Source organism: Phyllobates terribilis, unplaced genomic scaffold, assembly GCF_046119375.1.
Source record: "Phyllobates terribilis strain yellow unplaced genomic scaffold, ASM4611937v1 Scaffold_7__3_contigs__length_470593459, whole genome shotgun sequence".
NCBI lineage: Eukaryota > Metazoa > Chordata > Amphibia > Anura > Dendrobatidae > Phyllobates > Phyllobates terribilis.
Window position 1 is genome coordinate 159,116,624 of NW_027362767.1, and position 72,089 is coordinate 159,188,712.

A 72,089-nucleotide genomic window follows, 5' to 3' on the forward strand; every position below is an offset into this window, starting at 1 on the left:
AGCACAGGAAGAGAAGGAGGGGGCCTCCTGTCTGTGGGAGTTTTTTTTTTTTTAACTAAACTTTGTTAACATCCTCACAATATGCACAACATATGAAACAGCACAGTAGTTGTTGCAATACACATACAGATTAATATGTATTATTCCAACACAGACAATCCCTGCATGTTCATTGGCTCTGTAAAGAGCACCAAACATGCAGGGAGGGGACCCGAGTTCCCGCCCAAGTAACCCCAGAAATACTCGCCACAGGCCGAGCATGTCGAGCACCGTGATGCTTGGGTGAGCACGCTTGCTAATCACTAGTAATTTCTAGATGATGTATTCCCTGTAGAAAGGTTGCTTTGGGATATAGTTTTGATGACTTATCCCTGGAATAGGTCATTCATTTTCAGATTGGCAGGTACACAAATAAACTGTCTCAAATAAAGGAACATATGAATAATATCCTAATAATTTAGGCATTTACAGTATTAAGTGAAGCGATGGCCCCTTTGTGAGCACATTCATCTGCTTGCTCATCTTTTGCTTTTGGTGAGTAAGGATCCAATTCCCTTCAGAAGTAGAAACCTCACCAAAAATGTTAAGCTTAAGCAGTCACCACTGGACATACATGTGAATAGTGTTACAAGTTCACTATCATCTAAATAAGGGGACCACCCAACTGTTGGGTATGTATATTCCTTATTGCTGTAATGGTACTCTGTCCAAGAAAGCCTGTCAGCTCTTAGTAGGGTTTTCACAGATAGGCTTTGCATATGCCACTATGTTTAGCATGTACCAGGGGAACCCTGGCTTTCACCCTTTAGTCCCTATACACGGACAAGGTTCTTATGCAAGGTCCCCTGAGTTACATCCACGGAATGGCTTCTGGCCGGTCCAGCCAATGTAATGCCTGTTCGTATCCAGGAGGTCAAAATAAGGGACAAAATCAGAAGTCAGATCGGTGGTAAGGAGCATGCCGAGATCAGTGACGAGAAACAAACAGGTTGAATTAGAGCAGGGTATCAGGAGTACGAGCCAGGATAAGTATAACTTATAATTGGCAGCAATAGAGAGACTGATAAAGGTTAAATAGGAAAGCCCCCCTCCCACAGCTCCCAGGCTTACTCATAGCTCCTAATTACATCTGATAACCAGCAAAACACCGGTGAACTGGAGGAGTAAGAGCAAATCCCAGCTATCCAAAAGATTAATTGACACATACTGTAGCCACTAAGTGATATCCGCAGTACTAGTGCAGAGCCACCTAGCAACAACAGCAGATGTAAATGGTCAATATGTAATATACAAAACAGGGAATAAAGTGACTGTGGATATTCTTAGATATCAGATGAACAAAATAACCAACGCAAAAAGCATAATAAAAATAAAAGCCTTTATTTGTCATTGTAAATCATGGTCAGCGTAGCTTTCGGCTCCCAACTTGTAGGATCTTCAAGTTGATATCTACTATACAGCAAAGCTGAAAGCTAAAGGAAGAAGCAGGGTCCGCGACTGATTTTCTTTAATAACCTGGAGTGGAAGAGAAAAGGCCTTAATATCAATTCTACCATAATATCACAACTAATCAATCGTTGTAGCAAATATCCTACTGTTCCTCATTGGTTCCTCCATCAACATGTTGCTCTTTACTGCCATGGAGGTTGGTAATATAAACCTGGCAGTATCAGCTTTTCTGAAGACAAGACCTTTACCAATCTACCAAACCTAAACTAAGAAAAATGAAAGAAAAATTCTCTCAAACTATTACTGAAAAATGAAATAAGCAACTGGGGTTCATCTATCAACACTGGCAGTTATGTCAATAGGTACAAAAATACTGATGAGTGGGGACATTTTGCTAAAGTTTTCAAATAGCTTAATTTGGGCAACGTTTACAAAGTTGTGCATGCAGTTGAGGTGGTCATGTAGAGACGACCTAAATCTCTTGAAATCATCTATTACGGCATAGGAAACATCATAGAGGATAGGGATATTGTCATCTTGAGACCCCTTCTGTGTGAGAGAACAAAGAGTAGTCACCCATCTGAATGTCCACTATGTAGCAATACATTTTCCATCTGGCTTTCCTTGATTTGGACAGCCAAAAGGAAAATAGAAAACAAATCCCATACCTACAAAGACTACCTGCCCTGTTTTTATGAGCTCTACATTTAAATATGTGAGTGATTTTCCTCCCTAAATATCTTCCTGGCTTAAGCTGTTCTTGGCCATGAGATAAAAAGAGCTGAGAGCGACCAATTATGACTGTTTATCACGAATTCAGTCCATGAATAGTTATGTGGTTAAATTACCATTGAAACTTGCAACTAAACATGAGCAAATCTATTCTTAAAAAAAAATAATTTGTTTAGAATTTCCCAAAATTAGTGGACTCTAGAGAATCCAAATTTTGGGGGATTCGATTCACTTGAATAAGGCAAAAGGGAAGCGATTCTGCCACCATTTGTTTGATTTTCATGGGCTAGGAAGTGGTTAAAAACAGTAAAATATCATATTCACCTTGTCCTTCAACTCTCCGTGCCATCACAGCTCCCATCCCCCCCTAACAGCACCATCTTCTGTCTTGTCTTCACTCTTTGTCGGGGCTTCTGGCACCAACTAAGCCTTGATGCACATTATGACATTACAACATGATTATTTGGGGTAACGTGACAGTATAAGGTGATAAATGTCATAATATGGCCTCCATATTTGCTGGTTGGCTCCAGAAGCATTGGCAAATAGAAGAATAATGTCGGAGCTGGTGCCCTAGGGGCAAGTAAAAAAACAATAGGGAGTTGTGGTGGCATGGACATTTGAGAGATGAGGTGTGCATGATATTTTATAAGGTTTTTTTTACCCCTTCCTGGGCCATATATTTTTATTTTTTGGGGTGGAGAGACCTCAGAGAATAATAAACAGCTTTTAGAACAGCAATTGATGAAGATCTAATTTCCCAACAGAATTAGAGTGAGTTTGACGAATTCGAATTTCAGCAGATACACACATCAATATCGGTCATCATTACACGCGAGCATCAAGTATGTCTAAAGGAAACAAGACTTTACCATCACCGTAAATGGAGATTCTTTACTGTAACAGTAGTGAGACTATGGAACCTTCTGAAATATCATGATGTGACAGAGATCTGATACACGGTCAACTTATGTCTACTGGAGAGGACTCGCAGATCACACTTCTGTTTTTTAACAGAGATCCAAAGCCTAAATTTCTTTCTTACCTGGGGTTTGACTCTTTCTTCTCATTGACAAAGCACCACTTTTAGTACGCACATAATCATGACGACTGTGGGAACCCGATTGGCCCGATTAGCCTGATTAACCAGGCTATAGTCTGTTTCTACAATAAAACATCAAGAGTTTCTTAAAAACTTAGCTTTCAAATCTGGGAAGACAACCAAAATGGCAAGACAACCTTAAAGAGCACCTATAGTCTCAGAAAGGATCTAGCACAGTCCCGTCTTAGGAAGCTTTAGTAGTTTCTTACTGTCTCTTAGATGTGGGGCAATCAACTAAGTTGGGTATAATCTAAAGATGTTGGGTCCTACTCCTTCCTTTTCCTGGTTTCTGTAAATTATACTTGACAACTCTTCCCAAAGGTCTTGGAGGCTCTTGAAAATATTGAATTTCACCCCTTTCAATATAGCAGGCGTGATATCCCATAAAATTCCCAATGCAGTAAATCATATAATTAATTACCTTTCTGACATAAAATCCATGGCTTGATTGATCTAGATATTCTGTTTGCAGGGTTCTCAGCAACACAGGTATAGGTGCTATTTGGATTAATATCATACAACTTCAGTGTGGGATTTCTGATATTTGTGTTCCTTTCGCTCTGATAACTCCAGAAGATTGTCACATCTGAGTTGTTCACACTGCAGGTAAAAATGCAGGACTTATTTTCACTCACTTTAATTTTAATTTCTACGTCCTCGTTCAATAATTTAGCTGTAAAAGATAAAAGGTTTATAGAATTAACAGTTCTTCTTCGTCTCACATTCATTAACATTTTTCTCTCCCTGCATTGATTTCTCCCTAAATTTCTCCTTCCTTCTTCACAGTACTCTTATTTTATCCCTCACTATCCTTTTCTCCTTACATAAGCTTACTTCTCTCCATCTTTCATTAATTCCTTCCTTCCTTTCTCCCTCTCTACCCTTCCTTTCTTGCTTCCCTCCTTCCTTTCTCTTTCTACCTTCACTTCCCTACTGCCCATATTAGTACTGTAATAATACAGACATTTTTTGGAGCGTGCCAAATATTCCACTCCATTTAAAATCAGCCATCTGTTTTGTTGAACCTATTCACACTTAGTCGCTGACCAATACTATACTACAAGGCCATAGCTTAAAACCGTGGTCGTCACACGTGATTGCATATTACTGTGATAATCATACAGACATTTTGTGGAGCGGGCCAAATATTCCACTCCATTTAAAATGGTAAAGGGACGTGGAAAGGGATGGGGAAGTGGACGTGATGGTGATGGTGCACGCAGAGGCCGAAGCCATGGGCAAGATGAAACTGTGCCTGCTGAGGGAGCACAACAAACACCCACATCATGTCGAATTACCTTCCTGTCCCAATTACTAGGGGGCCGCGGTACACCACTCTTGAAGCCAGAGCAGTGTGAAAGGTTCTTGTTTGGATAGCGGATAATGCTTCCAGACACTTTGCCACTACTACCACCACCCTGTCTTCCACACGGTCAAGTCTCAGTAGCTGTGAGTTTTACCACATATTCCTCACCCTGATCCTAATTCCTCCCACCATGCCGAGTGCCTGAAGACAAGTGATCCCACACTTGGAGACTCCGAAGAGCTGTTCACTTTTCCATCTATAGACTCGGGCCTCTCGCCCGGCTAGCTTCAAGCGGGGCAAGAGGAGATCGCATGTAGCGATGCCCAAATATTTGAGAAGCCATGGTCACACGAAGGCAGCGGTGGGAAAGTGCAATTACTGTCGAAAGAGATGGATGGTGATGAGACACAATTGCCAGAAAGTCAGGAGGAGGACCAGGGTGCGGAAGTGGAAGATGAGGTGGTGGATGATATAGTAACTGACCCAACCTGGCAGGGGGACATGCAGAGCAAAGACAGCAGCACACAGGGGGAGGGAGGCATAGCACCACAACAGGCAGGAAGAAGCAGTGTGGTGGCTGCAGACACAAAGCGGGAAAGCGTTCCCCGTAACACCAACACAACGGAAGTTGCCAGCACAACTGTTCGGTCTTCCTGATTCTGGTTGTTTTTTAAAAACTCTGCAGATAACCCCAAAAAGTCCATTTGTACCACCTGCCAGGCTAGCATCAGCGGGGGGAGCAAAACTAGCAGCCTAACCACCACCAGCATGTTCAGGCACATGGCAGCAAAGCACCCGACTAAGTGGGCTGAACCCCTGGTTCCAGCAACAGTGTCTGCGATGTACACTACTGCTTGTTCCACTGTTGTGCGTGCACACCAATCCCCTGTCCATGGTGCATGCAGAGATGCCTCATGCCCTGCACCTGTGGTTGCACTTTCTCAACTAACACCATCAGCAACCACGTCCACGTCCTTGTCCAAGTCCATGTTCAGTTGTCCCTACCCCAGTCCTTTGAACGCAAGCGCAAATATGCAGCTAACGATTTTAGAAAGTCAGCTATAGCTTTGGCTGCCCTTGACGTGCTTCAGCAGCATTTGCAGCTTCCAGCTCACCAACTAGTGTGTGATGTCCCCACGCATTGGAACTCTACATTGCAGATTTTGGGAAGGATTTGAGAGCAGAAGAGGGCAGTTGTTGACTACCAGCATCAACACGGCCGTCGGTATTCCGGTCAGACTCCACACATAAGATCTCAGGAGTGGACATGGATTTCCATCATCTGTGCCATCCTTCAAAACTTTGAGGCTCCACCAAGATGGTGAGCGGCGATGACGCCATAATTAGCATCATCATCCAGCTTCTCTGTCTTCTGAAACGCTCTCTGCTCACAATTAAAGAGGATGCATCGCAGGTTGAGCATGATGAGATGGAGCAAGGAACCATACAGGGTGATTCCATACAGCCGAGCCTCATCTCATCCCAACGTGGATTTGGTGAAGAACAGGAGATAGTTTCCTGCACTATAGACGATACTACCTGCACAACTGTCATACCGTCTGTTCAGCGTGGATGGCCTGAGGACAGGGAGGAGGAGGAAGAGGAAGAGGGGGATAGCATGGTCAGTCGTCCTCTTGGTGAGGACATGGAAGTCTTGCCTGTTAGCAGTCTGGCACACATGGCTGAGTTTACGTTACGCTGCCTTTCCCATGACCCTCGCATTGTCCAAATTTTGAGTGATAGTCATAACTGGTTGGTGACACTTCTAGACCCACGCTACAAGAAGAACTTTCTATCTCTTATTCCTGCGGCGGACAGGCCTAATAAAATGGGGCACTACCAGAAGGCCCTTGTTGCAGAATTATTAAAAAAAATTCCCATCTGAAAACGCTGGCGGCAGAGGTCACAGTTCGTTGGACAACCAAGGAGTACAAGCGAGAGAGACACAAATACAATCCAGCAGAGGCAGGGGAACACTGTCAAAATTTGGGACAGTTTTCTCAGACCCTCCCATTGCACAGGCCCTAATACGCGGTGTACTCTCACAAGGAGGGAAACGTTTGGGAAGATGCTGAAGGAGTACCTTTCCAACCGTACCAACGTCCTCCGTGATTCCTCTGTGCATTAAAATTAATGGGTATCCAATCTGGATACGTGGAATGAACTGGCTCTCTATGCCTTGGAGGTCCTAGCCTGCCCTGCCGCTAGCGTTTTGTCAAAGCGTGTTTTTAGTGCCGCTGCTGGAATTATAACTGATAAGCGCATCTGCCTGTCAACTGAAAATGCTGACAGGCTGACTCTTATAAAAATGAACAAGGGCTGGATTGGGCCAGACTTCTCAACACCATCGAATGATAGCCGCTACTCAGATAGCAGATACTCAAATCCAGTGTCTTTTTTTGAGAGGTCTATTCCCATGCACCTGTCTTCACACCCAGACATGGGTATATGCTTCCTGATTTTGTCTATTTGCTCTTGTCCTCCTCCTTCTCCTCATCTGTCAGCCTATCAGCAGCGCACACACGGAGCGAACTGCTGTTTTTCACACAAGCAAGGGCATGTGTCATTGGCAGTGTATGTCACATGTCCTTGCCCTATAAGGCCACCATTTTCTCACTGCTGCAGCTGCGTGTTAGACGGCACCGCTGTTGCTGTGTGCGCTATACCTTGTTAATTTCAAGCCAATTTTCGCACAAATCTACAGATAGCTTGGGAGTAGGGAATAGTTGTGATTGCAGTCCTTTTAAGGACTAGGTTACAGCATTTCCTACGACTTTTATCAGGCAGGTCTGTGCTCTTAAATAGATAGATTGTGGGAGTAAAGACTAATTGTAATTGGAGTCCTTTTCAGGACTAGGTTACATCAGTTCCTATCAGTTTTTGCCAGGCAGGTCTGTGCCAGTGCTGTGCAAGTTTTTTTCACAGCATTTGGCTGAATCTAGCAAAGCTAATCCTTTTTGGCCTATTGCAGAGTGTGTTAGTCAGTGGAGTAGCCTATCTGTGTTGCAAGATATACCACCTGTGTATAGAATACCAATTTTTTTTACTGCACCTAGTGAAGTAAAATCTTTTGGGCATAGCATCATTCTATTAGTCCATCTATACTGACCTCCATCAGGTTGAAAATTGAATATAATTTTTTTCTGCATCTAGCTCTGAAAAAATATTTGTGCTTCTAGCAGTGTGTGGGACTTGTTCTATTAGTCCATCTATACTTACCTCCATCAGGTTGCAAACTGAATATAATTTTTTTCTGCATCTAGCTCTGAAAAAATATTTGGCCTTCTAGCAGTGTGTGGGACTTTCTCTATTAGTCCATCTATACTGACCTCCATCAGGTTGTAAATTAAAAATAATTTTTATCTGCATCTAGCTCTGAAAAAATATTTGGGCTTCTAGCTGTGTGTGGGACTTGTTCTATTAGTCCATCTATACTGACCTCCATCAGGTTGCAAACTGAATATATTTTTTTTCTGCATCTAGCTCTGAAAAAATATTTGGCCTTCTAGCAGTGTGTGGGACTTTCTCTATTAGTCCATCTATACTGACCTCCATCAGGTTGCAAATTAAAAATAATTTTTATCTGCATCTAGCTCTGAAAAAATATTTGGCCTTCTAGCAGTGTGTGGGACTTTCTCTATTAGTCCATCTATACTGACCTCCATCAGGTTGCAAATTAAAAATCATTTTTATCTGCATCTACCTCTGAAAAAATATTTGGGCTTCTAGCTGTGTGTGGGACTTGTTCTATTAGTCCATCTATACTGACCTCCATCAGGTTGCAAACTGAATATAATTTTTTTCTGCATCTAGCTCTGAAAAAATATTTGGCCTTCTAGTAGTGTGTGGGACTTTCTCTATTAGTCCATCTATACTGACCTCCATCAGGTTGCAAATTAAAAATAATTTTTATCTGCATCTAGCTTTGAAAAAATATTTGGCCTTCTAGCAGTGTGTGGGACTTTTTCTATTAGTCCATCTATACTGACCTCCATCAGGTTGCAAACTGAATATATTTTTTATCTGCATCTACCTCTGAAAAAATATTTGGGCTTCTAGCTGTGTGTGGGACTTGTTCTATTAGTCCATCTATACTGACCTCCATCAGGTTGCAAATCGAATATAATTTTTTTCTGCATCTAACCCAGCCAATAGTTTTGGCCTAATACCACAGTTTGGCCACTCAGCTCTGCTCGGTTCCCATCCATTGTTTTTTTGTGCAAACAACTCCAGAGTTGTGAATTAGTTAACCACCAAAATGAGTGGAAAAAGGCCTGCTGCTGGTGGAAAGGGGAATTGGCGTGTTGGGAAGGGGAAAAAAGGTTGTGTCCGTGGGGTAGGTGTTAAAGCAACAGTAACATCTGCAGAAGAAAGACCATCTTCCAGCCAAACTAAAATGTCTACTTCATTTAGCGGACAATGTGATAAGATCCCTTTCTTACGGCCATGTCAATCGCTACAAATTCCAGATGAGGCACAAAAACAGCAGGTGCTTCAACGGATATCAAGTGCTCCTTTAAGTGGGCTCTCCTCCACATCAACTTCAACATCACAAATACTCCAGTCCTCAAAGGTGTCACCCCAATCGCACTTGCTTCCTCACAGCTCCCAAATCTCCAGCTGCCCGTCTGAGTATGAGGTAGAACAGATGGTTGAGTCTGCATAGCTGTTTACTCATACTATAGCCTGGGAATCAGAGGTCAACTCCAGCGCTTCTGTGAATCCAGACGAGGAAATGATCTGCACTGATGCCCAGAATCTTTATGAGTCGGATCCAGGACCAGACGCAGAATGTTCTGACCATAATGTAGACCCTCATTCCCAAACTGTAACTCCTGTTGGTGGAGACAATGAGGAAGACGATGATGAGACTCAAATACCTGATTGGAGCGACAACTTTAGTTTTTTATCAGGGCAGGAACAGGTTGGCTCTGAGGACGACGGGTGTGATAACGCACAGGGTGATGATGATGAGGTTGGAGATCCCACTTACTGTCAACCCACAGTCAGCCAAGAGATGAGGTCAGCAGAGGAGGTGGAGGAAGATGCTAGTGACGACGAGGTCAGGTTGCGCCTTACTGGACAGAGACGTAGTACTGGAAGCACGTCAACAACTGCATCCTCAAACACAACTCTGCCTCTCACCACAAGTCGTGGTGGCTCTTCAGGCCGCATGGGTGCTAAGCCTTGCATAGCCTGGGCATTTTTTCAGATCGATAAAGATGACCCAACTCGTGTTATCTGTAACATTTGTCAGCAAAAGCTAAGTAGAGGCCAAAAAATACATAGTTTGAGTACTTCATGCATGAACCGGCACATGGACATGAAGCATAAGTTGCAGTGGGAAGCTCAGTGTGCTACAATGCGGCCTAGCCGGCCGGGCCAACCACCGTCTGCCATATCTTGTGCATCCGCGGCCTCTTCATCCTCTGTGACTGGGGGGACAGCAGTCACACCTGTTTTGGGGCGCAGACCTGCCACCTCTTTACCCGCAACAGCCAGCGTGATTGGCAGGTCATCATTTTCTTTGGAGGTGGTAACACCAGCTGGTGTTGAGCGCTGTCCGACATCGATAGCACCACCTTTGGATCAAGGCAACCTAACATGTCCGCCTGCATCTTCCTCACAGACCGGCAGTTTGCCGGGGACACCCTTACCAACCCCGTCTAAGCACAATAGCCAGCCCTCGGTCCCTCAGATGTGGACAAGTAAAAGACCATTTCCTCCTAGCCATGAGAAAGCTAAGAGGTTGAATTTCACCATCTGCAAGCTCTTGGCTACAGAAATGCTGCCTTTCCGCCTGGTGGACACAGAGGATTTTCGAGACCTTATGTCCGTCGCAGTGCCCCAGTACCAGATGCCCAGTCGGCACTACTTGTCAAAGAAAGGTGTGCCTGCGCTCCACCAGCATGTCGCACACAACATCACCGCTTCTTTGAGAAACTCTGTGTGTGACAGGGTGCATTTCACCACAGACACTTGGACGAGTAGGCATGGACAGGGGCGTTACATGTCGCTGACTGGGCACTGGGTAACTATGGTGACAGCAGGACAAGGGGCTGCTGTCCAAGTCTTGCCGTCCCCACGAGTTGTGCGTCAATCCTCTTTATGTCAAAGTTCCTCCACTGCTTCTGCCTCCTCAACCTCCTCTCGGTCTTCCACCTGCACCCAAAGCCTGTCTGGTCATGCCACAAGCTTTCTAACTGCGCAGAAGGGATCCTGCACACCTCCTTACTATGCTGGCAGTAGGGCTCAACGTCATCAGGCGGTTTTTACTTTGAAATGTCTGGGAAATGTGAGTCACACAGCTGAGGAGTTGTGGTCAGCTCTGGAGAACCAATTTCATGAATGGTTGTCTCCACTGGACCTGAAACCAGGGAAGGCCGTGTGCGACAATGCTGCAAACCTGGGTGCGGCCCTTCGCCGGGGCAATGTCACACACGTGCCTTGTATGGCTCACGTGTTGAACCTGGTTGTCCAGCAATTTTTAGCCCACTATCCCAGACTAGATGGCCTTCTGCAGAGGGCACGGTCGCTGTGTGCTCACTTCCGCCGTTCGCATCCCGCAGCTCAGCGACTTACATCTCTACAGAAGTCGTTGGGCCTGCCACTTCACCGGCTAAAATGCGATGTGCCTACCCGGTGGAATTCAACTCTGCACATGTTGCAGCGACTGTGGCAGCACCGACAAGCCCTGGTGCAATACGTTCTGACGTATAGCCTGGGCCAACGAGATCCAGAGGTGGGGCAAATCACGCTGGAGGAGTGGTCTCAGATCAGGGACCTATGCACCCTTCTGCACAGTTTTGAAATGGCGACGAAGATGTTTAGTGCTGACGATGCCATTATCAGCATGACTATTCCGGTGATTTACATGCTGGAGCACATGTTAAACAGAATTCGGAGTCACGTGGTGGCACAAGAGGAGGTGGAGGAAGTAGAGGAGGAGGAGTTGTATGCGGAAGGGCTAACATCTGCAAGGTCCAGACGGTCGGCAGCACCAAGGCGGCAGGCATGTGAGGGTGGGAGAGATGGTTTTACCAGGGCGCATGGTAGCAGCCAAACTAGTGAGGAAGGTGCAGGAGCCCAGGAAGAAGTGGAGGACGAACTGATGGAAGACTCATCAGATGAGGGAGACCTTGATCACATTTCTGTTGTGCGAGGTTGGGGGGAGAGGACAGAGGAAGGAAGCATGATTGTTACCTCGCCACCAACACAACAGGGACTTGGTGCTCCTGGATGCGCAACACACATGAGTGCCTTCTTGCTGCAGTACCTGCAACACGACCCTCGAATTGTGAGAATTAGAAATAATCCTGACTACTGGGTTGCCACACTGTTAGATCCCCGGTACAAAAGTAAATTTGCAGAAATTATTCCTGCCATAGAAAGGGATGCACGCATGCAGGAGTATCAGCAGAGACTGTTGCAGAATCTTACATGTGCTTTTCCACAAAACACCAGTGGTGCACGTAGTGAATCTCACAGTTCCAACTTGCCAACCGTGGGACCGTCAAGTGTTCAGCACTCAAACCGTAACAGAACCACAGTATCTGCTGGTAACATCAATTTTGCGGAATCATTTCACCACTTTTTTAGCCCATCCTTTGCAAGGCCACAGGAGACAAGAAGTCTGACACATAGTCAACGCCTAGAGACGATGGTACAGGAGTATCTCCAAGTAAACATTGAAGCCATGAGTGTGTCACTGGACCCTTGCTCTTTTTGGGCTTCCAATCTGGATAATTGGCCGGAGCTAGCCACTTACCCCTTGGAGACCTTGTCATGCACCGCAGCCAGCGTTCTGTCTGAACGTGTGTTCAGCGCTGCTGGTGGTGTGCTGACAGATAAGCGCACGCGGCTCTCCACTGATAATGTAGACAGACTCACGTTCATAAAGATGAACAAATCATGGATCCGAAACGACTTTTCTACCCCTGTGTCATCCTGGGGAGAGTAAAAGCTTGATGATTGGTTAAAATCACCCTACCAACCGTTTTAAGCTTTCAAATTACTAATCATGTTTATCTGTATCTTGGCTGGAAAATAATTTGGGCTTTGTAGCAGTGTGCAGCACTGATTCTATTAGGCCATCTATAATAAGCTCCACCAGATTTAAAATTACTAATCATGTTTATCTGTATCTTGGCTGGAAAATAATTTGGGCTTTGTAGCAGTGTGCAGCACTGATCCTATTAGGCCATCTATACTAAGCTCCACCAGATTTAAAATTAATAATAATTTTTAGCTGCATCTAGCCCGGAAAATAATTTTGGGACTCCGAGATGCGCAAGACACATAAGTGCCTTCTTGCTGCACTACCTGCAACATGACCCTCATATTGTCAGAATTCGAAGTAATCATGACTACTGGGTTGCCACACTCTTAGATCCCCCAAACTTTTCGATCAACCTTTTCATTTTAATAAAGACCAAAAAAATTGTCATTTTTGAAATTATAAGCATTAGCAGGTTATTAGAAACTAAAATCAAACAGTTTTCAACTCAAAACTTTATTCTAGGTGATGTTACATTTTCACATAGGAACCCTTGTTCGAAAGGAGCCTCTGAACTCTCTAGTCCATTAAATTTGTCAGGTTTTGGATGGTTTCTGCTTCAATTGTTTTGCATGAGGACAGAATACCCTCCCAGAGCTGTTGCTTAGATGTGAACTGCCTCCCGCCATCATAGACACTCCTTTTGATGATGCTCCAGAGGTTCTGAATGGGGTAGAGGTCAGGGGAGCATGGGGGTCACACCATAAGTTTGTCCCCTTTTATGCCCATATCAGCCAGAGATGCAGATGTTTTATGTGTGTGGCACCCCAGGGGTCTGGTTTCCACAGTAATAGCAATATTACGTCTGAGAGCAGGTGGGAGGTCTCTTGGTCAGGAATCCTATGCATGCCACACCTCCTGCCCAGTCCTGGGAGGGGAAGAACTTCCCCTATATAAAACTGGGGCTGAGGCAGGGTTAGAGAGTTGAGAAAGAGCAGAGAACACAGACAGAGACACAGTCTGGTCTGTAGTGGAGCAGCTATAGGAAAGAAAGATCAGGAGCTCAGTGGGAGCAGTGCTACAAGGAATCAGGGGCTGGCAGCTGTAGAGCTCGCCCTGATTGAAGAATTATCACCGGACCCGGAGTCCGAGGCTGCGGGGGCGAATCCTTACCCAGCAGCAGAAACCGACCGGCAGGGGATTTCAGGTCCTCTGGCCAAGAAACCCGAAGGCACGGTCACACGCGTGGGACCAGCACCGCCGTCGTGGAGCGGAAGCTACCAGAAGGCCCCGAGTCACCGGCCATACGGGTGAGCACCACACGGTACACTCAGGGACGTGGGCTACTTTTACCCGCCTCTAGCAAGGTAGCCAGAAGAGTACAATTAGTTGGGGAGGCCTACAACTCCGCCTGGCCAGGGGAAATCCCATCTGCTCAAAGACTGACCAGGCCCCGATCGCTAGCCAGTACTCCGGGAGGGTCTATCTTGATTACCAGTAAAGACCCTGAACTACACCGCATCGTCTCTGAGTGGTTCCTGCTACCCCCATCATCCACGTCGGCTGCCCTGAGGCCATACCCCTCCCGTTGGGGGTTATACCATCTACGCTGCACAATCGTACCACCGGCCTCAGCGGTCTGCCCTGCAGCGGCAGCTCCATAGCTGCATTCAACGGGTGGCGTAGTCGTCCAACATCTACTGCTAATACTCAGCCACACAGTTTGACTCCCTGGGCACGGACCGGGTCACCGCCACGAGACTACTACCCCCAACAGGCCCGGCTCCGGGTAGTCCCCGCGTGCGCAACGCTACACCAAGTAGGCCCAGGGGCGCGTCAACTTTGGCGTAGTCGGCAGGATTACGTGCCCGCAACCACCGGGTACTGCGTGCCTGAAAAAGAGACTTTTAAACTTACCTGTGGTGAAGATTCCCGCCATCCGGCGCCATCTTCTGCCTTCTTCCCGCCATCCGTGAAGTTTTCCCGCCATCCGGCGCCATCTTCTGCCTTCTTCCCGCCATCCGTGGAGTTTTCCCGCCGTTGGACGCCATCTTGAAGACGCCGCGCGGGAAGAAGAGGGGAGTGGACTCCGAAAGCGCGCAAGAACTGAAGCCCCGCCTCAAGTCCGGACGTTGCGTAAGGTCCTGGAAGGAGCCCAGCAGACGCCGACGTCATAGGAGTGCGACGGAAGGTCCTCGACCCTGACGATCCACTGCGGAGCCGCGGCCTACGGAAGAGGATCATCGCAAGGTAGGCCACGGTCCACTAGGGGGGAGGAAGATGTCGGATACGGAAGAGAGCTTCACTGCCGCAGCCACCGCCAGCGCCACCGCTGCTGCGGTCATGCCTTTCACTATGCCCTATATCCCGGGGGCAGCCTGGCTACCCCAGTACTCAGGGGAGTCACATACCCTGAATGACTTTAGAGAAAAGCTGGATAGCCTCTTCCAGGTGTACCCCCTCACAGAAGAGCAAAAAGTGAGCATCCTGGTGGCCCAACTAACCGGGGCAGCCCAAAGGGAGGTAAAGTCCTGGCCACCTGGGAGGAGGACTGTCGCAGGGATATTAACCCGGCTGAAGGACACCTTTGATACCCGCACCTCAGCCGAGATTAAGCTTAGATTCTACGGGTGCAAACAGCGAGCACATGAGAATATAAGGGACTATGCACTAAACCTACAAGAGGCCCTGAGAGCCATTAAGCAGACAGACCCTGACAGCGTGGGAAACGAGGACAGGCTGTTGACCGAACAATTTATAGAGGGACTATATTGCAATGCCCACCGAACCCAGTTGCGGGCAATGGCCTTACAGGATCCTCATCTGGACTTTGCACAGTTCAAGGACAGAGCCATCCGGGTGCTCCGAGAACCGGCACCGGGTGGCGTTGTGACCCACAGGCGCCCTACTACCGCTTACCACCAGGAGGCGGCGCCCTTGTCGGCAGGGCCTGTGGGAGCTGATGCGCAGGCTTTGAACAATGACCTGGCTCCAGACCTGCACCATCAGGTCCAAGAGCTAGCTAAAAGCGTTGCTGCGCTAACCCGAACTGTGCAGTCTTTACAGGTTTCTGCTCCAGGGAAGATCCAGCTGGCATCCGGACCGGAGGACATCCCGTGGCGTCGACCAAGGAGGACCCCACCGGCCAGAGGAAGACCCAGCGACCGATACAACGAGGACGGACAACCCATCTGCCGCCGCTGCAATCAACCCGGACATATGGCAAGGTACTGTCCTTTAAACTGGCACAACCTGGGGTAGAGGGCCAACCCCCAGGAATAAGATCACCAGGCCCATCGAACTGGCGTGACAAATATGTGGGAGGACGTCCAGTCTTGCCTGTGGTACTGGATGGCATTCCTATGAGTGCCCTACTTGACACCGGGTCACAGGTCACCACCATCCCGTACGTGCTCTTCAAGCAGTACTGGAATGACTCGGATATAACCCGCTACCCAGACGACGACTTGAGTATCATCGCCAGCAATGGTCAGCCCGTGCCACAGATCGGATTTAAAGAGGTGACCATTAAAATCTGTAGAGTCGAACTGGCAGCACAGGGACTGATCATTGTAGACATTGACAAGCGCGAGAGTCACCCAAAGATAACTCTAGGAACTAATGTGATTGAAAATTGTCTTGCAGAAGTGATTTTCATTTTACAGCAGGTTGCCAAGAACGCCAGCTCCGGCCAGCAGCAAGTGCTCCAAAAAGAGATCCGGGCACTGATGCGACGGCAACAGGTGGAACTCTCCGGTGGTGAGATTGGAAGCGTGAGAATGTGTGACCCTTTCCCTATTGCCATGCCCCCAAAAAGTGAAATGATGATTTGGTGCCGGGCAGCTATTGGTCTAAGAGGTAGAGACTACCAAGCAATGGTAGAACCCGTCTACTCAGACAGTAGGCCCACCATTTTGACAGCACGGGGGGTGGTTGATGTACGCCATGGGAGGGTGCCCGTTCGCATAATAAACATCGGGAAAAGGGAAGTGTACCTGCCCCGGTATGCTACGCTAGCCAAATTGTATACCATCAATCAAAATTCTGTACAGTCCGTGGAACCCTTGCCTCCATCTCATCCAGAGGAAGGTAACGGCTCTAAGAAACCAATGGAGGACTGGTGTCAGCAACTACATCTGGGTACTGACTCCACTCCCTCACACCAGAAACAAGGAGTCTATCGGGTGGTTCAAGAGTACGAGAGAGTGTTTAGTAAACACCCGTTAGACTTCGGGCGAGTAAAGGGGGTAGAACACCACATCCCCACGGGAGACCATCCTCCCATAAAGGAGAGATACCGACCCGTACCCCCTGCACACTACCAACACGCCAAGGGGATGCTTAGAGACATGAAGGAGGCTGGGGTAATCAGGGATAGCTGTAGCCCCTGGGCAGCTCCACTAGTCTTGGTTAAAAAGAAAGACAACACCATGAGAATGTGTGTAGATTACCGGAAAATCAACCGTATCACACACAAAGATGCGTACCCCTTACCAAGGATAGAGGAGTCTTTGGCTGCTTTAAAATCTGCTAACTTCTTCTCCACTTTGGATCTCACTAGCGGGTACTGGCAGGTTCCTGTAGCAGAGGCGGACCGGGAGAAGACCGCATTCACCACCCCGATGGGACTTAGCGAGTTTACCTGCATGCCGTTCGGACTCTGCAACGCACCAGGAACCTTCCAGCGATTGATGGAATGCTGTCTGGGACACCGAAACTTTGAGACGGTCCTGTTATACCTGGACGATGTCATCGTCTATTCCAAGACCTACGAGGACCACCTGAAACACCTGGCGGAAGTGTTCGAAGCTCTGGCAAGTTACGGCCTAAAGGTGAAACCCTCCAAGTGTCACCTCCTGAAGCCAAAGGTGCAGTACCTGGGACACGTGGTGAGTGCTTATGGAGTGGCTCCCGACCCTGATAAGATCACCGCAATTAAGGAATGGCCAAGCCCCTCCAGCGTAAAGGAAGTGAGGCAGTTCCTCGGGTTGGTAGGCTACTACCGAAGGTTCATTCCCGGTTTCACCAAAAAGGCAGCTCCTATGCAGGACCTCCTGATAGGCCAGTCCAGGAAGGCCAAGAACCAGAAGCCACCCTTCAGATGGGAGAAGCTGGAAGAAGAGTCCTTCCGCCAGCTGAAGATGGCCCTCACGGGGGATGAAATCCTGGCGTACCCGGATTACAGCCAGCCCTTTATCCTCTACACCGACGCAAGTAACATCGGGCTAGGAGCCGTACTGTCCCAGATCCAGCAGGGGAAAGAACGGGTAATTGCTTACGCCAGCCGAAAACTGCGACCCACCGAAAGAAACCCTGAGAATTACAGCTCATTCAAGCTAGAGTTCCTGGCAGTGGTGTGGGCAGTCACCGAACGCTTTAGGCACTACCTCGCCTCTTCCCGGTTCACCGTGTACACGGATAACAACCTGTTGACACATCTGGACACTGCAAGACTCGGTGCCCTGGAGCAGAGATGGATGGCCCGCCTGTCCAACTATGAGTTCACGATCAAATACCGGGCAGGACGCTCCAATACCAACGCGGATGCCTTGTCCAGAATGCCAAACCTACCGGACGTAGGGGAAGATCCAGAGGAACTGGAAGAAGTTGAACTCCCCGCGTTCCACCGTCATGGGACTATCCAGTATTCCCACCGTGTAAGGGGTAAGCAATCTGCTACGTTCAACCCCTTACCTCATTACAACTGGGCGGAGACGCAAGACAGTGACCCTGCTGTTCGACTGGTAAAGGAGATGCTGACTCGGCCAGATGCACGCCTTGACCCAGACGCTCCGGAGGAAGCCAAGCAACTGTGGGCTGGGAAGAGTCGACTGTTCCTTTACAAGGGGAAGTTGTGCCGCAGAATGGTTAACTCCCGGACGCATGAACTAATCTGGCAAGTAGTGGTGCCAAGAAGAGACGCAGCTATGGTGATGGAGGCATACCACGACGGAGCTGGGCACTTCGGATGGAAGAAGCTGGAGTTCCTGCTGCGCGGGCGGTTCCATTGGGTAGGCATGAGAGGAACCATCGAGAGGTGGTGCAGAGACTGTGGCCCATGCAACCTAAGAAGGAGGGACCGTGCCAGCCAGAAGACTCCCCTGCAGTCCATCATCACCAGACAGCCGTTGGAACTGGTAGCCTTGGATCATGTAAAACTGACCCCAAGCAGAAGTGGCTACGTCTACGCGTTAACCATCGTGGATCACTACTCCCGGTTCTTGGTTGTCGTCCCCGTCAAGGACTTAACGGCTCAAACAGCAGCTAGAGCCTTCCAGCAGCACTTCTGCCGTCCGCACGGATACCCGGAGCAGGTGCTGACGGACCAGGGGCCTGCCTTTGAAGCGGAAGTCTTCCAGGAGTTCTGCACCCTGTATGGCTGCCGGAAGATAAGAACAACACCCTATCACCCGCAAACTAATGGACTTTGTGAGAAAATGAACCAGGTGGTGATAGATCTTCTGAAAACATTGCCCCTGGAAGAACGTAGTCTGTGGCCTGAAAAGCTGCCCGACCTGGTGGACCTATACAACCACATCCCTGTAGGTTCCACCAACTGTACCCCGGCTTACCTAATGAGGGCAAGACCTGGTAAGCTTCCTGTTGATCTGGAGATGGGAGTCCTGACACCTGAGGACACTTCACCAGAAGCAGACTGGGACACAGAGAGGCAGCAGCAGTACCGGAAAGTACAGGAGAGCGTGGAGCGAAGTCTCTGTCAAGCTAGGGAAAGACAAGAGAAAACTTACAACCAGTATGCTCCCGCTGTTCCCCTGGTGCCCGGAGAGCAGGTCTTGAAGAGGAAAAGACGGCTCCACAAGTTGGACGACCAGTGGGAGAAGGACCCGTACACCATACTGCCCTCAAGCCACGACAACCCAAAGATCTGTACAATCAGTAAAGACGGAGGGGAAACCACAGCCATTGTATCTCGGGATCACCTGAAGAAGTGTCCCGAACAGCTACGGAACCCTGAAGAGGAACAAGAAGACCCTCGACCCGTAGAGGAAAGGGAAGATATGGTTAGTACTGTGCTCGGAGACTTCCCTCGGTCTTGGACTCAAGTCAATGGTGCTGTTGTGGTACCCGTCCTCACGTTCCTCCAACCAGCATCCCAAGTGCCTACGGAGACACAGGTAGAGCTGGAAGAACAGCCGGTCCAGGAGGCAGAAGACCCCACACAAGCAGACCAGGAGAATCAACCCTCTGCTTATAGTGAGCCTGCCATACCCCTAGTGAGCCAAAGAGTCCGTAGACGACTGCCCAGTTTACCCTTGACAGCTCCTATACCCTGTAGCTCAGGACCAATCAACCAGCTCCGTAGGTCCACTAGGGTCACTAGAGGCCAGTTGCCCATACGGTGGAGGATCTAAATGTTCAAGCTATTTTATTAATGTTTACCTGTTTATTGTTGCTTGTGTATAATTATGTGTTTCTAGTTATTTGTAGGAGTCTTTGGTGGATTTACCGGGAATCCTTTGTGCATATAGTTGGAGCGTAACCCAGGACGGACTAAAAGACTGATAAGGACTCGGGGCAGGACAGACCCCTACCTGGTTACGTCTCCCTGTTTTGGTGAAATGGATACCTTTGTTTTCCCCAAAAGTTACACCCGGTTGCGGACACGCCGTGACCACCTTATGTGTTGTCTCTACCAGAACGTTATTGTTTATACCTTGTTATGTTTACAAAAGTATGTTTAGTCCCAGAGTACTGAAATTCACTAGGGGGGAATGTGGCACCCCAGGGGTCTGGTTTCCACAGTAATAGCAATATTACGTCTGAGAGCAGGTGGGAGGTCTCTTGGTCAGGAATCCTATGCATGCCACACCTCCTGCCCAGTCCTGGGAGGGGAAGAACTTCCCCTATATAAAACTGGGGCTGAGGCAGGGTTAGAGAGTTGAGAAAGAGCAGAGAACACAGACAGAGACACAGTCTGGTCTGTAGTGGAGCAGCTATAGGAAAGAAAGATCAGGAGCTCAGTGGGAGCAGTGCTACAAGGAATCAGGGGCTGGCAGCTGTAGAGCTCGCCCTGATTGAAGAATTATCACCGGACCCGGAGTCCGAGGCTGCGGGGGCGAATCCTTACCCAGCAGCAGAAACCGACCGGCAGGGGATTTCAGGTCCTCTGGCCAAGAAACCCGAAGGCACGGTCACACGCGTGGGACCAGCACCGCCGTCGTGGAGCGGAAGCTACCAGAAGGCCCCAAGTCACCGGCCATACGGGTGAGCACCACACGGTACACTCAGGGACGTGGGCTACTTTTACCCGCCTCTAGCAAGGTAGCCAGAAGAGTACAATTAGTTGGGGAGGCCTACAACTCCGCCTGGCCAGGGGAAATCCCATCTGCTCAAAGACTGACCAGGCCCCGATCGCTAGCCAGTACTCCGGGAGGGTCTATCTTGATTACCAGTAAAGACCCTGAACTACACCGCATCGTCTCTGAGTGGTTCCTGCTACCCCCATCATCCACGTCGTCTGCCCTGAGGCCATACCCCTCCCATTGGGGGTTATACCATCTACGCTGCACAATCGTACCACCGGCCTCAGCGGTCTGCCCTGCAGCGGCAGCTCCATAGCTGCATTCAACGGGTGTCGTAGTCGTCCAACATCTACTGCTAATACTCAGCCACACAGTTTGACTCCCTGGGCACGGACCGGGTCACCGCCACGAGACTACTACCCCCAACAGGCCCGGCTCCGGGTAGTCCCCGCGTGCGCAACGCTACACCAAGTAGGCCCAGGGGCGCGTCATGTGCAGCATGAGATGGTGCATTATCATGCAAAAAAATTATCTTGCTGTGAAATACACGGTTCTTCTTCTTGAACCATGGCAGGAAGTGCTGTTTGAGAAAATCCACATACATTATGGAGTTCATCTTTAGCGCCTTCAGGGATCCTAAAGGGGCCGACAATCTCTCTCCCCATGATTCCAGCCCAAAACATTACTCCACCTCCTCCTTGTTGGCGCTGTAGCCGTGTTTGCGTGGGGTGTCCATCAACCAGCCATCCTCCACTCCATCCATCTGGACCATCGAGCGCTGCACGGCACTCATCCGTGAACAAAACAGTTTTGAAATCAGTCTTCATGTAATGTTTAGCCCACTGGAGCCGTTTCTGCTTGTGTGAAGTGGATAGAGGAGGTCGACAGTAGAGATGAGCGTTGTTCTACTCGAACTGTTCGCCAATCTCAAATTCGAGCTGTTTTGGCCGGTGCTCGAGCCGTTCGGCGAACACGAACAATTTGAGAAAAATTCGGCTGTTCGAGGTTATGTTCGACAACTGTTCGTGCACCAAAATCATAACTGGATTTTTTCTCAGTAATGATGAAAATTAATGTTAATACGCAGTTTGAGTGTACAGCGGGGTGGGGGGAGGGGCAGGGGATGGATCTCTGCAGGAACAATGAAGATCTCCATTTTTTTTTTCTCTTTCCCGCATTTACAGTGGGGAGGTGCAATCTGTCAGCCTATCAGCAGCGCACACACGGAGCAAAGTGCTTTTTTTCACACAAGCAAGGGCATGTGTCATTGGCAGTGTATGTCACATGTCCTTGCCCTATAAGACCAAGCCATTTTCCCAGTCGCCACCATTTTCTCACTGCTGCAGCTGCGTGTTAGATGGCACCGCTGTTGCTGTGTGCGCTATACCTTGTTAATTTCAAGCCAATTTTCGCACAAATCTACAGATAGCTTGGGAGTAGGGAATAGTTGTGATTGCAGTCCTTTTAAGGACTAGGTTACAGCATTTCCTACGACTTTTATCAGGCAGGTCTGTGCTCTTAAATAGATAGGTTGTGGGAGTAAAGACTAATTGTAATTGGAGTCCTTTTCAGGACTAGGTTACATCAGTTCCTATCAGTTTTTGCCAGGCAGGTCTGTGCCAGTGCTGTGCAAGTTTTTTTCACAGCATTTGGCTGAATCTAGCAAAGCTAATCCTTTTTGGCCTATTGCAGAGTGTGTTAGTCAGTGGAGTAGCCTATCTGTGTGGCAAGATATACCACCTGTGTATAGAATACCAATTTTTTTACTGCACCTAGTGAAGTAAAATCTTTTGGGCATAGCATCATTCTATTAGTCCATCTATACTGACCTCCATCAGGTTGCAAATTGAATATAATTTTTTTCTGCATCTAGCTCTGAAAAAATATTGGGCTTCTAGCTGTGTGTGGGACTTGTTGTATTAGTCCATCTATACTGACCTCCATCAGGTTGCAAACTGAATATATTTTTTTCTGCATCTACCTCTGAAAAAATATTGGGCTTCTAGCTGTGTGTGGGACTTGTTCTATTAATCCATCTATACAGACCTCCATCAGGTTGCAAACTGAATATATATTTTTTTGCATCTACCTCTGAAAAAATATTGGGCTTCTAGCTGTGTGTGGGACTTGTTGTATTAGTCCATCTATACTGACCTCCATCAGGTTGCAAACTGAATATATTTTTTTCTGCATCTACCTCTGAAAAAATATTGGGCTTCTAGCTGTGTGTGGGACTTGTTGTATTAGTCCATCTATACAGACCTCCATCAGGTTGCAAACTGAATATATTTTTTTCTGCATCTACCTCTGAAAAAATATTGGGCTTCTAGCTGTGTGTGGGACTTGTTGTATTAGTCCATCTATACTGACCTCCATCAGGTTGCAAACTGAATATATTTTTTTCTGCATCTACCTCTGAAAAAATGTTGGGCTTCTAGCTGTGTGTGGGACTTGTTCTATTAATCCATCTATACAGACCTCCATCAGGTTGCAAACTGAATATATTTTTTTCTGCATCTACCTCTGAAAAAATATTGGGCTTCTAGCTGTGTGTGGGACTTGTTCTATTAATCCATCTATACAGACCTCCATCAGGTTGCAAACTGAATATATTTTTTTCTGCATCTAGCTCTGAAAAAATATTTGGCCTTCTAGCAGTGTGTGGGACTTTTTCTATTAGTCCATCTATACTGACCTCCATCAGGTTGCAAATTGAATATAATTTTTTTCTGCATCTAACCCAGCCAATAGTTTTGGCCTAATACCACAGTTTGGCCACTCAGCTCTGCTCGGTTCCCATCCATTGTTTTTTTGTGCAAACAACTCCAAAGTTGTTAATTAGTTAACCACCAAAATGAGTGGAAAAAGGCCTGCTGCTGGTGGAAAGGGGAATAGGCGTGTTGGGAAGGGGAAAAAAGGTTGTGTCCGTGGGGTAGGTGTTAAAGGAACAGTAACATCTGCAGAAGAAAGACCATCTTCCAGCCAAACTAAAATGTCTACTTCTTTTAGCGGACAATGTGATAAGATCCCTTTCTTACGGCCACGCCAATCGCTACAAATTCCAGATGAGGCACAAAAACAGCAGGTGCTTCAACGGATATCAAGTGCTCCTTTAAGTGGGCTCTCCTCCACATCAACTTCAACATCACAAATACTCCAGTCCTCAAAGGTGTCACCCCAATCGCACTTGCTTCCTCACAGGTCCCAAATCTCCAGCTGCCCGTCTGAGTATGAGGTAGAACAGATGGTTGAGTCTGCAGAGCTGTTTACTCATACTATAGCCTGGGAATCAGAGGTCGACTCCAGCGCTTCTGTGAATCCAGACGAGGAAATGATCTGCACTGATGCCCAGAATCTTTATGAGTCGGATCCAGGACCAGACGCAGAAGGTTCTGACCATAATGTAGACCCTCATTCCCAAACTGTAACTCCTGTTGGTGGAGACAATGAGGAAGACGATGATAAGACTCAAATACCTGATTGGAGCGACAACTTTAGTTTTTTGTCAGGGCAGGAACAGGTTGGCTCTGAGGACGACCGGTGTGATAACGCACAGGGTGATGATGATGAGGTCGGAGATCCCACTTACTGTCAACCCACAGTCAGCCAAGAGATGAGGTCAGCAGAGGAGGTGGAGGAAGATGCTAGTGACGACGAGGTCAGGTTGCGCCTTCCTGGACAGAGACGTAGTACTGGAAGCACGTCAACAACTGCATCCTCAAACACAACTCTGCCTCTCACCACAAGTCGTGGTGGCTCTTCAGGTCGCATGGGTGCTAAGCCTTGCATAGCCTGGGCATTTTTTCAGATTGATAAAGATGACCCAACTCGTGTTATCTGTAACATTTGTCAGCAAAAGCTAAGTAGAGGCCAAAAAATACATAGTTTGAGTACTTCATGCATGAACCGGCACATGGACATGAAGCATAAGTTGCAGTGGGAAGCTCAGTGTGCTACAATGCGGCCTAGCCGGCCGGGCCAACCACCGTCTGCCATATCTTGTGCATCCGCGGCCTCTTCATCCTCTGTGACTGGGGGGACAGCAGTCACACCTGTTTTGGGGCGCAGACCTGCCACCTCTTTACCCGCAACAGCCAGCGTGATTGGCAGGTCATCATTTTCTTTGGAGGTGGTAACACCAGCTGGTGTTGAGCGCTGTCCGACATCGATAGCACCACCTTTGGATCAAGGCAACCTAACATGTCCGCCTGCATCTTCCTCACAGACCGGCAGTTTGCCGGGGACACCCTTATCAACCCCGTCTAAACACAATAGCCAGCCCTCGGTCCCTCAGATGTGGACAAGTAAAAGACCATTTCCTCCTAGCCATGAGAAAGCTAAGAGGTTGAATTTCACCATCTGCAAGTTCTTGGCTACAGAAATGCTGCCTTTCCGCCTGGTGGACACAGAGGATTTTCGAGACCTTATGTCCGTCGCAGTGCCCCAGTACCAGATGCCCAGTCGGCACTACTTGTCAAAGAAAGGTGTGCCTGCGCTCCACCAGCATGTCGCACACAACATCACCGCTTCTTTGAGAAACTCTGTGTGTGACAGGGTGCATTTCACCACAGACACTTGGACGAGTAGGCATGGACAGGGGCGTTACATGTCGCTGACTGGGCACTGGGTAACTATGGTGACAGCAGGACAAGGGGCTGCTGTCCAAGTCTTGCCGTCCCCACGAGTTGTGCGTCAATCCTCTTTATGTCAAAGTTCCTCCACTGCTTCTGCCTCCTCAACCTCCTCTCGGTCTTCCACCTGCACCCAAAGCCTGTCTGGTCATGCCACAAGCTTTCTAACTGCGCAGAAGGGATCCTGCACACCTCCTTACTATGCTGGCAGTAGGGCTCAACGTCATCAGGCGGTTTTTACATTGAAATGTCTGGGAAATGTGAGTCACACAGCTGAGGAGTTGTGGTCAGCTCTGGAGAACCAATTTCATGAATGGTTGTCTCCACTGGACCTGAAACCAGGGAAGGCCGTGTGCGACAATGCTGCAAACCTGGGTGCGGCCCTTCGCCGGGGCAATGTCACACACGTGCCTTGTATGGCTCACGTGTTGAACCTGGTTGTCCAGCAATTTTTAGCCCACTATCCCAGACTAGATGGCCTTCTGCAGAGGGCACGGTCGCTGTGTGCTCACTTTCGCCGTTCGCATCCCGCATCTCAGCGACTTACATCTCTACAGAAGTCGTTGGGCGTGCCACTTCACCGGCTAAAATGCGATGTGCCTACCCGGTGGAATTCAACTCTGCACATGTTGCAGCGACTGTGGCAGCACCGACAAGCCCTGGTGCAATATGTTCTGACGTATAGCCTGGGCCAACGAGATCCAGAGGTGGGGCAAATCACGCTGGAGGAGTGGTCTCAGATCAGGGACCTATGCACCCTTCTGCACAGTTTTGAAATGGCGACGAAGATGTTTAGTGCTGACGATGCCATTATCAGCATGACTATTCCAGTGATTTACATGCTGGAGCACATGTTAAACAGAATTCGGAGTCAGGTGGTGGCACAAGAGGAGGTGGAGGAAGTAGAGGAGGAGGAGTTGTATGCGGAAGGGCTAACATCTGCAAGGTCCAGACGGTCGGCAGCACCAAGGCGGCAGGCATGTGAGGGTGGGGGAGATGGTTTTAACAGGGCGCATGGTAGCAGCCAAACAAGTGAGGAAGGTGCAGGAGCCCAGGAAGAAGTGGAGGACGAACTGATGGAAGACTCATCAGATGAGGGAGACCTTGATCACATTTCTGTTGTGCGAGGTTGGAGGGAGAGGACAGATGAAGGAAGCATGATTGTTACCTCGCCACCAACACAACAGGGACTTGGTGCTCCTGGATGCGCAACACACATGAGTGCCTTCTTGCTGCACTACCTGCAACATGACCCTCGAATTGTGAGAATTAGAAATAATCCTGAATACTGGGTTGCCACACTGTTAGATCCCCGGTACAAAAGTAAATTTGCAGAAATTATTCCTGCCATAGAAAGGGATGCACGCATGCAGGAGTATCAGCAGAGACTGTTGCAGAATCTTACATGTGCTTTTCCACAAAATACCAGTGGTGCACGTAGTGAATCTCACAGTTCCAACTTGCCAACCGTGGGACCGTCAAGTGTTCAGCACTCAAACCGTAACAGAACCACAGTATCTGCTGGTAACATCAATTTTGCGGAATCATTTCACCACTTTTTTAGCCCATCCTTTGCAAGGCCACAGGAGACAAGAAGTCTGACACATAGTCAACGCCTAGAGACGATGGTACAGGAGTATCTCCAAGTAAACATTGAAGCCACGACTGTGTCACTGGACCCTTGCTCTTTTTGGGCTTCCAATCTGGATAAATGGCCGGAGCTAGCCACTTACGCCTTGGAGATCTTGTCATGCCCCGCAGCCAGCGTTCTGTCTGAACGTGTGTTCAGCGCTGCTGGTGGTGTGCTGACAGATAAGCGCACGCGGCTCTCCACTGATAATGTAGACAGACTCACGTTCATAAAGATGAACAAATCATGGATCTGAAACGACTTTTCTACCCCTGTGTCATCCTGGGGAGAGTAAAAGCTTGATGATTGGTTAAAATCACCCTACCAACCGTTTTAAGCTTTCAAATTACTAATCATGTTTATCTGTATCTTGGCTGGAAAATAATTTGGGCTTTGTAGCAGTGTGCAGCACTGATTCTATTAGGCCATCTATAATAAGCTCCACCAGATTTAAAATTACTAATCATGTTTATCTGTATCTTGACTGGAAAATAATTTGGGCTTTGTAGCAGTGTGCAGCACTGATCCTATTAGGCCATCTATACTAAAGCTTCACCAGATTTAAAATTAATAATAATTTTTAGCTGCATCTAGCCCGGAAAATAATTTTGGGGCTCCGAGATGCGCAAGACACATAAGTGCCTTCTTGCTGCACTACCTGCAGCATGACCCTCATATTGTCAGAATTCGAAGTAATCATGACTACTGGGTTGCCACACTCTTAGATCCCCAAACTTTTCGATCAACCTTTTCATTTTAATAAAGACCAAAAAAATGGTCATTTTTGAAATTATAAGCATTAGCAGGTTGTTAGAAACTGAAATCAAACAGTTTTCAACTCAAAACTTTATTCTAGGTGATGTTACATTTTCACATAGGACCCCTTGTTCGAAAGGAGCTTCTGAACTCTCTCGTCCATTGAATTTGTCAGGTTTTGGATGGTTTCTGCTTCAATTGTTTTGCATGAGGACAGAATACCCTCCCAGAGCTGTTGCTTAGATGTGAACTGCCTCCCGCCATCATAGACACTCCTTTTAATGATGCTCCAAAGGTTCTGAATGGGGTAGAGGTCAGGGGAGCATGGGGGTCACACCATAAGTTTGTCCCCTTTTATGCCCATATCAGCCAGAGATGCAGATGTTTTATGCGCAGCATGAGATGGTGCATTATCATGCAGAAAAATGATCTTGCTGTGAAATACACGGTTCTTCTTCTTGAACCATGGCAGGAAGTGCTGTTTGAGAAAATCCACATACATTATGGAGTTCATCTTTAGCGCCTTCAGGGATCCTAAAGGGGCCGACAATCTCTCTCCCCATGATTCCAGCCCAAAACATTACTCCACCTCCTCCTTGTTGGCGCTGTAGCCGTGTTTGCGTGGGGTGTCCATCAACCAGCCATCCTCCACTCCATCCATCTGGACCATCGAGCGCTGCACGGCACTCATCCGTGAACAAAACAGTTTTGAAATCAGTCTTCATGTAATGTTTGGCCCACTGGAGCCGTTTCTGCTTGTGTGAAGTGGATAGAGGAGGTCGACAGGATGGCATATGCACAGCTGCAAACCTCTGAAGGACCCTGCATCTTGTTGTTCGGGGGACGTTGGAGGCACAAGCAGCTTCAAAAACTTGTCTGCTGCTATGACAAGGCTTTTTTGCCGCTGCTCTTTCAACCTGACGTAATTGCCTGTAAGAAAGATTCCTCAATTTGCCCTTATCAGCACGCACACGTGTGTACTGTGAATCAGCTACATACTTCTTGATTGCCAAGACACTTCATCCTGATCATCGCACAATGTTGATTGTAGTCATGCCTTGACCTAAACACTCCACAATTTGTTGCTTCTCAGCAGCCGACACATGCTTTTTCTTTCCCATTTTGGCAGAAAATGTAGGCTGCTTAATAATGTGAGACAGCCTTCTTAAGTAGTCTTGCCTTTCATTGGACACACCTGCCAAACTAATTAGCACAGGTGTCTGCAATTGCTTACAATGATATAAAGAGCCCTGACACACATTACCATCAATGAGTTTAACTGACAAACAAACAAATTCTTCCCTTATCACTCCTAAACACTTTTTGCATAATAATTTGGAACACAGTGTACATGTGCTTTTCCACAAAACACCAGTGGTTCACGTAGTGAATCTTACAGTTCTAACTTGCCAACCGTGGTCTGTATGGAGTTGTTCAATAAAGGGCCCAAAATTAAGGTAACATAGATGGGAGAGGTCTCTATGAATAGTAATTCCTAAGTATTTGATACCCTGTGAGGGCCAGGCAAAGGGAAAGTTGGACTGGATGGAATCCTATATGGATTTGGGGAGGGAGACATCGAGGGCCTCAGACTTCGCTGCATTGATTTTAAAATTTGACCATGTAACAAAGTGATCTATTTCAGCCATAACAGCATGGATGGATATATGTGATTGAGTGATATATACTAGGACATCATCAGCAAATAGAGAGCACTTGTACTCGGTGCCTCCCACCTCAATCCACCTAATATTGGGGTTATGGCGAATTGATGAGAGCAGGTGCTCCATCACTAGGATGTATAAGAGAGGGGACAGAGAACATCCCTGCCTTGTCCCATTGGTGATTGTGAAAGGTGATGAAAATGTTCTGACGCGCCCCCTGGGCCTTGGGACACCCGGAGCCGGACCCTTTTTGGTGGATGCTGGTGGTTGTAGTCTCCGTGGCGGCAACCCGGTTCCGTGGCTCAGGGCGGTCAAACCAGTGGCGGAACTATTTATGTGGTTTTGATGTTTAAATGTCCGACTACGCCACCCGTGGATTGCGGTCAGAGTGAACCGCCGCTCCAGGGCAGACCGCTGAGGCTGGTGTTGTGGGTGCAGCAGAGCGTAGCATAACTCCCCACGGGAGGAGTATAGCCTCAGGGCAGTGTATGCGGAGGATGGGGGTGATGGTGCAGGGCAGCAGCAGTAATGACACGGAGTCAGTGATGCAGTCCAGGGCCTTTACTCACAGTTCTTATTATCCAGACCACGTCTGCAGGTAACGGCTGCCCACGTCGTACTGTGCTCACCAGGTGAGGGGCTCAGACAACTCCCAGATAACTTTGGAGTGCTTCACAGGACCCCCTTTGTGTGTCCTTTGTCTGGCCTTTCTTACCAACCCTTCTGTCCGGCTGCCTCGGGCCTCCTCTTGGTAAACTTGGCGCCAGTTTCCCTGACCCTATGTGGTGCCTTCCTAGCGGGTGTAGCGAGGGGCTGCGCCACATAATATTTCACAGCCTCCTGTTTCTAGCTGAGGGTCGTTTCCTGCCTCCACTAGTTTCGGGGACCGGTCTCCCCCTTTGGCCTGACCCCTCCACGCAGGTGGATTCGGGCGTGCGGTGGCGACTCGCCCGTCCGCACCCTTGAGATCCCTCCGTTCCTCGTTCCTGGAGCCTTCTCCGCTCCTCTTCCTTCCTTCTCCCTCTTCCAGGCCTGGGCCTCTGTTACTAGGCCCGCCTCCGGAGCAGAGCTCATGCAGAGCCCCTGCTCCCTGCCACTTCTGCTCAGACTTCTCTGCACTGAACTAAGATGGTGCCCACCTTTTATACTCCCTTCTCAATGCACCCAGGAACTGCTTCCTCCCTGCTCCTGCACTACAGGGTTCCCCTTCCTCAGTGTTCCCTCCCCCCACTCCAGCCAGGGACAGGGACTGTCGTGCCCATCTCAGGGGCATATTGGTCGCCCTGTCCCACGGCAATGTGGTGTAATGCATGCAGGTGTCGGGTCCTGATCCACACTACATCCTTACCTGAGAGTGAGATATCACACCTCTGGGTGAGGTGCAATACCTCTGTAGCAACCGAGCCCTCAGGGTGCTACAGTTCCATTTATCTTCAGCCTAGGTGACGTATTGCGATACAGGGCCGTGATTTTGGCTATAAAAGGGTCCCCTAGACCCCTACCCCAAGCTTTTTAAGAGAATCATATATGGCGTGCCAGGAGACTCTATGGAATGCTTTCTCAGCATCCAACGAGAGTATCTAATTACAAATTTTTAACTGCATCTAGCCCAGGAAATACTTTGTGCCTAGTAGCAGGGTCTGCTAGTCAGCGGATTATCCCGGCTGTTAAGCAAGCTACACCACCTGTAGTTTGGACACTTCATTTTTTCAAAGGAAATGCTTCGGGACCACGGGATACTCAGTGAAGAGCATCAGGAGGCACCCCAAGGCATATGGGCTCGGACTGGCAGTAGGATGCCTTGCGGTGGACAGCCGAGCTCGATCCTTATAAAAGCTTTTTAACTGCAGCAGCTTTAGTGGACGCTACTGGAGCTGGAATTACGCGGCTGCTGGCATGAGACTTGCCCTCCAATAGATCCTTGTAAATGGATTTAAAGTGTATTTATTCAAATTAGAGAGACAATTTAAATTAAAAAGCTTAGAGCTGCCTCCACCACAGGGGGGCTCGCTCGACCGACCAGCGGACAGGCACCAGTATTGGGAGAGGGGGGCTGACCGTCAGGGTTCACCGCGGCTCTGGCACAAACCCGGCGACACGGAGGTGGCATGGGCAGGAGCGGACTGAACGTGTCGGCTTCTCACTTTTTGGATTTTAGAAGGGCATGACATGCCTATATCTGTGTCTCCCCCTCCTTTTACTCCTCCACCTCTTTTCTTTTCGCATGACTATATGTACTTGTCACTTTTCCATGTGTTAGTTGTGTCTTCTGAGCAGTTTGTCAGCTTTTGGACACCTTTGAAGGTGTTTTCTATGTGTTTTTGTTTGCCTGCCATTGGTTTTAACGGTGTTCGAAGGTGTTCGACGAACAGTTCGACGAACAGTTCGACGAACACACGGGTGTTCGACGAACCGAACCGAACTCGAACACTACGGGGGTGGCTCAACACTAGTCGACAGGATGGCGTATGCACAGCTGCAAACCTCTGAAGGACCCTGCATCTTGTTGTTCGGGGGACGTTGGAGGCACCAGCAGCTTCAAAAACTTGTCTGCTGCTATGACAAGGCTTTTTTGCCGCTGCTCTTTTAACCTGACGTAATTGCCTGTAGGAAAGAGTCCTCAATTTGCCCTTATCAGCACGCACACGTGTGTACTGTGAATCATCTACATACTTCTTGATTGCCAAGACACTTCATCCTGATCATCGCACAATGTTGATTGTAGTCATGCCTTGACCTAAACACTCCACAATTTGTTGCTTCTCAGCAGCCGACACATCCTTTTTCTTTCCCATTTTGGCAGAAAATGTAGGCTGCTTAATAATGTGAGACAGCCTTCTTACGTAGTCTTGCCTTTCATTGGACACACCTGCCAAACTAATTAGCACAGGTGTCTGCAATTGCTTACAGTGATATAAAGAGCCCTGACACACATCACCATCAATGAGTTTAACTGACAAACAAACAAATTCTTCCCTTATCACTCCTAAACACTTTTTGCATAATAATTTGGAACACAGTGTACATGTGCTTTTCCACAAAACACCAGTGGTTCACGTAGTGAGTCTTACAGTTCTAACTTGCCAACCGTGGTCTGTATGGAGTTGTTCAATAAAGGGCCCAAAATTAAGATAACATAGATGGGAGAGGTCTCTATGAATAGGAATTCCTAAGTATTTGATACCCTGTGAGGGCCAGGCAAAGGGAAAGTTGGACTGGATGGAATCCTGTATGGATTTGGGGAGGGAGACATCGAGGGCCTCAGACTTCGCTGCATTGATTTTAAAATTTGACCATGTAACAAAGTGATCTATTTCAGCCATAACAGCATGGATGGATATATGTGATTGAGTGATATATACTAGGACATCATCAGCAAATAGAGAGCACTTGTACTCGGTGCCTCCCACCTCAATCCACCTAATATTGGGGTTATGGCGAATTGATGAGAGCAGGTGCTCCGTCACTAGGATGTATAAGAGAGGGGACAGAGGACATCCCTGCCTTGTCCCATTGGTGATTGTGAAAGGTGATGAAAATGTTTTGATGCACCCCCTGGGCCTTGGGACACCCGGAGCCAGACCCTTTTTGGTGGATGCTGGTGGTTGTAGTCTTCATGGCGGCGACCCGGTTCCGTGGCTCAGGGTGGTCAAACCAGTGGCGGAACTATTTATGTGGTTTTGATGTTTAAATGTCCGACTACGCCACCCGTGGATTGCGGTCAGAGTGAACCGCCGCTACAGGGCAGACCGCTGAGGCTGGTGTTGTGGGTGCAGCAGAGCGTAGCATAACTCCCCACGGGAGGAGTATAGCCTCAGGGCAGTGTATGCGGAGGATGGGGGTGATGGTGCAGGGCAGCAGCAGTAACGACACGGAGTCAGTGATGCAGTCCAGGGCCTTTACTCACAGTTCTTATTATCCAGACCACGTCTGCAGGTAACGGCTGCCCACGTCGTACTGTGCTCACCAGGTGAGGGGCTCAGACAACTCCCAGATAACTTTGGAGCGCTTCACAGGACCCCCTTTGTGTGTCCTTTGTCTGGCCTTTCTTACCAACCCTTCTGTCCGGCTGCCTCGGGCCTTCTCTTGGTAAAGTTGGCGCCAGTTTCCCTGACCCTATGTGGTGCCTTCCTAGCGGGTGTAGCGAGGGGCTGCGCCACATAAAATGTCACAGCCTCCGGTTTCTAGCTGAGGGTCGTTTCCTGCCTCCACTAGTTTCGGGGACCGGTCTCCCCCTTTGGCCTGACCCCTCCACGCAGGTGGATTCGGGCGTGCGGTGGCGACTCGCCCGTCCGCACCCCTGGGATCCCTTCATTCCTCGTTCCTGGAGCCTTCTCCGCTCCTCTTCCTTCCTTCTCCCTCTTCCAGGCCTGGGCCTCTGTTACTAGGCCCGCCTCCGGAGCAGAGCTCATGCAGAGCCCCTGCTCCCTGCCACTTCTGCTCAGACTTCTCTGCACTGAACTAAGATGGTGCCCACCTTTTATACTCCCTTCTCAATGCACCCAGGAACTGCTTCCTCCCTGCTCCTGCACTACAGGGTTCCCCTTCCTCAGTGTTCCCTCCCCCCACTCCAGCCAGGGACAGGGACTGTCGTGCCCATCTCAGAGGCATATTGGTCGCCCTGCCCCACGGCAATGTGGTGTAATGCATGCAAGTGTCGGGTCCTGATCCACACTCCATCCTTACCTGAGAGTGAGATATCACACCTCTGGGTGAGGTGCAATACCTCTGTAGCAACCGAGCCCTCAGGGTGCTACAGTTCCATTTATCTTCAGCCTAGGTGACGTATTGTGATACAGGGCCGTGATTTTGGCTATAAAAGGGTCCCCTAGACCCCTACCCCAAGCTTTTTAAGAGAATCATATATGGCGTGCCAGGAGACTCTATGGAATGCTTTCTCAGCATCCAACGAGAGTATCTAATTACAAATTTTTAACTGCATCTAGCCCAGGAAATACTTTGTGCCTAGTAGCAGTGTCTGCTAGTCAGCGGATTATCCCGGCTGTTAAGCAAGCTACACCACCTGTAGTTTGGACACTTCATTTTTTCAAAGAAATGCTTCGGGACCACGGGATACTCAGTGAAGAGCATCAGGAGGCACCCCAAGGCATAGAGGCTGGGACTGGCAGTAGGATGCCTTGCGGTGGACAGCCGAGCTCGATCCTTATAAAAGCTTTTTAACTGCAGCAGCTTTAGTGGACGCTACTGGAGCTGGAATTACGCGGCTGCTGGCATGAGACTTGCCCTCCAATAGATCCTTGTAAATGGATTTAAAGTGTATTCATTCAAATTAGAAAGACAATTTAAATTAAAAAGCTTAGAGCTGCCTCCACCACAGGGGGGCTCGCTCGACCCATCAGCGGACAGGCACCAGTATTGGGAGAGGGGGGCTGGCCGTCAGGGTTCACCGCGGCTCTGGCACAAACCAGGCGACACGGAGGTGGCACGGGCAGGAGCGGACTGAACGTGTCGGCTTCTCACTTTTTGGATTTTAGAAGGGCATGACATGCCTATATCTGTGTCTCCCCCTCCTTTTACTCCTCCACCTCTTTTCTTTTCGCATGACTATATGTACTTGTCACTTTTCCATGTGTTAGTTGTGTCTTCTGAGCAGTTTGTCAGCTTTTGGACACCTTTGAAGGTGTTTTCTATGTGTTTCTATGTGTTTTTGTTTGCCTGCCATTGGTTTTAACGGTGTTCGAAGGTGTTCGACGAACAGTTCGACGAACAGTTCGGCGAACACACGGGTGTTCGACGAACCGAACCGAACTCAAACACTACGGGGGTGGCTCAACACTACATATCACCTCCTCTACGTTTCTTGCAAGGGGCATTTGAGTGCCTCCAAATTTTTGGCAACCGTTGCATTCACTGCATAGGCAAACAGTATGGGAGACCCACTTCGTAATAATGGGAACATTGTTTTCAGGAGGCCCTCCTCTACGTCTCTTGCAAGGGGCATTGGAGTGCCTCCAAATGTTTTGGCAGCCATTGCAGTCACAGCATATGCAAAAACAGTATGGGGGACCCGCTCCCTTCTAATGAGAACATGTCGTACTCATTACTGAGGCCCACCTCTATGTGTCTTTAAATTGTTATTGGACTTTTTCCTAAATTTTGGCAGCCATTGTGCTCACTGCACACCTTATAACTGTAAAGCTGACCTGCTCCTTTCTAATGGGAACATGTCATTACTATTGCCCACCTCTATGTGTCATTAAATTGTTATTGGGGTTTTTCCTAAATTTTGGCAGCCGTTGTACTCATTGCATACCCTATAACTGTATAGCAGACCCGCTACTTTATAATGGGAACATGTCATTACTGTGGCCCACCTCTATGTGTCTTTAAATTGTTATTGGGGTTTTTCCCAAATTTTGGCAGCCGTAGTACTCACTGCATACCCTATAACTGTATAGCTGTCACACAAGGTGTGGGAAAGACTTAGTACAACAGAAAGGGAAGAGGGAAAGGGAGCCCAGACTCTAGGGAAAGGGGGGAAGTGGAGACCTCCTAGGTTGATCTAGCATCACCCTGTCTCCCCTAACATCCCTGTATTGGCTCTTCACCAATCGCCACACATGTGCCTCGCCCTGTCTTTCCCTAGCATATGGCTATGGCTAGGTAAGGGAGGAGATGACCACTAGTCGATCTCCACTACACATCAAGGGTACACAAACAGTGGGAAATTGCCTAGCTTTAGACGACTCTAGACAAATGCGCATACGTCCTCAAGCTCCAGAGAGGACGAAGTACTGCTCTTGCTAAGCCTTCACAAGAAGTAATGTATATCGCCGGCACATTCCTCTGAAACACAGCAGGTACTTATACACCCAGGCATGGTGTTAATTAGTCAGAGGAAGGTAGCCGCTGGGTCCTAGAGACAGCCTCTAAGAACATGTCTGTAATGCCAAATGCAGAGATCTCCTGCAACCAACTGCAGGGTGACTGTCTGTCACTTCTGACACACCCGTGACAATACCCACTCTTTTACGAGTGGCCCCTGGATACTCAGGACTGGGTTTCTCAGGATAAGAAGTGTGGAATGAGCGACCCAACTTGGGAGCGTTCACTTCTGACGCTGAAACCCACATCCTCTTCTCTGGACCACAGCCTTTCCAGTGCACCAAGTATTGTAGAGAAGGATGTTGAAGACGTGAATCTACAATCCTCGAAATCTGCAAATCGAGATTGCCATCAACCATTACTGGGGGCGGTGGTAGAGGTGAGGGCTCAACATTGTGGACCTTAAGGGCCTGAGGAAGTTCAAGACAAAACGCTACTGGGTTAATGACGGCTGTTATTTTATAGGGACCAATAAATCTAGGTTCCAGCTTCCAAGAAGGACCTTTCAATCTTATATTCCTGGTAGAAAACCACTCAAAATCATTCACATTCAGGTCCGGACCTGGCAATTATTTTCTGTCAGCCATACATTTATACCTATCTCCCATGATCTTTAAATTACTCAGAACACCATGCCTTACCGAGGAGAGCGACGAAGCAAACCGTTCCTCCTCAGGAACTCCCGAAGCTCCTCCCCTACTAAAGGTACCAAACTGTGGGTGATAACTGTATGCACCAAAGAACGGTGACCTGCCAGTGGATTCTTGACGATTATTAATGGCAAATTCTGCCAGCGGTAATTAGGATGCTCAATCCTCCTGATTTTCGGAGACGAAACACCTGAGGGAGGTCTCCAAATTCTGATTGCCATGCTCGGTCTGTCCATTCGACTGAGGGTGGAAGGCAGAGGAAAAGGACGGCTGCACCCACAGTCAAGAACAGAATGCCTGCCAGAACTTGGAAACAAACTGAGTCCCCCCCCAATCTGACACCACATCGGAGGGAACCCTGTGAAGCTTCACAATCTCATTTATGAACACCTGAGGAAGTGTATTGGCATTTGGAAGTGCAGGCAATGCTACAAAGTGAACCATTTTACTGAACCTATCTACAGCCACAAAAACCACCATTTTCCCTGCAGAAACTGGTAGGTCAGTAATAAAATCCAAGGAAAAGTGTATCCATGGCCTACTACAGATAGGTAGCGGAAGGAGCGTACCAGACGGACAGGTATGCGAAACCTTAGAATGCGTGCAAATACTACAAGCAGCTACGTGTTCAATCACATCCCGATGCAACCCTGGCCACCAAAAACGACAAGAGAGGAGGTGCGCAGTTGCCTTACCACCTGGATGCCCAGCAAGCACAGAGTTATGATGTTCCTTAATTATTACTTTGCAGATTAGATGGTACAAATAACTTTCTTGAAAGGCAGGAGGCAGGGACATCCCTTTGAGCCTCGAACACCTCACCCTCCAGTTCAGGATACAGTCCCGAAATGACGACCCCTTTCTGTAATATTGTGGCAGGGTTCTCATGTTCACCACCACCAGGAAAGTTCCGGGAAAAAGCATCAGACTTGACATTTTTGACCCCTGGACGAAAAGTGACAACAAAATTGAACCTAGTAAAAAACAGGGACCATCTGGGTTGCCTAGGGTTGAGACTTTTATCTCACTGGAGATATGACAGGTTCTTATGGTCAGTAATAACAGTAATAGGATGGACAGCCCCCTCCAACCAATGTCGACATTCTTCGAGCGCCAATTTGATCGCCAAAAGTTCCTTTTTACTCACGTCATAATTTCTCTCAGCCGAAGACAATTTTTTAGAAAAGAAGGCGCATGGACGCTGTGAAGAATATTCTAGAATAGGATGGACAGCCCCCTCCAACCAATGTTGACATTCTTCGAATGCCAATTTGATCGCCAAAAGTTCCTTTTTACTCACGTCATAATTTCTCTCAGCCGTAAACAATTTTTTAGAAAAGAAGGCGCATGGACACTGTGAAGAATATTCTAGAATAATCACATGTACCCTGGTTGTCAGGTCTCCAGGCATAGTGTAATCCAACTCTCTTGAATTCCTTAGCAGCCAGCAAAGGGGGGTGAGAAATCCCCCTCCCCTGGCAGCTGTGAGCTGAGCTGACAGGCAGGCTCCCTGCCAAGATCCTCTCTTTGTTCTCAACATGTGCTATGTTGTGTAGGGTACTATACTTCAATACCGAGCTGTGGAAGAACTATATGTCCCAGCTCTTCACAAAATGGATTTTCTAGCTCAGGGGAAGATAGCGAATGCCAGACTGCATCCTAGCCCACTCTAGCACATAGGGACGAGGAGATACACGTCCCAGCCTTTTGTAACCTCCTACAACTGCTGTGTTTGGTACCCACACGTAGCAGGGGCCCGGCCGGGTCTGCTGACAACAGAACCGGTTCCCTGGGACCATCCAGTAAGGAGGTATGGGCCACGTTAGTTCTGGGAGTCTCTTAGCCAGGAAGGAACAGGTGGTGGAGACATGGGCTAAACAGGGGGCAGGTAGTGGGAGTTCCCAGAGGGTTGGAAGGTCTGTGTAGCAAAAGCCTATTGTCTTTTTCCTGGGGAAGCTCGTGACATGCAGACGTGAGGGACAAGTCTAGCAACCAAGCAGGGCACACATTCTTCCCCATGTGTTCGCCCAACCCCCGAGCTATGCTTTCCATCTAACCGGTAATTGACTTTAAGATCTGTTATGATTTATGTACCCTGCTTTTGTATTTGTAACTCTGACCACTGTATATATAACCCTGATGTATATTGTAGATTGTTTAGTGAGCCCTTATGCCTATTAAATATATAATTTAATCTTGGGCTGGTCTTTTATCTCGAGCCACGAACCTCATGTCTGTTGTTCGGTCCAACGACGCGCTACCGGGCTGGTTTCTAGCCCGATATAAGTCTGTTATATCAAATAGAAACTGGTGGCAACTCAATCCAGGCCGACAAGGCTCTGCCTCACTGGAGTAGTGAAGGAGCCTCTCAGCCTGTCAGGAGTGTGGGAGAGTGTGGGGCCATGTCAGCCACTGAGTGGACCACCTTGTCCCACCCCCTGGTGCCTCTCTGTACCCGTGTGGACAGGAGGTGACGACGTAGAACTGTGCCGATTTGACCTTACGCGTCCTTGAGGGGATGCGGAACATCACGTTGTTGCAAAGGGTAGATCCGTATCCCGTGCTCTGTCTGGCGTAGTGTGACGTCAGGCGGGTGGCGGGGTGTGGATCCACAGGAAGAAGCAGCGACAGCGGGATTCTGTGGGGCCCCCTGGTGTCGTTTCTTCACATTGGTGGCAGCGCTGGAATTTTGCGGGGTCCCTCTAGTACATTCCTTCACAGACGCCATTTACCAGGGGACGGACCCTGAGACAACACAGACCCAATCCCGACATCCCACGCATCAACCCCCACAATAAAGGTTTGGGAAACATTGGGTTGACTGACAGTGGCAAAATTATTAAAAAGCCTGGAGGGTGGAATCTGACCATTTGGAAAAATTAGACCCCATATTTGTCATGTCAGTAAGGAGTTTCACAATTACAGATTAATTTTGGATGAATTTCCGGTAAAAATTAGTAAAGCCCGGAAAGCGTTGTAGAGCTTTCAGGTTCCGGATCCATCCGAAAACCCGAAGATGACAAAAAGTACCCCAAAAACTGCACCTCATGAACAGCAAAAACACCTTTTTCCAGTTTGGCATAAAGGTTGTTATCCCTTAATATCTGGAGCACCTGGTTAACATGCCCCTGATGAGTCTCAAAATCAGGTGAGTAAACCAAAACATCATCCAGATAGACCACCACAAACCTCCCCACCAAATGGTGAAAAATATAATTTATGAAATGCTGGAATACCGCAGGGCATTGGTCAAACCAAAAGGCATAGCTAAACTCTCGAAATATCCTTCCGGGATATTGAACGCTGTTTTCCATTCATCCCCTTCTCTGATTCTAACCAAATTGTAGGCTCCTCTTAAATCCAACTTGAAGAGTACCTTAGCTCCCACAACCTGTCTGAACAAATAAGTAATCAGAGGAAGAGAGTATGGATCACGGATAGTAATTTGATTTAATTCCTGGAAATCTAAATAGGGACGTAGACCGCTATCTTTTTTCTTCACAAAGAAGAATCCTGCCGCCACAGATGAAGATGAGGGTTTGATATGTCCCTTCTCCAGATTTTCCACAATGAAATCCTTCATGGCTTGTTTCTCAGGGCCAGAAAGATTATACACTCTGGACTTCGGTAGTTTAGGTCCGGGGGTCAGGTTAATAGGACAGTCATAAGCATGATAATCCTGACACCCCTCTCAGAAAAAACGTCCTCAAAACCAGACAGAAAAGCAGGTAATATTTCCGTAGAGACAGTAGCAAGGGAAATATCTAAACAGTTCTCATGGCAGTAATCTCCCCATTTAATAATCTCCCCGGCTTTCCAATCCACCAACAGGTTATGTTTAACAAGCCACGGAATACCCAAAACAATAAGTGTGGGTAGATTGTCCAGGACATAGCAAGGGATTATTTCACAATGAACTGATCCCACCCTCAGTTTTACATTATGTACAATCTGAGTAAATGCTTTCTGTGCAAGTGGCAAGTGGAGTCAATGACAAAAATGGAAATAGGTTTATCTACAGTACAGCTAGCAAGACCATGAGTTTTCACAAACTCAGCATCAACCATGCTGACTCCGGCTCCACTGTCAACAAACACAGAAATTTTCTCGGTTTTGCTCTCTAGCACTACCTCTGCTGTCAGAACAAAGCGGGAACTGCAGTTTGGCCACAAATGCACCCCTTGTTTATCAAACTCCAGACTACCAAGAGTTAAATCGAGTCTCCTTTTGTTTAGGAATTGAAGGACAGGTACCAACAAAATGTCCCTTTTTCCCACAAAAAAATATGCATTTTTTCTTGTGAATCTCCGAGGAGATGTATGATGCAGAGACACCCCCTAACTGCATGGGTTCCTCCACCTCACCCAGGACTGGTTCACCCCCAGACCACACCCCCAAAAGAGATACACAACCCCGACAAGAAGGCGTCTATCAAGATGTATGGCCAACGACATGGCAGCCTCCAGGACTGAGGGGTTTCATATACTGCCAAGGCATCTTTCAACTTTTCAGTAAGCCCCTCACAAAATTGACTTCTAAGGGCTGAGTCATTCCATTTGGAATCCGTTGCCCATCTACGGAATTTCGAACTGTACGTCTGCACTGACCGATTCCCCTGCTGAAGGCGACGTAGCCTAGACTTAGCCAAAGCGACTTGGTCAGGGTCATCATAGATAAGGGCCAGAGCCCCAAAAAAAACCTTCACAGACTGGAGACAAACCGAGTCCTGCGATAAAGAAAACGCCCACGACCCTGCAGTAGAGAGATTACAATTCCAACCTGTTGCTCCTCATTTCTGGAGGAATAGGGACGAAGTTTAAAATACAGTTTGCAGGGCTCCTTGAATACAAAAAAACTTGTCCCTACCTCCAGAAATCCTGTCCTGGGGGCATCCTTGGGTTCAGGCTGGGCAGGCCTACCTGCAGAGACCCCCATATTGGCGACCTGTCGCTGCTGCTGATGCTTACAGCGGAGGTCCTTCACCTCCAGAGACAGACTGTGAAGCCGCTCTGCAACTGAACCCATACCAAGGGAGGAAAGAGAAAAAAAAGGTAGACACCGAAAAACGCAGAAAAAACAAAAGTGTAATTTTTTTTCCCCCCTTTTCAAAATGTGCTTGCTGGGCGATAATGTCATGCACGGTGTGGGAAAGACTTAGTGCAACACAAAGGGAAGTGGGAAAGGGAGCCCAGACTCTAGGAAAAAGGGGGAAGTGAAGACCTCCTAGGTTGATCCAGCGTCACCCTGTCTCCCCTAACGTCCCTGTATTGGCTCTTCACCAATCGCCGCACTCGTGCCTCGCCCTGTCTTTCCCTGGTGTATCGCTATGGCTAGGGAAGGGAGGAGATGAGCACTAGTCAATCTCCACTAAACACTATAGGCAACAAGGATACACAAACAGGTGGAAACTGCTTAGCTTAAGACAACTCCAGACAAATGCGCATATATGTTCATGCTTCAGAGAGGACGAAGTACTGCTCTTGCTAAGCCTTCACAAGAAGTAATGAATATCGCCGGCACCTTCCTCTGAAGCACAGCAGGTACTTATACACCCAGGCAGGGTGTTAATTAGCCAGAGGAAGGTAGCCGCTGGGTCCTAAAGACAGCCTCTAAGAAGATGTCTGTAATGCCAAACGCAGAGGTCTCCTGAAACCAACTGCAGGGTGACTGTCACTTCTGACACACCTGTTACAATAGCAAACCCGCTCCTTTCTAATGGGAACATGTCGTACTCGTTACCTCTATTTGTCTTTAAATTGTTATTGGGGTTTTTCCCAAATTTTGGCAGCCGTTGGACTCACTGCATACCCTATAACTGTATAGCAGACCCGCTCCTTTCTAATGGGAACATATCGTACTCGTCACTCAGGCCCACCTCTATGTGTCTTTACATTGTTATTGGGGTTTTTCCCAAATTTTGGCAGCTGTTGTACTCACTGCATACCCTGTAACTATATAGCAGACCCGCTCCTTTATAAAGAGAACATTTTGTTACAGAGGCCCTCCTGTATGTGTCTTTAAATTGGTATTGGGGTTATTCCTAAATTTAGGCAGCCGTTGCAGTCACTGCATGCACTATAACAGTTTAGAAGACTCGCTCCTTAATAATGGGAACAACAAAGTATAGCCAGCTGATGGCTCTCTAACAATAGCAAGGGCCGACGGCTGGCCCTTTAAGAATAGTTAATGGCCCTATAAAAATAGGCTTTGTGACTTTCAGAGTCCCTCCTTCATAAATGAAACAGGTTGTGTCTGATCATGTCTCACACACCACAAGGCCAGATAAGGTAGTAAAATTTTCAAATGACATTTACTGGTAAATGTTTTTTTCGCCATTGAAAGCAATACAAAAGTGCAAAAACGCATCAAAAACGATACATGTGAACATAGCCCAAGGTGTGGAGGAGTATTTTTGTTTTTGGTTATTTATTTTGCCTTATATACAAGTTATTACCCTGGAAAGGATGTTCCTTAATCCATTTTGGTTTCGTTTTTGTATGTTTTTTTGTGAGTCTGTAAAAGTGGCGTAATACTCTGACAACATTGTTGACAGCAGTGACCTGGGAGTCAGAAATGCTTCCAGGCATCTTCCCCATGCTGTTCCCATGTCATTTGAGCACTGTTCCCATCAATTTGGGCAATTTTTAGGCCCTCTACCGACCGCCGAGGGGATGGGGGGGGCGCTGGAAAAATGCTCGAGTTTCCCATAGACTTACATTGGGCTCGTTGCTTGACCCGAGCAACGAGCACCCGAGAATTTTAGTGCTCGCTCATTACTAGTCATTACCCTTTGTTTCTTCATCTTCTACTTCTTCATTCTATCATTTCTTTCTGCCCTTTACATCCTTTTTTTTACTTCACTTTGTCCCTCTGTGCTCCTCCTCCTCATCCATCATTTATTCCTTCCCTCTTTCATCCCCAAGTAGATTGTAGCCCCTTCTCCTTCCAAATTGCAGCATAAGGCCAAATTCTCCGATCCTTGAAACCCAGACTGTGCTGAGACTGGAGTGCCGAGCCTGACCGATGGGTCTCCTGGCTGAGCTAACAGCCTCATAGGCATATAAAAGGCAGGGGTCTCACATCAGGACCGCTGCCGGTCAGGCTGGATATTGAAATCCAAACAGTCATGTGAACCCACTTCCTCTCGGCTACACCACCCTTCCTCCATCTCTTGGTCTCTCTTTGCTTTTTAACTTACGGTAAATTTTGACTTGAAAGTGCTGGAGACAATGATTATTCTTCTGCTTGAACACAGTTGCAGAATATTCTCCTTGGTCCTCCATACGTACGTCATTAATCTTCAAGGATCCCTGGTCTGTACCTTGTAACCGTTCAATCAATCTGCGATTCTTAACACTGCACTCATTACCCGGTTTGGTCGTGACGATATGATATCCACCCAATATCCAAGAAATTTCCTTTACTTCTGTCTCATTTATTGGTAGAATTATATTTTCTCCCTCGGTTGCTGGAATATTAAGTACACCGGAGCAGACATCACTGCATAATGCTGTGAACAGGAAATATTCAAGGTCAGTGCAAGCTTCTAAATGTATTAATGGCACCTACGGTAAATCAAATGGACAACCCTGGGCAATCTCATCGACTTAACTACTGGTGGCCAAAAACTAAAGACTTAGTATATAAACTCAATAAATGATTGCGCCACACTAACAAAACCACCTCTATGGGTTGACCACACATCATGGACATCTCCTGACAGAGTATCACAAAATCATGTTTGTTTTTTTTTCAAAGCTGATTAACTCGAGTCTCACATCTCAGGATATGTCGAGCCAAGAGAAAGAGTAAGAAAGGGCTTGTCTATATGGCTAAAGAGTCATGAAAAGGGCATGAAGGATGGAACAGACACAAAGCACCTCTGTCCCGAGGGACAATCCAATATCACAAAACTAATTTCAGACATGGGACCTCACTACATACTCAAACATCAAAAAGCTAATTCTAGTTAGAAACCTATATACCCGTACCATACAAAAGTAAATGTTACTTACTGGGTCGACTATATAGAATGGTGATCAAGACAGTGCAGAGAACTTGCAGCAATCTCATTTTCACAGAAAGTGGTGGGAAAAAATAACCCAAAAGAGAGTTAATCACACTGTTGCTTAATATATAGAAATCGGATTAAAAGTGTCAATGCTCTCCCCTCACCCCCTGCTATTTCCTCTACGTATATTATTTCCTTCAGCAGGAAAGTAAAAAAAAGAAGTGTTAACAAAGCTCCGAAAATACATTTAGAGACGACCAATCACCAACTCAAAAATGGCCAGTGTTTGCCCTTATTTTATTCCCGTTGCTTCCGTGAGTATTAAATGTATTGATTTTTTTAAGTCCTGCATACGGTTCCAAAGATGTGGACTTTTTAATTCAGCTCTAATTTTTATGGTTTTTACAAGGGGGTGGGTCACAGGGTAATTACCCCCTCCCTTCCCTATCCTGGGCCTAGCTCTAGGGATTTACAGGGTTTAGGTTTCCTGTTCGGCGATTGGTGAGGAACAAATATAGGGACGTAGGGAGACAAGTTGATATTAGATCAACCTAGGAGGTCTCCACTCCCCCCCTTTCCCTACAGGATATCACGATGGCTGGCCTGGTCCGTGGCCCAGGGCGGTCAACAAAGAAAGGGGAAATTGGGTTTATATGGGGTTTTTGGAATAGTTCGTGATGCCACCTGTGGATTGCGGCTAAAGGGAGCCGCCGCTGCGGAGCAGTCCTCTGAAGCTGATGTAACTGCAGTAGGGATGGCGTGGCTCTCCACAGGTAGAGCAAGCTCCAGGGCAATGTAGGTATGTTGGTTGCGCTGGGCGTTGTAGTGCGGGGGGGGGGAAGATGACGCAGATGAAATAATGGACGGAGGCAGTGCGGTGCAGTCATCCGAGTCTTTACTCACAGTTGTTAAGTTCCTCAGGTTGCACTGTCCAGCTTACAGCCTCCCACGTCGCGCTGCGTTCACCAGAACGAGGGTTCAGCTCTTCCTCAGGTAGTTTAGGAGCACCTGATGGAACCCCGCTTTCTTGAGTTCCTCTCTAGAAAGTCTTCACGCTGGGTCTTCTCCCTCCTGCCCTGCGCTTCCCCACTCTCAGTCCCGCTCGGGTGCTCTGAAGTCCCTCCTGTACGTCAGAGTTCACAGACCTGCTTGACCCTCACGGAGATTAGAATGAGGCTTTGGCAACCGAACTATATAAGCCAGAAGCCTCCGGTTTTTCCAGCCGAGACCTGAAGTAACACGGCTGGTCCAGGGGCCGGTCCCCTTCTTGCGGCCTACGATCCCTCTGTCTTCTGACAGATTTGGGGCGTACGGGTGCCGTCCTGCACTCGCCGTACCCCCTGGGATCCCTTCTATAGATCAGAGCCTACTCCTCTGCTCCCCTCCTGGGCCTCTAAGACTAGGCCCCACTTGTGGAGCAGAGCTCCTAAAGAGCCTCTGCTCCCAGACTGACTAACTTCTCCTACTGTCCTGCCACCCTAACATGGCTCCCCTTTTTATACCTCACTCTCAAAGTGCTCCCCTAAACTGCTTCCTCCACCCACACCCACTACTGGTTCCCCCTACTTTTGGGTTCCCCCCACTCCAGCCAGGGACAGGCCTCAGCAGCTGCGAACATGCATCTTGCCCTTCCAGCCGGCCTGGAGCAGTGTAGTGTTGAATGTGGGTGTTGGGGTTCCGGGCAGCACTCCCTCCTTACCGGAGAGAAGGAGACACCACACCTCTGGGTGAGGTGCAGTACCTCTGTGGCGACTGAACCCTCAGGGGCGCCACACATCCTGTATTATACCCAGAGCTGCACTCACTATTCTGCTGGTGCAGTCACTGTGTACATACATTACATTACTGATCCTGTACTGATCCTGAGTTACATCCTGTATTATACTCCAGAGCTGCACTCACTATTCTGCTGGTGCAGTCACTGTGTATATACATTACATTGCTGATACTGAGTTATATTCTGTGATATACTCCAGAGCTGCACTCACTATTCGGCTCTTGGAGTCAGTCACTGCATTTATGGTCCATGGTTGCAGTATATTACCGGTCAGACGCAGGTCCTCCAATACATGACATGTGGGATTGAGTGGATTTCTATAGACTTTAGTACATGAGACAATTCTGGAGCAGCTCTCATTAGATCTCTGCAGTTCTGAGACATACAGGTGCATCTCACTAAATTAGAATATCATCAAAAAGTTAATTTATTTCAGTTCTTCAAAACAAAAAGTGAAACTCATATATTATATAGAGTCATTACAAACAGAGTGATCTATTTCAAGTGTTTATTTCTGTTAATGTTGATGATTATGGCTTACAGCCAATGAAAACATAAAAGTCATTATCTCAGTAAATTAGAATAATTAACACAAAACACCTGCAAAGGCTTCCTAAGCATTTCAAAGATCCCTTAGTCTGTTTCAGTAGGCTCCACAATCATGGGGAAGACTGCTGACTTGACAGATGTCCAGAAGGCAGTCATTGACACACTCCACAAGGTCCCAGAGTCTGGAGGAAGAGTGGAGAGGCTACAATCCAAGCTGCTTGAGGTCTTGTGTGAAGTTTCCACAATCAGTGATGGTTTGGGGAGCCATGTCATCTGCTGGTGTAGGTCCACTGTGTTTTATCAAGACCAAAGTCAGCGCAGCCGTTTACCAGGACATTTTAGAGCACTTCATCCTTCTGTGGCGCCCCTGAGGGTTCGGTCGCCACAGAGGTACTGCATCTCACCCAGAGGTGTGGTATCTCACTCTCAGGTAAGAAGGGAGTATAGCTCGGGACCCTAACATCTGCATCCAACACATACCAGCAGTGGGAGCAGGGCGAGATTGCTCCTAAGGGAGAGCACAGTCCCGGGTCCCTAGCTGATGGGAGGAGCTATGTAGTGGGTGTAGATGGAGGAAGTAGCTTAGGGGAGCACATGAAAGGAAGGTATAAATAGAGAAGCCATCTTGTTCAGTCAGAGTAGAGAGTAGAGAGCAGTCAGAGAGATCAGTCTGAGGAGGATAAGTGTGGGAGCAGGAGCTCTGCAGGAGCTCTGCTCAGGCAGAGGGCCTGAGGAGAGGCTCAGGACTGAAGGAGAAGGAGAGGAGCAGGAAGGGCTCCAGGAACGAAGAAGGGACTCTAGGGGTATGGGCAGTGCTGGAGGCCACCTGTACGCCTGAATCTACCAGGAGGTGGAGGGGTCAGGCCACACAAAGGGGACCGGTCCCTCAACTAGCGGAGCCCTTTACGTCTCAACTAGAAACCGGAGGCTGCAGTATTTCAAGTCCTGCAGCCAACAGTCCATATCAGTCTCACCAAGAAGGTAATTATAGAGGACCCAGGAAACGGAACAGACGTCACCCGACAAGGCTCGCGGGTACCGGATTGGGACACTGAGGTGAAGGGAGACGGCCAGAGAGAGAGAACACAAAGAAGGGGGTCCCGCTAAGTACCCCAGAGATAGCTGAGGGTTGACTGAACCCCTCCCTGAGTAAGCGCAGCACGATGAGGGAAGTTACACCGGTACCTGTAACTTAGACTGCAACAACCGTGAGTAAAGACTCTGAGGACTGCACCCCACTGTCTCTGTGATTATTATCTGCGCCATCACCCCTGCACTACAACGCCCAGCATCACCTATAACATCTACACTGCCCTGGAGCTAAGCTCTGCCTGTGGAGAGCCACATCATTCCTGCTGCAGTAGCATCAGCTTCAGAGGACTGCTCCGCAGTGGCGGCTCCCTTTATCCGCATACCACAGGTGGCGTCACGAACAATATATTTAAAACTATAAAATCCCCTGAAAAATCCCCCTTTTAATGACCGCCCTGGGTCACGGACCGGGTCACCGCCACTGTGACATCTCCCCTAGCAACGACTGGCCCGGCAACGAGTACCCCACGGCCTAGGGGGGCGCGTCACTTCCCTCTGCCAACAAGCTTTTTGGAGATGGAAATGTCATTCTCCAGCAGGACTTGGCCCCTGTCCACACGGCCAAAAGTACCAATACCTGGTTTACACACAACAGTATCACTGCGCTTGATTGGCAGCAAACTTGCCTGACCTTAACCCCATAGAGAATCTATTATAGAGAATCTATGGGGTATTGTCAAGAGGAAGATGAGAGACCCCAGACCCCAGACCCAACAATGCAGACGAGCTGAAGGCTGCTATCAAAGCCACCTGGGCTTCCATAACCCCTCAGCAGTGCCACAGGCTGATCGCCTCCATGCCACATTACCGCATTGATGCAGTAATTGATGCAAAAGGAGCCGACCAAGTATTGAGGCATTTACTGAACAGACATTTCGCATTTTAAAAACATTTTTCAAGCTGTTGTTATAAAGTATTCTAATTTACTGAGATAATCACTTTTGTGCTTTCATTGGCTGTAAGCCATAATCATCGACATTAACAGAAATAAACGCGTGAAATAGATCACTCTGTGTGTAATGACTCTATATAATAGATCCCTCTGTGTGTAATGACTCTATATAATAGATCGCTCTGTGTGTAATGACTCTATATAATAGATCCCTCTGTGTGTAATGACTCTATATAATAGATCCCTCTGTGTGTAATGACTCTATATAATAGATCCCTCTGTGTGTAATGACTCTATATAATAGATCCCTCTGTGTGTAATGACTCTATATAATAGATCCCTCTGTGTGTAATGACTCTATATAATAGATCCCTCTGTGTGTAATGACGCTATATAATAGATCCCTCTGTGTGTAATGACTCTATATAATAGATCACTCTGTGTGTAATGACTCTATATAATAGATCCCTCTGTGTGTAATGACTCTATATAATAGATCCCTCTGTGTGTAATGACTCTATATAATAGATCTCTGTGTGTAATGACTCTATATAATAGATCCCTCTGTGTGTAATGACTCTATATAATAGATCCCTCTGTGTGTAATGACTCTATATAATAGATCCCTCTGTGTGTAATGACTCTATATAATAGATCCATCTGTGTGTAATGACTCTATATAATAGATCCCTCTGTGTGCAATGACTCTATATAATAGATCCCTCTGTGTGTAATGACTCTATATAATAGATCCCTCTGTGTGTAATGACTCTATATAATAGATCCCTCTGTGTGTAATAACTCTATATAATAGATCACTCTGTGTGTAATGACTCTATATAATAGATCCCTCTGTGTGTAATGACTCTATATAATAGATCCCTCTGTGTGTAATGACTCTATATAATAGATCGCTCTGTGTGTAATGACTCTATATAATAGATCGCTCTGTGTGTAATGACTCTATATAATAGATCGCTCTGTGTGTAATGACTCTATATAATAGATCCCTCTGTGTGTAATGACTCTATATAATAGATCTCTGTGTGTAATGACTCTATATAATAGATCCATCTGTGTGTAATGACTCTATATAATAGATCCCTCTGTGTGTAATGACTCTATATAATAGATCCCTCTGTGTGTAATGACTCTATATAATAGATCTCTGTGTGTAATGACTCTATATAATAGATTCCTCTGTGTGTAATGACTCTATATAATAGATCCCTCTGTGTGTAATGACTCTATATAATAGATCACTCTGTGTGTAATGACTCTATATAATAGATCCCTCTGTGTGTAATGACTCTATATAATAGATCCCTCTGTGTGTAATGACGCTATATAATAGATCCCTCTGTGTGTAATGACTCTATATAATAGATCCCTCTGTGTGTAATGACTCTATATAATAGATCCCTCTGTGTGTAATGACTCTATATAATAGATCCCTCTGTGTGTAATAACTCTATATAATAGATCACTCTGTGTGTAATGACTCTATATAATAGATCCCTCTGTGTGTAATGACTCTATATAATAGATCCCTCTGTGTGTAATGACTCTATATAATAGATCTCTGTGTGTAATGACTCTATATAATAGATCCCTCTGTGTGTAATGACTCTATATAATAGATCGCTCTGTGTGTAATGACTCTATATAATAGATCCCTCTGTGTGTAATGACTCTATATAATAGATCTCTGTGTGTAATGACTCTATATAATAGATCCATCTGTGTGTAATGACTCTATATAATAGATCCCTCTGTGTGTAATGACTCTATATAATAGATCCCTCTGTGTGTAATGACTCTATATAATAGATCTCTGTGTGTAATGACTCTATATAATAGATTCCTCTGTGTGTAATGACTCTATATAATAGATCCCTCTGTGTGCAATGACTCTATATAATAGATCCCTCTGTGTGTAATGACTCTATATAATAGATCCCTCTGTGTGTAATGACTCTATATAATAGATCCCTCTGTGTGTAATGACTCTATATAATAGATCGCTCTGTGTGTAATGACTCTATATAATAGATCCCTCTGCGTGTAATGACTCTATATAATAGATCCCTCTGTGTGTAATGACTCTATATAATAGATCCCTCTGTGTGTAATGACTCTATATAATAGATCTCTGTGTGTAATGACTCTATATAATAGATCCATCTGTGTGTAATGACTCTATATAATAGATCCCTCTGTGTGTAATGACTCTATATAATAGATCCCTCTGTGTGTAATGACTCTATATAATAGATCTCTGTGTGTAATGACTCTATATAATAGATTCCTCTGTGTGTAATGACTCTATATAATAGATCCCTCTGTGTGTAATGACTCTATATAATAGATCACTCTGTGTGTAATGACTCTATATAATAGATCACTCTGTGTGTAATGACTCTATATAATAGATCCCTCTGTGTGTAATGACTCTATATAATAGATCCCTCTGTGTGTAATGACTATATATAATATAGGAGTTTCACTTTTTGTATTGAAGAACTGAAATAAATGAACTTTTTGATGATATTCTAATTTAGTGAGATGCACCTGTAACTGTTCATTTCCATTTTCCTCCTGCGGCTTTTTCTGCATGTGGGTAAAGATCCGTGAGATTGTAACAGAAAATAGAGCAGTGTCTTTCATTTCATCTGCACAGAAAGAAAAAAAATGTTCAAAGCATTGGAAAGTGCGAGGTGTTTCCTGCCGTACAGCAGAAGCGGTAAGAGATGATTTACACCTAGAGCAAAATCCAGAGGCTGGAGACCAGGATATGACAAATTCTATCAGTTCTTTTTTTAGGTGTGGTGGGTGGGGGAGCGGGTGAGGGAATTTTAGGGGGTTCTTATTTTCCCCAAAATGGAAATTGTTACAGCAACACTTATTGGGTGTCAGGGACAATTTGGACGACCACACTGTAAAGTATTTTTTATTCAGTGGGTACATTGTAAGGGATTTTGTGTTCAGGGACACATTGAGGGACATGCATATTTTATTTACAGGGCAAATTTATGGGGCAATATGTATTAGGGGGCACAATTAGAGACAAGCTGTCGATTTAAAGGGGTATTTCCGTTTTCATGAAATGGGTATTGTCGGATAGTACTTGTAAATACAAGCAATTTTTCAATTTACAGCTTATTAAAATATTCAGCCGCTCTTGAGATAGCAAAACTTTTCTTTTGTTTACAGCCTGTTTCCCCGCAGACCGATCACAGCCGTAGTGCTTACAAACTCTTTTCTATTGAGCTTGTAAACACTGTTTTGAAGTCGTCCGCTATTTCTAGTGCGAGCTGTTACTTCCTAATCTCACCCAGTGTCAGCACAGTGATACAAGCCAGACTGCGGCGGCGGTGGTCGGTCTTATTGGCAACGATCTGAAAACAAAAGAAAAGTGTTCATCGCTCCACAATGGCTGCAAATTTTAATAAGCAAGAAAATGCAAACGTGCTTGTTCTTACATGCACTAAACGACAATGACCACCTAAAAATGAGGGCGAAAATTGTGGGGCATTGTATATTATTATTATTATTTATATAGCGCCATTGATTCCATGGCGCTGTACATAAGAAGGGGTAATATACAAAATACAGATATCACTTACAGTAAACTAACAATGATAGAGGGGTGCAGAGGGGAGAGGACCCTGCCCTGGCGGGCTTACATTCTACAGGAATGGGGAAGGAGACAGTAGGTTGGGGGGTTGCAGCAGCTCCAGTGTTGGTGAGACATTTTTATTATGGGGCAAATTGTGGAGAATTTTGCATTGAGGGAACACATTTGTATTCAAAAGCACAATGCAGACCTGCTAAAATAAGGAGGAGAACAACGTAGGACATTTCCTATCAAGTGTGGGCATAAGAAAACCTGAGGAGCAGATAATGTGAGCAGCATATTTCTTTTCTCCAGCACAGTCTTTGTCATTTTTTTTTTAATTCTTACATTATGGAACATTTTTATTCAGTTTCCTATATATGGCCCTATTATTTTGGGGAGCATGATGTGTGAATCTCCTTCAAAAATTTAGAACTGAAAACAACTGAGCCGCAAACTTTGCTTAAGTGATTGACTTAGAGAAATCGTCATGGAGGTCTGGACCTGCCAGATAAGAAAAGAAAGAGAACGTCCCTCAGCGAAGACATCATTGTTTAAACAGTATGACGGTTTAAGGGATTAGTTCACTGGATTGGCATCTCCTGGGTCAGACGGGCACTTTCAGGCACTTCAAAGACACCAGGCCGTATTGATGCAACTGGCCGCAACCAGTTTTATTGGCTCTGTATAGAATTCAGCAAAAGCAAAACACAAATGATACAAAAGAAAATTCTAGGCCGGCTGGCCACTAAGTACACATGAAGATTGAAGATCCTGGCCCCAGAGAACTGGGCTTAGTGCACAGCATCACCAAGCAAACAACTGCTTTACTCGCAGAGCAAATTTCACAGGTGCACAATGAGCTGCAGCTAGCGGTCTATCTGTATATTTATACCACTAGATGGTGGCCCCATTCTAACGCATCGGGTATTCTAGAATATGTATGCGGCCGACCGGGCGCCATCAGCAGAGCGTTGTTTAAATTTGGCGCCAAAATCGCTGATTGGACGCAGCCGGCAACCACGACCAATCAGCAAAGCAGTGTTTAAATTTGGCGGCAATATCGGTGATTGGTCGCGGGTGGCGGCCGCGACCAATCAGCGAACTGTGTTAGTGAGGACCGGAGAGCTTGTTTAAATTTGGTGCTATAATCGCTGATTAGTTGCGACCGCGATCAATCAGCAAAGCGGTGTTTAAATTTGGCGCCAATAATGCTGATTGGTCGCAGCCGGCGACCGTGACCAATTAGCAGAGTGGTGTTTAAATTTGGCTCCAATATCGCTGATTGGTTGCGACCGGCGACCGCGACCAATCAGCAGAGCGGTGTTTAAATTTGGCGCCAATAATGCTGATTGGTCGCGGCCGGCGACCGCGACCAATCAGCAGAGCGGTGTTTAAATTTGGCGCCAATATCGCTGATTGGTCGCGGCCAGCGGTCGCAACCAATTAGCAGAGCGGTGTTTAAATTTGCTGATGTCAGCGTGACCATCAGCTGACTAAATGACGTCACCGCAGGTCCTTCTAGTACACCGCGGGACACCGAGGAGAGAGGACGCCGCCGGGAGCAGACCGGAGAGGTGAGTATACAGTTTTTTTTTTATTTTTAACTTTTTTATTTCTTTTTTTCAACGCGTGGTAGCCGGGATGAAGAGGAGTTGTAGTCTCATCTTCATCCCGGGTACCACACGCACCGCGATTACGCTGCAAATTCGCGGCCATTGAATTTAATTTAAGCGCAGCAAATCCACATATACCTGCGGGCTTGCTGCGTTTCAATGTTCCTCAATGGCTGCGAATTTGCAGCGTAATCGCGGTAGAAAGGGTCATGCTGCGTTTTGCAACGCAATGCGAATTCGGCGCGCTACTTAGCGCATCATGTGCACAGCACATCCGAATTCACATTGCTTTGCATGGCAGACTGTTTTCCAAGCGTTTTCGCGGCCGTAAAAATGCCGCAAAGACGCTACAAAATCGCTACGTGGGCACATGGCCTAAAACTGGAACCTAGAGACAATGTACACAGCACAGGGCTAGGCTTTGACATCTGCAGGAATGAAATAGAATATAATAGAAAATACTGACCAAATACTGATAGTGGGACCATGGCCTTAGTTGACAAACCAGAAGGTCAGTTATGCTGCCCGGAGAATCAGGAAACAGCCTTCATTATTTCAATTTTAGAATTAGTTAAACTTATTGAACGAAGATACCAAAACTCGAATTCAGGAGTTCACTTGAATTTGGCCAATAAATTTGATTGCCATAGTTTACATTATTATGCTCTAAGGTCTTTCCAGACACCATAATAAACATATGGGGAAGCTCCAGTCCATTTGTCATTTTCGACCCAGTCACCATACTAGTCTTTACTTGGCCATCTACGACATCTTCTAAGCACCTGGCACCTTTTATAACTAGGCCATGATGTTATGCCATGGCATGTCATGACATCACACAATGTTATGGTGTTGTCAGCAAAAGAGAGACCAAAACACCAGGAAGACACTGAAGATTATCCAGTGAAGACTGGACCCAAGAAGACAGTTAAGGGTCAGGTGACAATATTTTTGGCCCTTTTGAGTCATGTAAATAGAATCACAGAATATTCCAATTCTGGCAGATCCAATTTTGTCGTGAAATTTGAGGTGAAATGAATTACTCTGTAGTACCTAGTATTCTAAAATGACCTTTCTTGGTACTGATCTTTGACTATTGACCCAAGTCTGCTTGACCACAACTCTGAATGATGACTAATAACCTTGGATAGGAGCCTACAAGGTTTTTCATTCTTGCTACCAACCTCTGTGCTCAGAAGAGTCTTCTTGACTTGGCCCAAACTTCATCCATTCAAACAATTACTGCTCAAGAACCATCTTGCCCATTCCCAAGTCTGAATGAAAGTTAATAACCTTGGATTGGTGCCCCTACAAGGTTTTTCATTCTCATTATCAACCTCAGTGCTCTGATGAGTCTTATTGACTTGGTTCCAACTACATCCACAGAAGCAATTACCACTGGAGAACCAGCTTGCCCCAACCCAAGTTTGCTTGACCACAGCCCTGAATGATAGATAATAAATAACCTTGGATAGTTGACTGCAAGGTTTTCCATAGTCGCTTCCAACATCTGTTTACGTTGAGTCTTCTTGACTTGGTTTCAGCAACATCCACCCAAACAATTACTGCTGGAGAACCATCTTACCCTAAAATCCAGAAGCTCAAAACACAGAAAAATGCCAATTTTCAAACAGGTCACATAAAAAGGGCTCTTAAATGTGATATGTGCTTTATAGTAAACTCAGTAAATGTATACTCTGCTCATCCATCTCCAAAATTTTGCTCCATATCTGTCTGTTTCCTGCATTCACAAAGGGTGCACACATGTCCTTTTGACGTCCAAAACTGCAAGTATGAAGAAAAGTGTCCAAATCTCTTAGCACTACCCAGAGACTATAGTAAAAGTTCACCATGTTAAATCTTCTTGTTGTGCAGAAGTTTACAAGATGCTTTTCACGCATATCAAACATTGTAATTTTTAATCATGGCGTAACACTGCACCTCTGTAAGCTGCTATGTAGAAACAATTGTGACGCTCACCAGCCCTCACCCTGGGAAGTGGGGTTACTTGGAGCCGGGTCGAGATGTTTGGTGGGTTGTAGCCGTGGCCTGGACCCGTTCCGTGCCCAGGGCCGTCACATTTAAAAAAGGGTGTAATGGGCTTACAGGATTAGTGTTCATCGAGTGGTGGTATTGACTACGCCACCTGTGGTGTCTGGTGATGGCCACCAGCACTGCGGCAGTCCTCTGAGGCTGGATGTAGTGGCAGCAGGAGATGGTGCTACTCCCCACAGGTGGAGCAGGGCCTCAGGGCAGAGAGACGGATGGAGGGAGTTGTAGTGGAGGAGTTCTGGTGCGGTGCGGTGCAGAAATAAAGAGACCGGAGGCCATAGGGGTAGACTTCCAGGGTTTTTACTCACGGTAGAGCATGCAGCTGCACGGCTTCTCCCTGCTCCTCACGGAGCGTTGCGGCCACCAGGACCGGGGGTCCGACAAACTCCGAGTAATTCAGGTGCTTTAGCCAGGACCCCACACCAAAGTGTTCCTAGACTTCAAACTATCCGTGTGTGTAGAAAGGCCGGGTCTCCCTCTGGACTATGCACAGAACAAGGGTACGGGTGGCGACTCCGCTTCGTTACCCGGTGGGATCCACTGAGCCTCCAGGCTTCTCCGACTGAGACATAGAGTAACAAAGTCAGATATCGGGGGCCGGTACCCCTTTTGCAGCAGGAATCCCTCTGACTAGGTCAGAATAGCGAGGACAGGTGGCGTATACTTGTAGAGTTGGGTGAGAAGGTGGGGTCCTGACAGTTGCACCATCCTTACCTCGAAGGAGAGATACCACACCCCATTAAAGAGGTGCAGTATCCCTGTGGCGATCGAACCCCCAGGGGCACCACACAATGAAGAGCGGTCACTTAGTAATGTCCCCCACACATCCTCCCACACAGTACTATATACAATAACCAGGTTACTTACAAAACATATTCGGTCTTTGCTGATGCTGGTTGACTGCCAATAAACACTTGAAATATTTGTAACTGTCACGGGTGTGTCAGGTGTGACAGTCAGTCGCCCTGGAGCCGGCTACAGAAGGTCACTGCGCTTGGCAATGCAGACACCTTCTTGATTCCCTCATCTCTATAGTATAATTACATCCTTCTTCCTTTAGGACCCAGCAGCGACCTCCACCTTCTGCTGCTGATTGACACACCCTTGCCGGGTAGTTAAATAGTCTCAGTTTCTCCAAAGAGTCGCCGGTGATAATTTTATGTACCAATGTGTAGGCTTGCAGCATTAGCAGTCGGCTAGTTTCTTCTCTGATGCCCTTGGCGGACAATTGGCATTATCTCTCTGGTGTTTGCTCAAGCTAAGTGTATCCCCTTTGTTGTCTTTAGTTTGTAGTGGGGCTTGACTAGTGCACACCCTGTCCCCTCCCTATCTAGAACCAAGCTCTAGGGATATTCAGGGCTTAGATTCCTGCTCTGCGATATGTGTGGAACCTATATAGGGACGATAGGGTAGTCAGGGTGATATTAGATCTGCCTAGGGGTCTCCACTCCCCCTTTCCCTAGTTGTTGGGCTTTCCTCCCCCTCTTCCCTTCGTGTTGCATTTAGTCTTTCCCTCACCTTGCGTGACAGAAACATTAGATGTCCTCTACACCAAAAACACTTAACAAGAATCTGTGATTAGATGCAGTTTAACAGACATTACACCAAGTCAGCATACATATAATAGATCTTTTCTATATCTCAAACCTGATGGAGAGCTTGTATAGAATCCATGAAGCTTCACTAGTTATGTAATTTTCTTTTCCAATTACCTCCCATAGAGGTATATTAGGTGCGGGAATTGCAGCTACTACCAGACCCAAGAGCCTTGGGTGCCACAAAAAACCCTTGGGTCATATAAGAAGATCAGTAATAAAACTGGGGCCCCTGTTGATGATTTTGCTTTGGGGTCCACAAATATCAAGTTACTCCACTGCTCGATCGATCCCCTTAAACAACAGAGGACTTTTTCTCTATATTGAATATATATTCCCTGGTGTCCCTATTGTTACCAAATGCAATATCCTGTGGGGCAGATTGCCCCTAGTGTATAACAACCGGCCCCCTCACCTATGATGTATAACATCCAGTACCCTTGCCCCCTGGTATATAGCATCTGGCCCTGCTGTCCCCAGTGTATAACATCTCACCTCAGTGTACAACGCCATGCCATCTGCTCTTAATGTGTGACGGAGCGGCCGGTGGTCCTGATACCACCGCGTTACTGTAATAGGAGCCACCGGTGTAAGAAATAAACACATGACATTTCTTCCTCCTGAATCTTACCCCATCACCTGTGAGGGATATTATTGAGAAGTGAAAGGAACAGCAGCAACTCAGACCCCATAACGTTACAGAGCGGAGGGCTGAGTGCCTAGGAGCAGAGGGCAGAAAAGTCACCACCACTCTGCTGACTCCATAACTGCAGAGTCCAGACCTCCTCTTGTATAACATCAGCACAAACACTGCGCCCCCGCCGCGGGAACTTCACCGCTGAGCAGCTGCATGCAGCCTTACATCACCAAGCACAATGCTGAGGGTCAGATCACCAAGCACAATGCTGAGGGTCAGATAGAGTGGTGTAAAGAAGCCACCACTGGACTCTGGAAGAGACGTGTTCTGTGCAGTGACAGATCACAGTTCTTTATCTAACATCCAATATACAAGTCTGGGTTTGGCGAATGCTAAAAACTTTACTGGCCTGACTCATGAAGCTGCTTAAGAGAATGCCAGGAGGGTGTAAAGCTGTTATCCAAGGAAAAGGAGAGTAATTTAAGAGTAAAAGGGGAATATTTAAGGTTTAACACATATTTTAGTTTGTTTCACACTTGTTTTACGTCTTATTTCCATGTGTTCCTTCTTGGTTTTGCTGCCTTCAGTCTGAATCAAACAATGTGCACTTTCCAGCAAGAACAAGGAAAACTAATGCGCGAACAGGTGCGTCCATACTTTTAGCCGATACTGTACATTTTTTACATTTGAAAAATATTACTGATAAACATATGAAAAATATTCTCACCAGCTGGTTAATAGTCTCTGACAAAAATATTTAAGTGGCATGATCCTAATTTTTTATTTTTTTTTAAATGTGGGGGCCGCAAAACACGGGGACACAAACTATTTTTTTTCTTTACAAACTTCAGTATTTCTTTTAAGTCACAATGTAATAAAAAAAATTATATAAGTTGGGTATCGCCATAATTGTACTTACCTGGAAAATCATGATGCCAGGTAATTTTTACTGCACAATGACCGCCATACAAATGAAATCCCACCAAACAATGTCGATATGCATTTTTTTCACCATTTCACCACACTTTGATTTTTTTTTTTGCCTTTTTAAGTAGATTTTGAATATGAATTGTGTCATTCCAAACTAACTTTGTATGGTGTCTGCTTTTATTGATTTCTCAGCAAATCGCATGGGAAATGTCAATTTATTTTTATCCCTTCATAGGAAAAAAATAAATAAATGCAAATTCGATTCTACCAAAAAACTTTTACCTAAACTTTAAGTTGAACAAAATCCTAATTTTTACTAATTCGCTTTAGGAGTATGTAGCAAAATAATCATTTTGATGGTTTACAGAGGGGCATGGTTGACATTATCACTAAAATTGGGAAAATTTGTGTAAATTGAATTTGGGTAAATTTTCTAAATTTTTGTAATAAACTGGAAGAAAACTGAAGCTAAAATAAATCTTATGCTCAACTCTTCTCCACCATGGGACGGTCTATCTTCTTTTTGGCAGGGTCTTCCATTCTCTAGGCTCCATGATGATGTGGGCACGCTGTGCTGTCAAATTGGGCATGACGCGGCAAGCTGATTGTTTTTATTGATACCTTTTGAGGTTAAAACGACTTTTGATCGTATTTTGTTACTAAAATGCAACAATTCTGGCGTTTTTCTTTTATCCCCTCTTTTCTGTGCTTACTGTAAGGGTTCATTAATTTTATATTTTAATAAATCGGTACTTTTACAGAATTAGTGATAAAAAAAAAAAAATGAAACAATTTTTGGTATTATTTATAATTTTGTTGCTTTACTAGTCCCTTTTAGGATCATTTGTGGCTTGGCTTAGTAAAATAACTCACAGGCGACTAACCCATGATCACCCCATGATCATGTTGCAAGAGGTGGAGCAGGGGGCAACGGGAACGGGTGCATGCTCGTAAAGGCAATTACCACTGCCAGTGATTGTCTTTGGCAAATAAATGGTGAGACTGAGATGGCCTCAAACTGAGTAAACTCCATTCGCTGCTGTTACAGGAAAATGCCAGCAATGTAACACAGTCAGCATTTCTCGGCAATGATGTGAGCGCAGCTCCGGAGTTAAAAGAAATCTAGTCTTGAGGTTCTGTTTTTATAAAATTGCTGTATAACCTTAAAGAAATGTAATGGCTCCCCCTCCAGGTACTCTGTGAAATGACAAATGAAAGAGGATGGACTCATACAAAAGCACAATGGAGAGGACTGATTACAAATACCTTTGATCATTGTGGCCAAAGAGATCTATTTTAATCTCATCGGTCCACAGGACTTGTTTCCAAAATGCACCAGACTTGTTTCGATGTTCTTTTGCATTTCTGACGCTGAATTTTATGGTGAGGACGCAGGAGAGGTTTTCTTCTGATGACTCTTCCATGAAGGCCATATTTGTGCAGGTGTCTCTGAACAGTAGAACAATGTGCCACAACTCCGGAGTCTGCTAAATCTTTCTGGAGGTCTTTTGCAGTCAAGCGGGAGTTCTGATTTGCGTCTCTAACAATCCTATGAGCAGCTCTCACTGAAATTTTGCTTGGTCTTCCAGACCTTATCTTGACCTCCACTGTTCCAGGTAACTGACATTTCTTAATCACATTTCGAACTGAGGAAAGGGCAACTGGAAAACGCTTTGCTATCTTCTTATAGCCTTCTCCTGATTTGTGGCCTCCATTATTTTCAGAGTGGTAGGCAGCTGCTTAGAAGAACCCATGGCTGCTGCTGGCACAAGGTCAGAGGAGGCTGGGTTTTTATAAGGCTGGGAAATTTGCATCATCTGGCTTTTCCTAACGATGATAGTGAACAAGCCATAACCCTAACAGGCTAATTAAGGTCTGAAACCTTGGTCAAAGTTATCTGAGCACACAAATCTCCAAGAGATTTGGCACCAACCACCAAGTCATTTCTATCGCACTTTTTATGTGTCTTGGTGAACATGGAGGCCTCATGAATCTTTGAAATTCAGCAAAATGTACATTATTCACAATTAGTAATAACTGTCATTATATACTACTCTGTATCTATGATGCATGTGTACTTGGTATTACATCATTGTCTTCTCTGAAATAATAAATTAAAAAACAATAAAAAGATGTTGCTGACCTTTCTATAAAATTAGATGTGTCCTAAAATACACTCCTTAACTTTGAAATTGCAAGATCAAGAAGGCAAAGTGCTTTACACCACTCTATCCGACACTCAGCATTGTGCTTGGTGATGTACGGCTGCATGCAGCTGCTCGGCCTTGAAGCTCTCGGTGGGGGCGCAGTGTTTTTGCTGATGTTAATGCCAAAAGAGGTTTGGATTCTGCAGTTATGGAGTCAGCAGAGCTTTGGTGACTTTTATGCTCTCTACTCCTCAGCAAACACTTCCTAGGAAGTTGGTGAGCTGGAAAAAACTTTTTTCTTTTTTTGCAATTTTTCCCCATATAGTGTATCTTTTGATTATGGCTTTTGATAGCTATTGTTGATAGTCTTCTTTGTATCTCTTGATCTTTGCTCTTATTTTATTCCCAATCCTCTCCATTTTTTATTTTTTTAAATCTACCATACGGCGCCAGAGATATATATTTTGAAAGTTTTTATGGTCATTACAAGCGGGCGTTACTCACAGGGTAATAATGCAGAGCAAGCAAGGGACACGTCCCAGAGGATCTGTGAGCAACATTCCCGTAGTAAAAACCATAAAAATTAGCACTAAAAAAGCCAATATATCCTGAACTATATAGTAAAGTTACAAAAAAAAACTAAACAGGTTACTCAGGAGAACGGTGACAAATAACACCAAAAACTGTCCACTTTAACCTGATTAAAAGAACTCTTTAAGTAACTATATAATTTTACTTGACTGTTATGGGTCAGCCTGTATATTCTCGCATCCTCTGTAAAAGAGACCTTCATTTCTAAGTCACATTGCTCCTTAAGTAGATCACCCAAAAACCCACATTGATTTTTAAGAACAAGTTTTTCTTTTCATCGTCAAGATTTTAAAATGGTGTGAATTGAATTTTTTTTTTTACAGCTGAAATTATTACAGTGCGAAAAAGTAATTTGGTCCCTTCCTAGTTGTCCTGTACTTTTGCCTAAAAGTGTAGCACTAGCAACATATTTGCCAACAGTTCTAATTTTTGCTGTTAGAATCCAATCAACCATGAGCAAAAGAGGCAACATATTGAAAAACCACACCCAAAGAGGGTATTAATGGGGTGGGACTTAAAGGGATTTTCACACAAACGAAAGTTCATTTTAATCAATAGATTTTGAATAATAATAAGTTCCACAATTGGATGTGATTAAATTAAATGTTCCTGTGCTGAGATAATCTTATAAATGTGCCCCTGCTGTGTACTGTGTAATGGCTGTGTCTGACCGTACAGGAACATGGTCTGATCATACCACATCTCCTGGGCAGGAGGAAGCAAAAGAGTATAAAGACATTACAGGAGGGGATCACATGAGAGTATACAGATATTACAGCTGGGATCACATGAGAGTATACAGACATTACAGCACGGGATCACATGAGGGTATACAGACATTACAGCAGAGGATCACATGAGAGTATACAGACATTACAGCAGGGGATCACATGAGAGTATACAGACATTACAGCACGGGATCACATGAGAGTATACAGACATTACAGCAGGGGATCACATGAGAGTATACAGATATTACAGCTGGGATCACATGAGAGTATACAGACATTACAGCACGGGATCACATGAGGGTATACAGACATTACAGCAGGGGATCACATGAGAGTATACAGACATTACAGCAGGGGATCACATGAGAGTATACAGACATTACAGCACGTGATCACATGAGAGTATACAGATATTACAGGAGGGGATCACATGAGAGTATACAGACATTACAGCACGGGATCACATGAGAGTATACAGACATTACAGCAGGGGATCACATGAGAGTAAACAGACATTACAGCAGGGGATCACATGAGAGTATACAGACATTACAGCAGGGGATCACATGAGAGTATACAGACATTACAGGAGAGGATCACATGAGAGTATACAGACATTACAGCACGGGATCACATGAGAGTATACAGACATTACAGCAGGGGATCACATGAGAGTATACAGACATTACAGGAGGGGATCACATGAGAGTATACAGACATTACAGGAGGGGATCACATGAGAGTATACAGACATTACAGCACGGATCACATGAGAGTATACAGACATTACAGCACGGGATCACATGAGGGTATACAGACATTACAGCAGGGGATCACATGAGAGCATACAGACATTACAGCAGGGGATCACATGAGAGTATACAGACATTACAGCACGGGATCACATGAGAGTATACAGATATTACAGGAGGGGATCACATGAGAGTATACAGACATTACAGCAGGGGATCACATGAGAGTATACAGACATTACAGGAGGGGATCACATGAGAGTATACAGACATTACTGCACGGATCACATGAGAGTATACAGACATTACAGCAGGGGATCACATGAGAGTATACAGACATTACAGCACGGGATCACATGAGAGTATACAGACATTACAGCAGGGGATCACATGAGAGTATACAGACATTACAGCACGGGATCACATGAGAGTATACAGACATTACAGCAGGGGATCACATGAGAGTATACAGACATTACAGCACGGGATCACATGAGAGTATACAGACATTACAGCAAGGGATCACATGAGAGTATACAGACATTACAGCACGGGATCACATGAGAGTATACAGACATTACAGCAGGGGATCACATGAGAGTATACAGACATTACAGCACAGTATCACATGAGAGTATACAGACATTACAGCAGGGGATCACATGAGAGTATACAGACATAACAGCACAGTATCACATGAGAGTATACAGACATTACAGGAGGGGATCACATGAGAGTATACAGACATTACAAGAGGGGATCACATGAGAGTATACAGACATTACAGCACAGGATCACATGAGAGTATACAGACATTACAGGAAGGGATCACATGAGAGTATACAGACATTACAGCAGGGGATCACATGAGAGTATGCAGAAATTACAGCACTGGATCACATGAGAGTATACAGAAATTACAGCACTGGATCACATGAGAGTATACAGACATTACAGGAGGGGATCACATGAGAGTATACAGACATTACAGCACGGGATCACATGAGAGTATACAGATATTACAGCTGGGATCACATGAGAGTATACAGAAATTACAGCAGGGGATCACATGAGAGTATACGGACATTACAGCACGGGATCACATGAGAGTATACAGAAATTACAGCAGGAGATCACATGAGAGTATACAGACATTACAGCAAGGGATCACAAGAGAGTATAAAGACATTACAGCACGGGATCACATGAGAGTATACAGACATTACAGCAGGGGATCACATGAGAATATACAGACATTACAGCATGGGATCACATGAGAGTATACAGACATTACAGCAGGGGATCACATGAGAATATACAGACATTACAGCAGGGGATCACATGAGAGTATACAGACATTACAGGAGGGGATCACATGAGAGTATACAGACATTACAGCAGGGGATCACATGAGAGTATACAGAAATTACAGCAGGGTATTGTTATGATCTGCTACAGGGACTAAGGAAAGACAGGAGATCTGTCCCTACAATAGAACTAAACTAGATCCCTACGATGTAACGGGGAACCTGATCCTGCGATCAGACCCGCTAAAGTCCTCGGCTAGTCTGTACGAAGACCTATAGAAGTGAGGGAGGGATCCCTACAAGAACTAGGGACTAGGATAAGTTGGACACCTCCTAGCAGAAATAGTAGCAGTCAAAGACAAACACACAACAAAAAGCATAGAGGTCAGAAGACCTAGCAAAACAAACAGAGAACGGCAACAGAGCACCAAGCTAGCTCAAGAGTAGTAAATACAATGAAGTCCAGCAAGGCCAGGAGGGCGGAGCCGGATTAAATAGGCAAAAATGGTCATGTGACCAGCAAACTAAAAAAACCTAACAGGAGAGTTCTAACAGTACCCCCTCTTCTAAGAGGATCCTCCGGATCCCCTAGGCCCAGGCTTGCCAGGAAACCTCCTGTGAAAAGCTCTGACAAGTCTGGAAGCAGAAACATCATCCGCCCTCACCCATGAGTTATCCTCAGGTCCGAAACCCTTCCAAGCGACGAGATACTGCAAACTCCCTCTATACCGTCTAGAATTTAGGATGCGGGAAATTTCATATTCCCCGTCCTCCACCACCGGAGGAACAGTGGCAGAGGCGTCACCATCCTACACATCAGCTTTTTTCAACAGAGAAACATGAAACACCGGGTTAATCTTCCAGGACGTAGGAACCTCCAACCTAACAGCAGATTGGTTAACTAACTGAAGCACCTTAAAGGGCCCTACGAACTTGGGACCCAATTTTTTAGAAGGAATCCTCAATCGCAGATTCTTAGAGGACAACCAAACCATGTCACCAACAGCAAACAAAACCTCTTGCCGTTTCCTATCAAAGTACCTCTTAGATTTTTTGTTAGCCTCCTGAAGATTACCACGCACATCCATCCAAACGCTCTCCAAATCACCGGAAAAACTCTCTTCCTCAGGCACAGCCGAAACCAATTTGGAGAATGACCCAAAAGACGGATGTCTCCCAGAACAACAAAAAAAAGGCGAACACCCAGCAGAAGAGGATGTATGGTTGTTAAGAGCAAATTCAGCAAGTGGCAGAAACTCAGACCACCCCTCTTGATTGTCTGCCACAAAACAACGCAAGAACTGCTCAACATCCTGGTTCTTCCTTTCTGTCTGGCCATTAGACTCAGGATGATATCCGGATGAAAACGACAAATGAACTCCCAACCTGTCACAAAAGGCACGCCAAAAACGAGCCACGAACTGAGGTCCCCTATCAGAAACAATGTCAGTAGGAACACCATGTAGTCTGACAATTTCCTTGACAAAGGCCTTAGCGAGTGTCTTAGCGCAAGGCAGTTTGATGAAGGGAACCAAGTGACACATCTTGCTAAAACGGTCCACGACCACCCAGATGACCGTGAAACCTTCAGAGGGGGGAAGGTCAGTAATAAAGTCCATAGCCAGATGTGTCCAAGGTGCACTAGGAACCTCCAGAGGGCAAAGCAACCCCGCAGCAGGAGCATGCGAAGACTTGGATCTAGCACACACAGTACATTGGCGCACCCACTTAATGACTTCCTTCTGCCATCCAGGCCACCAAAAACTGCGACCCACAAGTCTCTTTGTCTCAGAAATTCCTGGATGACCTGCCAACCGAGACTCATGACACTCAACAAACAAATCTCTCCTAAAGGTCCTAGGCACAAACAACCTCCCATGGGGAGTGTTAGATGGGGCATTCTCCTGAGCTTTAAGAATCTCACCCTCCAAAACGGAGTCCAAAGCAGCAATCACAACACCTTCTTGTAAAATGCTCTCCTCTTCCTCCTCAACACCGATCATGGGAGAAAAGCTGCGAGACAAAGCATCCGCTTTAACATTCTTGGTACCCGGGATGTAAGTAACGGAAAAATTAAACCGCGAGAAAAAAAGTGCCCACCTAGCCTGACGGGCATTCAAGCGCTTGGCAGCATCAAGATAGATCAGATTTTTATGATCAGTGAAAATCTGAATGGGAAATTCAGCACCTTCCAAGAGGTGACGCCAGTGTTCAAATGCGAGTTTAATCGCCAGCAATTCCCGATTACCAATAGCGTAATTAAGTTCAGTCTCAGAAAATTTTTTTGAAAAAAAGGCACAGGGATGTAATCCATCCCCGTTATCCTGAGACAACACCGCACCGACCCCCACAGAGGAAGCATCAACCTCAACCAAAAACGGCTTAGTCACATCAGGCTGCATAAGGATGGGAGCAGAGCTGAAACTCTCCTTTAGAAACACAAAAGCTTCAATGGCCTCAGAAGTCCACTGAACCGCATCAGCACCTTTCCTGGTGAGATCGGTCAGCGGTTTGACAATAATAGAAAAATTTTTTTAGGAATTTTCTGTAATAATTGGCGAAACCCAAAAACCTCTGTATCGATTTCAAACCAATAGGCCTAGGCCATTCCTGCACAGCTTGAACTTTAACCGGGTCCATCTCAAAACCTTCACTGGAGATAATGTAGCCCAAAAAGCTAATTCTCTGCACAGCGAACTCACATTTCTCCAGCTTAGCAAAAAGTGAATTGTCCATTAATAACTGTAATACCTCACGTACGCTCCGCCAATGAGACTCCAGATCAGGCGAATAAATCAGAATGTCATCCAAATATACAACCACATTTTTGCCGATTAAAGGTCTAAGGATGTCATTAATAAGATTCTGAAAAAATGCTGGAGCATTGGTAAGACCAAAAGGCATCACCAGATTCTCAAAATGACCCACAGGAGTGTTAAAAGCAGTCTTCCATTCGTCAACCTCCTTCATGCGCAACAAATTGTATGCCCCCCGGAGATCAATTTTAGAGAACCACTTGGCCCCCACTAACTGGTTAAATAAATCAGGAATCAATGGCAGTGGGTAAGGATTGCGTACAGTAATTTTATTAATCTCACGAAAGTCCAGACAAGGACGTAAACCGCCATCTTTTTTTTTTACAAAAAAAAATCCAACAGCCACAGGAGACTTGGAAGGCCTAATGTGACCGGCGGCCAAGCTTGTCTGTATGTATTCCTCCAAAGCCTTTCTCTCAGGAATAGTAAGATTAAATAAACGACTTTTAGGAAGAGTCGCTCCAGGTACAAATTCAATGGTACAATCATAGTCTCTATGGGGAGGCAAAATTTGTGACTCCTCCTCAGAAAAAACTCTCCAAAAATCCTGAATAGGTACAGGTAATTCCCCTTTTTCCACCGCAGCAATACGTCCGTTACAACACTTGTCATAACACTTAGGGCTCCAGGACTTAATTTCATTGGTAGACCAATCCAGTACAGGATTGTGCAATTTTAACCAGGGCAATCCCAAAACTACTGGAGAAGGCAAATTATTTAATACTACCAAATCCAAATTCTCTTGATGAATACCATTAATAGTGAGGGGAAATTCACAGACCTTATGAGTAACACTCTTCAAGGGAGAGCCATCAACAGAAACCACAGCAATAGGGGATGACAAAGTTTTAGGTTCTAATCTAAGTTTTTCCAAGAATCCCCCATCAATCACATTCAGAGTAGAACCACAATCCACAAATACCCGAAATTCAATTAATTCATCCTGAGCAGCGGTAGTAGCAGATAGGAATACTCCCTTAGAATTTAAACAGGCAATACGTGCATGACTGACCATTTTTTTTTCTTTCTTCATACGAAGCACACAGTTCTTAATAAAATGACCAGAATTTCCGCAATAGAAGCACAAGCCTTCAGTAAAGCCTGCGGTCTTTTTCCTGAGAGGGGGGTACCATCACCCCAATCTCCATCGGCTCTCCATTGTCAGCACAGACCCTCTCAGGACTCGGAGCTGACATAGCAGAGGATTTGCTCTCATTAACCCTTGCACGCAGTCTCCTGTCCACCCGTATAGCTAATTGCATTGCCTCCTGCAAGTTTCCAGGTGTGGGATAAGCAATCAGTAAATCCTTAACCCTTTCACCTAGCCCTGCAAGAAACAAGCTTTTCAAAGCTGAATCGTTCCACCCCACCTGGGCAGACCACCGACGGAAGTGAGAACAATATTTTTCCACATTACCTGATCCCTGCCTCAAACGTCTCAATTCAGACTCAGCAGATGAGACACGATCAGGATCATCGTACAACAAACCCAAAGCAGAAAAAAAACTATCCACTGATCTAAAGCACGGATCACTAGGTTGGAGAGAGAAGGCCCATCCCTGAGGATCTTTGCGCAAAAGTGTCATTATGAACCCTATGCGCTGTGATTCATCACCAGAGGATCCGGGTCTCAAACGAAAATACAATAAACAAGCATTTTTAAAAGAAAAAAAATCTTGTTGTTCGCCAAAAAATAAATCAGGCAGACGTACCTTTGATTCCACAAAATGTGCTCCAGAACAGCTACTCACGTGTTGTTGGAGCTTGGCCACCTCCAGAGAGAGTCCCTGCAGGCATTGAGCCAAATCTTGAACCGAAACCATGATGGAAAACTGGAGGTCTTTCCTTAGAGAAATTTTTTTTTTTTTTTTTCTTTTAGGGCTGGACTTACTGTTATGATCTGCTACAGGGACTAAGGAAAGACAGGAGATCTGTCCCTACAATAGAACTAAACTAGATCCCTACGATGTAACGGGGAACCTGATCCTGCGATCAGACCCGCTAAAGTCCTCGGCTAGTCTGTACGAAGACCTATAGAAGTGAGGGAGGGATCCCTACAAGAACTAGGGACTGGGATAAGTTGGACACCTCCTAGCAGAAATAGTAGCAGTCAAAGACAAACACACAACAAAAAGCATAGAGGTCAGAAGACCTAGCAAAACTAACAGAGAACGGCAACAGAGCACCAAGCTAGCTCAAGAGTAGTAAATAGAATGAAGTCCAGCAAGGCCAGGAAGACGGAGCCGGATTAAATAGGCAAAAATGGTCATGTGACCAGCAAACTAAAAAAAAACTAACAGGAGAGTTCTAACAGGTATCACATGAGAGTATACAGACATTACAGCAGGGGATCACAAGAGAGTATACAGACATTACAGCAGGGGATCACATGAGAGTATACAGACATTACAGCAGGGGTTCACATGAGAATATACAGACATTACAGCAGGGGATCACATGAAAGTATACAGACATTACAGCAGGGTATCACATGAGAGTATACAGACATTACAGCACGGGATCACATGAGAGTATACAGACATTACAGCAGGGGATCACATGAGAGTATACAGACATTACAGCTCGGGATCACATGAGAGTATACAGACATTACAGCAGGGGATCACATGAGAGTATACAGACATTACAGCAGGGAATCACATGAGAGTATACAGACATTACAGCAGGGGATCACATGAGAGTATACAGACATTACAGCAGGGGATCACATGAGAGTATACAGACATTACAGCAGGGGATCACATGAGAGTATACAGACATTACAGCAGGGGATCACATGAGAATATACAGACATTACAGCAGGGGATCACATGAGAGTATACAGACATTACAGCACGGGATCACATGAGAGTATACAGACATTTCAGCTCGGGATCACATGAGAGTATACAGACATTACAGCAGGGTATCACATGAGAGTATACAGACATTACAGCGCGGGATCACATGAGAGTATACAGACATTACAGCACGGGATCACATGAGAGTATACAGACATTACAGCTCGGGATCACATGAGAGTATACAGACATTACAGCAGGGGATCACATGAGAGTATACAGACATTTCAGCTTGGGATCACATGAGAGTATACAGACATTACAGCAGGAGATCACATGAGAGTATACAGACATTACAGCGTGGGATCACATGAGAGTATACAGACATTACAGCACGGGATCACATGAGAGTATACAGACATTACAGCTCGGGATCACATGAGAGTATACAGACATTACAGCAGGGGATCACATGAGAGTATACAGACATTACAGCAGGGGATCACATGAGAGTATACAGACATTACATCACGAAATCACATGAGAGTATACAGACATTACAGCAGGGGATCAAATGAGAATATACAGACATTACAGCATGGGATCACATGAGAGTATACAGACATTACAGCAGGGGATCACATGAGAGTATACAGACATTACAGCAGGGGATCACATGAGAGTATACAGACATTACAGCAGGGGATCACATGAGAGTATACAGACATTACAGGAGGGGATCACATGAGAGTATACAGACATTACAGCACGGGATCACATGAGAGTATACAGACATTACAGCAGAGGATCACATCAGAGTGTACAGACATTACAGGAGGGGATCACATGAGAGTATACAGACATTACAGAAGGGGATCACATGAGAGTATACAGACATTACAGGAGGGGATCACATGAGAGTATACAGACATTACAGAAGGGGATCACATGAGATTATACAGACATTACAGCAGGGGATCACAAGAGAGTATACAGACATTACAGCAGGGGATCAAATGAGAGTATACAGACATTACAGCAGGGGATCAAATGAGAGTATACATGTGGCGCCCCTGAGGGTTTGACCGCCACAGGAATGCTGCACTTCTTCTATGGAGTGTGGTGTTCCTCCTCTGAGGTAAGCCTGGTGT

General features: G+C 46.2%; 1 protein-coding gene across 1 annotated transcript; it reads right to left on the reverse strand.

The window, feature by feature from the left end:
* Positions 1 to 1,379: 1,379 nt before the first annotated feature.
* Positions 1,380 to 45,228, reverse strand: LOC141153001 (SLAM family member 6-like). The gene is made up of 5 exons (XM_073637671.1): positions 45,042 to 45,228; positions 44,225 to 44,536; positions 3,705 to 3,956; positions 3,227 to 3,345; positions 1,380 to 1,515 (listed from the first exon to the last, which is right to left on the reverse strand). The coding sequence occupies exons 1-4, from the start codon at positions 45,097 to 45,099 to the stop codon at positions 3,248 to 3,250; spliced, it is 720 nt and encodes a 239-aa protein (XP_073493772.1). The 5' UTR covers positions 45,100 to 45,228; the 3' UTR covers positions 1,380 to 1,515; positions 3,227 to 3,247.
* Positions 45,229 to 72,089: the final 26,861 nt, after the last annotated feature.

Bases quoted from the DNA above. Each gene is read 5' to 3' on its own strand.
- LOC141153001 (XM_073637671.1), bottom strand. From the start codon at position 45,099: ATGAGATTGCTGCAAGTTCTCTGCACTGTCTTGATCACCATTCTATAT. The intron at 3,957-44,224 runs GTAAGTTAAAAA...TATCTTTTACAG, and splicing joins CTTTCAAGTCAAAATTTACC to CTAAATTATTGAACGAGGAC. The intron at 3,346-3,704 runs GTAATTAATTAT...GTTTTATTGTAG, and splicing joins ATGGATTTTATGTCAGAAAG to AAACAGACTATAGCCTGGTT.